The sequence below is a fragment of the Anarhichas minor genome, unplaced genomic scaffold (assembly GCF_050575085.1).
Source record: "Anarhichas minor isolate MPS153535 unplaced genomic scaffold, ASM5057508v1 ptg000004l, whole genome shotgun sequence".
In the NCBI taxonomy this organism is placed as follows: Eukaryota; Metazoa; Chordata; class Actinopteri; order Perciformes; family Anarhichadidae; genus Anarhichas; species Anarhichas minor.
In genome coordinates, this window is record NW_027466450.1 from 10506547 (window position 1) to 10578635 (window position 72089).

Here is a 72089-nt window from a genome sequence, read left to right on the forward strand (position 1 = left end):
CGAATCTAATATCATTGCCACAATCATTTTAGATTAATCTGTAATTGGTTTAAATTATGACTGCTGAGTGTAGTATAAAACTTCCCAAGTTCTCACATTTCAGCAAGGTTTCAAGTAAGGAAGCCCACAAGCAACTGCCACTAACACACACAAATTGTATACATATAAACAACAGAGTGAGGTAAATCAATGACAGGCAAATACAATATAACAAGCTTTGCATGATTCCTCCATCTCCTTCCTATCTTTACTACAACATTGGCTGATACAATCCAGTAAAACTTCTTGCATGCTTCTGCTATCATGTTGTTTACTTATGTATTGTTAAAAGCATACGAAACCATTACTTATGCAGTCATCTGACAAAATATTTTAACTTTTAGCAATAAAAAAAATCAAGTTTTAAGTGCACTTTTAAACATTCTGTTGCTTGCCTTTGTTTTTGTGAAAACTGCAGTCAGTTGTCAATACTCACTGCTAGTTTTCAACAATTATGGAACGAGGAAAAAAAACAGCAGCATATGTACATCATGAATCTGTATGCGTGTAACGTAGCGTAATGAATGTGCCCCCATGTCAGACCATAGTTTTTCATCTATGTTCGGAGCAATTTTAATGTATATTATCAGCTGCAAGTGGCGAGCTGAGTAAAGGCTAATAGACCTGCTGACAAAAATTAGTTTTGAAAGCCCTTAATCTCAACACTTGATAACATAATTCAATTGGTCATTTCTAATGTATTCAACCCCTGCAGCTATGTTACTCTCAAGCAAATTGAAATCATAAAGCTGCATGCTGCTGCTGCTGCACTCACAGCCTTTTCTCTCACCTTGCAGGTTTTAATCACACATCGGTTTCCAACAGCGGACAGCACACAGCTCAAGTCAGCAGCATATCAGAAGAAAATTCAGTAATGTTGTATGATTTATTTCGATGAACATGTTACTAATGCATGCTATATAGCGAAAATACCTGCACACCAAGTTCTCCTTATGACTTCTCTCATAGATCCACCTTGAACAATCGCATACAGCGTATGTGCCAAGCAACTGCTTATTTTATCTTTTATCTCCCAGTTTCTATCCTGCATTAGTACATTTCCCAACATCACTCTAATTGAAACATTTATTACCAGAACGAGAGTGTGCCAGAACTGTATAACCTTGATCTGCTCCAAAGAACTGTAAGGAGACTTACTAAATAGACGGGTCTGTCGTCAAGCAAACTCTGATGGAGCATAGTGAACACCAGCCATATTAATACAACTAAGGTATGTTGTTGATGGCAATGCTGTTTATGCATTCGAGGACAACCTTGCTTCTAAGACATCAGCAACTTTTCAATTATTGAAACAAAGTCCCACTATCCTCCTTATAGTCTTGTTTGCTTGATGTTGCTATAAAGCAGAAGAAGGTGGCGGAAGTGAGACAAAAAGAGGACATGCCATTAAAAGATATTTAAATTGCATTTCCGCATGAATTATGTTTCTTTTTTACGTGGACCTCCCATCAGTTTAGCCATTTGCTTCATTGCCTCCACCCAGTCCATTTACACTAAGGTGCCCTCATTGCAAGGAAACTCTTGTGGAAATAAGTGAACATTGGCAGAGGATATTAGCCCCTGCTGGTTTGAGCAACTATGCATGAGATGCGCTGATTATTTCAGTATTTAGGTTCATTATTTTCACATAATGTATATGTATGTATACCATAATGTATTCATTTTAAAATGAAGCAAAATGCTTAGCATGTGCATATTAATATGTGACAAATCTTCTAGAATCCTAACACATGATTAAGTTAACATACTCATATTCATGACAGAACCATTGCTGTACAGACTCACTGTTTGATCTTTTATGCAGAAGTTACATGATTAACATTTAAATGCTTATTATACTATATTATTTAGCAGACTACACATTTCCCTTCTCTATAGGCCATGACCTGTATAATACAGATGTGAATACAGGTAGTTTTGTGACATAAATCTATAGCGCTACAGACAGTAGCCTTTTTGAGGAAACACAATTGCTTCCTTTTTTACATTCCAGGAAATGTGACACAAAAGTACCGGGGAAGAAGTTGGGGAGGCTGAATGGTAAAGCACAGCACTTTCAAATGGGAGATGATATGTTTCCTGCGTCCTCCCTGTTTTTAGGTTTCAGTCTGTCATGTTTGGGAAAGACATTGGTTTTGTTGCATTGCCAAAAAAAGTTTAGAGCGTCCAGTTGGCATTTACTATCCAATATTTAACCAAGACCACAAGTACTTAGAGTACTCTAAACCATAAAATTCCAAACCATGCCTTAGTTGCCAAAAGCAAACACTGTAGGAAAACAAAGCTCTTGCTTGCAGCTGTTTTGAGCAGCAAGATCAGACAAACCGTCCTCCACGCTGCCAGCCCAGTGCTGAACAGCAGACAGATAAAGTTAGCAGCTAGCTGGTGGACATGTTTGATCAGATATTTTTATTGAGAGCTGGTGGCATATTTTGCCAACATATTAGCCCAAACAACTTCATTAGCTGTTATGTGGCTGCTGTTTATCTGGCAGCTGGCGTTGATGGTTCTCAGTGTGAAGGGGCCATGCAATTAAGAGAGGCAAAGAATTCGCTCATTTCATATTTTTGGCTGCAGATATTTTCTTCAGGAGTTTTCTAATCTTGCTTCTTCTCCAGGGGGGGGGGTTTGAATTCATGAAGAATACTGTAGACAAACAGATGTCTTTGAAGTGAATAGATGTGTAACTCCAGTTTCAGCATTCTGAAAACGTTTGTCTTTTGACAACCCACACGTTATCTCCAAATACTATACTATCTAAAGGCTGTGGATAATGACATGACACATTTTATTATTATTTCCAGAAAAAAAGATATCATGGACACCTGATTTAAAATATTTAATTCAGATTTGTGTCCTTTTGTGAAAAAGCTGTGCTGTAAACTGTGTAAAGACTCACATCGTAGGCTAGGAAAGGATGTACGTTTTAGGATAAATCATCTTAATTTACACTGTGTGATAAATGCAAACCGATCCATATCACACTGACCTCTTCTAGGTTCGCACCAAGCTGCACACTTTATATTTCTGCTTCAACACACAATGCTCACAGTAATTGCTGACAAAAAAATTCCTTGTTGACTGCAATTAAATAAATAGCACATCATACTGTTCCATGCTGTATGCATAAGCAGAGTAAAGTAATTATAAACAAGCCAATATACTGTATCAAAGATTTCATAATTAAGTGGAATTCCAACTATTGTGATATATTAATTGTTGGAATTATAGTAATTACGTGTTTATTTATATATGTCATAGTTGTATAGGAGTTTATTTTCATTTCATTATAGAAACCTTTATTTTGAAGTATCTTTTCCTTTCATCGCAACAGCTTTTCCCATTGACAGTCACAATCACAACAACTACCAGCTAGAGCAGGTGCTAAGTCCTTATGAGATTGAAATGAAAAATACTGCTTTGAAATAGGCCCAATAGGTCTCCATTATACGTGGATGGCAGCAGAAGTCTATCTACGCGGAGGCACTGATGACACACAGCTGATTCCCACAGTAACCTCGCGACTTGGATGAGGTCCCAGAGAGTGGATTGGTGGTGGGACGGACCAGTTGTGTTTTCAAGTGATGTAGAGAGGAAAGTAACTTCCATGCAACTGTGTGTGTCCAGTGCACGTGCTGACTTCAAAGAGACTCAATCGGCTGAAAGGGAGTGCCTTTATGGAGTCTAAAAGACACAGTTAATGACAGACACCAGTAACAATTAGCCGTTGATTTTAAACTCAGTACAGACAGATTTTTGCACATTTTGCTAGTCGAACTATTACAACAACTAGTTTTGTTATTGTGGATCAAAATATGTGTCGTGGTTTTAGAATGTTTCTAATTCACTGCTAAAGGCTTTAGCGGATTATTTTTCTTATAATTAGAGAGAATATCTAATCAGAGTGATTTTTTTCACATTATCTAATTGCTGTAGGCCTACTACATGCTAAAGTCTATGTGCCTGGCAGTGAATTCACTAAAACGTTAAGCTGTGTTGGGGAAGTTACTTTGTAAAGGTATTACTATCCATATTTAAAGTTAATCCTGTCCTCATTACTGAATGAAAACAAAAATCAATCTCAGTTGTCTTTGCAGTGCGATACAGGCCTTTACAGTGCTCATTGTGTTACTGGTACTAAAGTATATTGATTATAGTGATACAAGAAAAGGGTCAATTCTGCCATTATATTTTGCATCTACATGGAAGTGCTTTGACAGAGTGTCGGCTTTAAAGGAGAAATTCGACTTTAAAGGAGAAATTCATGTGACATAAGCTCAAAATAATAATTAATAATACATCTCTTGACTTTCCAGCATTCAAGCTCCTCCATAAATGTGCTTTTTTATCTTCTTTCCCTCCATATATAAACGCACATGATCTGACAGCAGCAAAGCACTGAGACATGATTATAGTTTCTGTACATAAGCTGTATTTTACGGCCGATCAGTCATTCACGGTATAGATATTTGTAATGGCTGCCTTGTACAGTATGTGGCTTTAAATGAGACAGTTCAAGCTAATGTATCACTGTATATCAGCCTCAGCCCAAAAGTGCACAATAGTGAAGTTCAAGTCTATACTGCAGTAAATTCCAAGGAGCTTCCATCTTAAAAGCTCTTTCATGTCTAATATTGAGTGTTGGTGCAGACCAGATGTGCAGACCGACAGATGTTAGACAAGAAGAACCAATGGGTCCTTTCCAGCACTATATACTGATAGATAATTCAAAGTTTCAGCTAAGTCCCTCTCCACTCAAAAATATGTTTTCCTAATTGTTCCCTCACTTGGATGTTTCACTGTGCAGAATGATGTATGTGCAGACTTTGACATTAGAAGAAATTATTCTCACTTTAATATGAGTGTAAGACGTGTATGCACAAGCATGGTCACGGTCCAATATCTAACTAGAGGCCTCCAGTGCACATGCACTGATGATGCTTATGATTTAAGGATTCTTTACAGTTAAATACCACACACAGCACAGCACACAATGCAAAGGATTAGTTAAAACTAGCCTTTGATTTGATGCACTGATGAGTCTTAAAACGATATCATTCACTGAAAGTGATGGTAAATAGGTAAATATGAAAACCTGTGTGCAGCGCATATCAATCATCTATAGCAATTAAAGCTGGTTAGCACAACTCAGACGCTGACACCGGCAAAATAATTTACTTTATGTGAGCTATTATCACCTCCATCAGTATATACTGTACACAACATTACAATGCATGTAGTTGAGCATCATGAAAACGAAAATAAAAGATCCAGCGTCTCTGTCCCATTTGGTTCTGGTGAGCGCTTGAACCAGTTCCATTCAATTCAGCTACTTCTATCAGCATGGAGCTATCTGCTTGTGCAGTGAAACACCAGCTGTGACATGCATGAGGTGATCCACTCAGGCTTGAAACGAGAACACAGTTCAATGAGTGAGAACAGTGGCTGCTGCAGAGTGGACATGGCAGCAGTTTAGCCCATTCAGGGTAATTGGAATGAATGATATCGACCCTTTTGTGAAACGCAGGAACGAGTATACAATTAGCATATTTATTGTCTTTTAGTCACTTGTCATTATAATCCCAAATAGTGGTCACTATTTTTTGTGTTTTTTAATAATTCATCTTTACTTTCACTGATGTATGACATTTCTTTCCACTTTAATTTTAAGAGAAAATAAAAACTATTTAATCTCATTAGAGGGATCTCTTAACAGTAACACTTCTTGCCAACTTTGCCATTAAGCTCCACCACCAAATTAAATAGATAGAGCAGAAGAAACGAGATGAAGAGACAGACCAGCAAATTAATCAGAGTTGTTGTGGTGTTGCAGTTAGTCATCTACTGTATTTGCATCTTTCCAGAGCTGTCAGTCAGCTTTTCACAACTCTCCTCCTTCACAACAACACTTGGCAGCTTCATGTCCTGCCTGGGCCAAACTGTTTGTGTTTCAGGGATTGTACGCCACGTGACGGATGCAGCTTCCCTGTTCAATGTCAGAGGATTGACATTCGTTTTGGTGACTGCAAAACCTTTTGAAATTAGAGTGAAGATGGTGTTTGTACAGTGTATCTGTGTTTGTTTACAGTATTACTTAAGGGTGCTTGCATATGTGTTTGAGCTGGGAGTGAGAGAAACTGGATGAGAGTGGATTAAACTAATCTCTATATCTTCGTCACTGAATGTGGAGGGAATATTTTCAACATGCTCCTGCTTTGTCAGCATCCTTGTTATCTGCACAACCTGATTCTGTTACTTGCAGACTGCAGAAGCATTCTCATATTATATGTGTGTAGCTACATAATAAACAACTCTTTTTTTTTTGTAAAAATGCAGACAGTTATTTGATAAATCTGCTGATATCGCAGATCACGGAGCCTAAAAGTTACTGAACAGTATCAGGGTGTGCTGTTTCTTATCTTTTATCAACCTCTCCATAATGGGTAGATAATTAATGGAGAACATAATGTACTGTACTACCTCCAGGAAAAAACTAATTTGAAAGCTACTCTATAATTTCAATACAATGTGGCCATCAGTCAGTGAATTAAGCTGTGTTCCCTATTTGCTGAATTCATGCAAGGGCAATGGGTTTTGTTCTGAATAAAGCAGAGAGCAGACTCACTCTGGCTCACTGGAGCTTATCTTCAGATGGCCTTGAACAGAAAGCCTGTGTTTTTGAACATTTTGAGACAAAAGCAGATGATTGTCTTTGTGCACATAATGACAGGCTGACATTGTTAACGCATGCTATCAATCATCGCACATGTGTGCATGCTCAGGCGCACTCTTAAATACACCTCCACTTTGCCCATACTGTATAAAATATATGCTTGTGCACAAATTAAAAGCTATTTTCAGATACACAGTGACAGAGTGCAATAAAAGTGCAGCAGTAATTATCATCATACATATCTGAGCAAAGTACTCTGTCGGTTTTCTTCTAAATTCATTCAAGGGTGAACGGGAAGGAGAGTATAATTGCAACATAACACAGACGAAGACAATTTTATTGTCTTAAAAGACTCAAATCACAGGTGTAAAGAAACAAATATGCCACAGCAAAGAAATTCTCCTTTGAATAACCATTTGTATTTTTTATTTTGCAGCCAATGCAGCATAATGAACAGTGCCTGACTCTTCTCAGCAAAAAGCTTTATGAAAGAGTTTGCTGAAACTGCACTTAAAAAGTCATTTTCTTGCGCCGACCCTGAAAATCTATTAGAAAACATTTGCAAACAGGTCAGAGCTGCTGTTTTCATAATGCTCTTTAACAATCTAAAGGTTCTTTGTGTCTTTATAATCTGTAGTTTATTATACAATAAAACCACCACACTAAGCAAAGAGCACCAAGGTGACTCAGGCTGGCTCAGGGATGGCAGTGCCCACACCTTGAATGAAGTAGTGAAACAATACTCATCATATGCCTCTGCACCACTTCACATTTACACTGTTTAATATGCTCAATATTTTAATTATGCCACAATTTCACCTGCATCTGATGCTACTTGGTAGTAAGGGTAGTATATTGTACAAGTTTATCTATTATGGTCCAACAGTAAAAAAGATATCTTTGGCTCTATGGAACCCTTTTTGACAAGAAGTTTTCACGGTGAATTGTTTTACCTGGCACTTTGCCATGTGTTAAGGTTAAGTGAACTGAAATCTCTTATCTCATTCAGTTGTCATGTACCTTTGCCACACCGCTCACCCACCCACCCCCCCAGTGGACCCACTCTGAGAATCGAACAGTCTCCGCAGAGACCTGGGAGTCAAGAGTTTGGCTGCCTTTGCTCCATCGCCAAATGAAGTAAAAGTACTGTACTACTTGTTGTTTCTATAGCAACAGTTCCCACTCATGTCTTCGGGGTACCGTGCAATGCGGAGAGTGAAGGAGAGCTGCAATGACAATCATACCTGAGTATATTGATTTAATCATAGAGGCTGTTGGTAAATTAATGGTAGACAAATATACAAATATGCCCAACATACAGAGAGGGGTATTTGTGGATTGCAACAGGCAACACAGAATATTTCTGTCTGATGTTGTATGTCTTTAAGTGTCAGTATGTTCACATGCCAACAATTACAAGAAAAGTTATCCGCCAATTTTGAATCTTTTTGAGTTTGAAAGGCCTCTGAAACAACATCAATTGTTATCGTTAAACTCAGGATAATCATATCAATGAGCAAGCCAATGAGCTATGTTAGACTGACCCGAATTGGAAGAGCAGGTGTCACATCGTGTGAATACTTACTTCAGCTCATAATAAGATCCAATGATCCAGAAAGCTGTCCTCAAGAATCAAGTTCATTTGAATTGAAACAGACATGCAAACACTAGTTTGTAAGAAACCATTCACTGTATCTGCTGTGTAGGTGTACACATCCTTGGCTGATTCTTTACTTTGCCGTTGTACCGTCTTCAATAGCTCTCTCTTGTTCCCTCTCTCTCTCCCAGGTGTTGATGAGTGACAGAGGTGATGTGATGGCAGCGCTAGCAGGCAGGACAGAACCGAGCCGACGGTCTGCTGCACACTGAACCAGCTGGATGCAACACGTTAGAGCCTAGACAGGTAGGAGTGGACAAGTTAAAATATAAAAATGTCAAAGCATTTACAACCATTTAAGGTTTCGAGACCTTGGACACAGTCCTTAAAGTCCATTATCTTTCAAGCACATTTTGAATGAAAACTTTCATTTTATCAGCCTTGGCATGTTTTGTATTTGAAATGCAGAAAGCAAAATCATTGTCTGTGACTGTTTGAAAGAAGAAGATGTAGGAATAATAGCACAATTTTTGCAATCATTTTATTGTGCTAAAATGCTGACTGGCTGATTAAATTCCACGCCAGCAAGATGACCAACAAAATAATATACACAGCAATCAAAAAAAAGATAATTTTTTGAAAATGAAGTGTCCCTAATCTCCTGTTATGTCTAATGCACAACTCCCTGTCCATTCTGCTTGCAGAATGGATTTCCCCAATTGCACTGAAGGGGTGTTTGCCACAAGCTGCAGTGGTAATGACTCTCTGGAGACCACTAAACTCCCTCCCAGTAAGATCCCGCTCACAATGACCCTGTCTGTACTGGCTATCCTGACTACATTCTTCAACTGCCTGGTGATCACAGCTATCGCAGTCACGCGCAAGTTGCACCACCCGGCCAACTACCTCATCTGCTCATTAGCAGTGACTGACCTGCTGGTGGCTGTGCTGGTCATGCCCTTCAGTATTATGTACATTCAGAAAGAAACCTGGCTCATGGGCCAGGTGGTGTGTACCATCTGGTTGAGTGTGGATATCACCTGTTGCACATGCTCCATCCTGCACCTTGCTGCAATCGCCATCGACCGTTACAGAGCCATTACTGATGCAGTGGAGTACTCTCGCAAACGCACGGGGGCCAGGGCTGGGGCGATGGTGGCAGTGGTGTGGCTCTTGTCCATCCTCATCACACTTCCTCCTCTAATCTGGCGGCACTACAGTGGGGATTCAGAGCAGGAAGACCAGTGCATCATGATGCACCATCACATAACCTTCACCTTGTACTCCACCCTTGGAGCGTTCTACATCCCCCTGATGCTCATCCTCATCCTCTACTACAAAATCTACCGTGCTGCTCAGACCCTGTATATGCGCAGGGAAGCCAGCCGGGCAAGCCGTCACTCATGTATGACCAATGGAAGCATGATCCCGTCATCCTACCCTGCTGGAGAAGGCGCCGACGATGGTGGACCTCGAAGTCCGGAGCCAATAAGTCCACCAGAAAAGTCTTTCTCTGAACCCTCAACTGAGGAACCGCCACGTGACCGGGTGCGTGCATCGGTAAAGGTTTTCCAGTGCAAGTCGCGCCGGAACGAGTCACGTAGTGAGTCACGGAGTGAGTCACGTAGTGAATCACGTAGGAGTCAGTTTTACCAAGGACCACGGATCTCGGGCTCACGGGAGCGCAAAGCGGCATCAATGTTGGGGTTAATAATAGGGGCCTTTGTCATCTGTTGGTTGCCATTTTTTGTCAAGGAAGTGATTGTCAACACCTGCGGTTCTTGCAGTACTTCGATGGAGATGGCTGACTTTCTGACATGGTTGGGCTACCTAAACTCGCTGATCAACCCCCTCATCTACACCATCTTTAATGAAGACTTCAAAAAAGCTTTCCAAAGACTCGTTAGGTGCAGTAATTACCTCTGATGGATCAATTACGCACAATCATAACCCATACTTTACAACACGTGTAACCAGGAGGGGACAAACTAAAGGCTGGGGGTACTGCCTGAGAGACAATAATGATTGACAACCATTTCCAGATGCTCCACCAGGAACTCCAACAGCCTAAATAGCAGGAGCAGAGCAACGAGCTTTGCAGCAAAGTTCCACATTGAAATCCAAGTCCTGCTATTAATAGAACAGCCTGAGATTCCCTTGATGTTAATTGGTGTGTTTGAAAGGACACTGACATATTGGTTTTGAGAAAATGGGCCATCGCTGACCTTTTTGAGGCCTGGGTTCTGAACATTACTGATCAACCCCATTAAAGGGCTTTGAAACAGCTGACCATTAAGGATTTTCCATCTAATGACCTCCCTTTTATCTAGTCCAAGCTGCTGGCTAACATGTGTAAAATTCCACAGCATACCAAGTTGTGATTTCCTGTGGCCATGGCGTTATAGAGGGTGACTTTTATCTGACTGACTGCCGCAGTGATTGTGAACAGAAATTGTTGTTGAATGTGATATGTATTGAGCGAAACCCTCCAACAAATATGAATTATATATTTGTAGATTGTTAAAGCTTTCTGTCAGGTAATGGCAACAATACTGTCTTAATCCATTTGACAATCTGAAAGCGCAAAGTTATTGACTGCCTTTCAACATAATTTATCATGTTTTAAATGTTTAGGATTAACAGCTAAGAATGCCTTCAATGTGAATAAAATGCTTAATGATCTACGACCAAATCATACCATTAATAACGCATTCTTAATTATAAAAGAAAAAATACTTGGGGACCAATATAACAATGGAACCTGTCTCAACTTTCAGTACAAAATATTCATTTTTGGACAGGGCTTATTGGGGTTACATGTTCCATAAGATACTGCCACTGTAATTGATGTTTTACACAACCTTTATGTTAGTTTAAGTTATTTCTTGGGATATTTATTCATATGTCCTGGAGCCATTAAACACCCCACCCCATCTGACTCCCACGCCATAGCCACCATTAGGTCAATGAATTAAAGAACCACCAGTGCAGAAATCCTCATTGCATGAATCCCACTCAAGTACTTGGAATAGAACTACTATTTCTTTACTGCCTCCAAGAGGGTGCACGATATGTTGATGGAAATATTGTGGATGAGTCATGTGTGAGGGTGTACAGTATGCCAGAGTGATAAAGTGTGTCATACATGCACATACTGTACATCTGACAATATTAACAGTATTTGTATACTGTTTCTGTCTTTGTCTCTCACTGTTTCAATAATCAATAATAAACAGCCCACATATGAATGATGTTCTTCTCTGAGTTACTGATCATTTCCCTTAATGAAGGTTTGGTATGTGAGTGCTATGAGTACAGTGTGTGTATGGAGAGATTGATAGCAGTTATAACATGCATGATAACTCACTGATAATCTGTATGTGTAAATGAACATTAATAGGATATACTGCAACCCCGCATTTCAGTCTGCCGACTGTTAAATATTTAAAGATATTTTCCATATTCTGATATGATGACGCCCCCTTGTGGCTGTCAGAAAGACTGCGGACTTCCCAGTTGGCTGTGATGAACTGCATCACTGTCTTTCACAGCTTCAACCTATGGCTTCAACACAGACATTCATGGATCTGGAAATATGGAATCGTTTATTTGGCCTCATTAATTAAATACATAAAAGTAATGAAAAAAAATCTGCATTCATGTGTCACATAGAAAAAAATATTCTAAAAGAGGACATACAATCAGAAACTAAATGCCTGAATTCACTTTAGCCCATATGGGTTTACCCAGCAATTCCCATCAAAGCCTTTTCCTTTACCTCTATCTTATCAACCTTGTGACCATCATGTCCGAATGCTGTTGTCTATTTTGAAAATGAGGGAAGAAAATGATCCCTCCTTCATCAAGGCACCACGTTCTGGAAAAGCTTACAACCAGTGTGCGTCACGAGCAACAACGACGAAAACAGGCTTCCCGTTCTTGTGTATTGCACTGTGTTCACTGGAACACGTGAATTACTACTTTCAGCACAAGTCAGAGCATTCTCTCTTTCTCCTGTAAGGCAAATTACACTACAGTACATCACATGTACTGTAGTGTAATGTTATAGGTATTTGAGGCAATGTTCTTTTCTGATGTTTTGTTACCAGTAATATTTTAATTGACATACATTTAAGAGACATTTAAAAAAATGACTCATTAGAGAGAGCTTTGAAAACCCTCTTTCACAGAAGATCAATATGCAAAAGTCAAACTTTCCTCTCCTCTATATAGTTTGTTCAAGTTTTGCCAAATTTGCTGTACACCTTTTACTTGAACGTGTAATTGACTAACTACTTATTTTTAAAAGTTAGCAAAATGTTAGTAACTTTGTAAAACTCCAAAATGCCTGCTTGTAAATTCTACTGGAAAGACTTTCCTTAATAATCAATATGACAATAGCCTACTAATCTGATCAGTGTAAGAGTACTCTCACAGACCAAATGTATGCGTATTAGTCAATTAATGTCAACCATTTGTTCTAAAAATGTAACTGCCATCTTATGAATAAAAATGAACTCAATGGTGTAGTCTCATCAATCTTGATGATTGCTGTAATTGCGTGGTTGCCAGGTTGGTTTTATTTTGTCGTGGGGGATACAAGGACGCTAGCTTTCAAACCTGGCAACTTTGACTATGCGCTGGATACAGCAGACAGTATGGCGGACAGCGAAAGTGATTTGGAAACAGACGGGCTAGAATTAGCCCTGGACACGTTGTGCGACAGACATTGCAGCAACGAGTCGTCTCTGAAGAGCAAAGGCTATTGCTCTGAGTTCTGTGAGGTATGCTAGTCTCTATTTTGTAAAACGGTCTCCATAGTCGCCATCTGTTTATTGCTAACGCTACTAGCTTTGCTAGCTAACGTTAGTCCCCAGACCGTGTAGCGTTATGTTTGGCGTCATTGTGAAGCTACGACTGTGGCATAGCCCGTCTTAAACACAACATGAATGATTAATAAAATGAAGAGAGGTATAAACTGTACTCCTGGCTAGGTAACTTGATGTAGTAGGCTACCCGAGTTCCTCAAAATAGGCCTATCCGATGTATGATATAGCTTAGCTAGTTAGCTTTGTAGCTAACGTTAACTTAAGGCAGTAAAGTTAAGCTTGTTAACGGTATGAAGCTAACATAGGTCTACTAACAAGCTGTATTTAGCTTAACTGTTGGTTATTATTAAAACTTTCTGTAAACCACAAGACTGTGAAATCATTGTATGCTGAAGTCTTGCATCAGTGTGATATCAGCCTTGTTTATAAGATATAACTTAAGCTAGTTATCTATTCCCGTATTCCATCTAAATTACTACACTCTCCACAATCATAGTTCGTCCCACCTTTCCTCGATGTGGGAGTTAAAGCATGCTAAGTGAACTCTAAAACATTAGACACTGCAGTTTAACCAACAAAGCTCTGCAATTGTCAAACACTGATTACCTCTCTGTTTGAGGCAGTGTTGTGTAAGTGCTAGTTTGTGTCATGTTGTGCACAGGAATTATTGTAACAATGTTACAATATACAATGATTTTGAATAACTGTACTACCTCAGTACAAACACAGTGTTGCATTTCCATCCTTGAACACCATGATTGGTCCTGTAGATTTAACATTTCTAGCTTTTTATTGTTATTAGGTAGGTACGCTTGCTGTACCACCCACATGATTATCTACAGTTTATGCACACTGCATACAAATGTCCCGAAATTACTTTGAACTTTTAATATTTTGAAGGCAGCTATTTATTCGGTGTGCTTTAGTGCTAAAAAATAACTGGTTATCGATGGAAATGTATTTCATATTTCTCCGTGTCTGTGTTCTTCCTGCACAGTTGGTGGAGGAGTACACGGGGCATTGGCAAGTTCCTCTCCCTCAGCTGAAGGTGCTGCGGACCGCACTCTGCAGTTTCACCAAAGCCACCGCGGCCTTCCCTGATGACTGTCAGCACATCCACTATGTCCTCAGCAGTATGGCCTTGTAAGTACTCTGTTACATGTAATGGGAGACATTGTTTGTTGACGTTTAGAGGGGCAAGTAAAGCCCATGATATGAGTTGTACAGAGGAATTCTTAGCCTACACGTTGGATATGCATACTGGTAATCTAAAACTCAACCATATGCCAGACCGCAGTGAACATGGCAGCCTTGTTTTCTTGTTGTTTCGAGAAATACTGGAGCTAACCATTTTAGGTACACTGTCCCACAGCAATAGCACACGAATGTTATCTTTTCTGCCCATGTTTGCAAACCAGTAGAGCTACAGTTAAAACGCTTTGTGCTTGGTTTAGCTGCTACGTATTGGTCATTATTTACTCTTTGATAGCACTTGTATAGAAAAGGACTGCTAAGGGTTTGTACAGATTAAGATATACTTATTGTGGGATGTTTTTTGGCAAACTAATGTTCCTCTCTTTGTCTTGCAGGAGCTTTTTTGAACTGATGCTGTTTTTCAGCAAGGAAGAATTTGTGGAAGAGCCTTTAAAAGACATTCTCGATTCCTTTCAGGTGACGCACCGTTTCAATCCTCAGTTTTCTTATTCACACTTTCATTACACCCAGCTGCCGTACCAGTTGTGAGTGTTCACTAAAAGTTACCAGCACCCAGCCAACAGCCAGTGTTACCCCAATGTTTTATCAAAAATAACAACTACCTGTGTGTTTGCTACTGCTGCTCTATCCATATCTAGTATGTAATTATCAACCAACATATCCTAAAAGTCATTTTTGTGATTGGTCATCTCACATTTTTTTTTTTTTTACTGCTCTTTGCAGGAGTGCCACTCTCAGCTCCTGAGGCACAGGAACATCTACCTTCAGCATGTGAAGCTGATCATCAAAGCAGGAGGCCCGTGGGAGAATCTAGTGCTGCAAGGAATCCTGAAAGAGGCGGACTTACCATTGAAAGAAGGTAGGCTCATGGCCACATCTTTTCTGGGCTTACTTCATACTTCATTCTCAATTGGGTCACCCCACTCTTGTGACCAGACTTGCTATTGATTGGACCCTCTGAAGTTGTGCCAGCAGCCAACATAATCAGTTTAACAGAAAGGTAGAAGAGGAGAAGTGAGCTCACACAGCTTTGTGGAGCAGCAGTGCTGATTGATGGGGAGTGTGACACAGACTTGCCTTCCTGTCTATCATTCACTTCTCATTATCGTACCATCACACACAAATGGAGTTCAGCTGCTGCGTTTTTTTTATGGACTTGTTCAACAGAATTTGTCCTGCAGGCTGCCTAGTCTGTCTGGCCAAAAGACGTGTCATTTACAGTATTTGGTAAAAATGTACAGTACATCTTAATGCTTTGTCCAGTTTCTCCTAAAAATGTATTTCAAATTACAAAATATTTCAGCAAAACTAGTAGCTGAATATACGCTGTTTCTGAAAATGTTGCTTAAGATTTTACAACCCATCAATCCCTTCACTATCATATCAGAGAACAACAAAACCGAAGGGCCAGTGAAGAATTGTAATGACCCCAACATCAGTGTTATTATTCGGCATTACCCTAGCCAACACCTGTATGTAAATACCCTTGTATCATATATATTAACTCATGTAACTCACCCCCACCCCATGCAGTTGAGGACTACTTAAGCTCAGAGTTGCCAGTGTTCTTCGAGCTGCGGATTCGCTATCTGCGAGCCTGTGAACGGATGCAAGAGGCAATGGCCCTGGCTAAAAGCTGCCTGGAAAATCGCGAGGCTGGAAAGCATCTGTACTTCCATCAGGCCTACCTGACCTGCCTCTACAAGGCCTCACTGCATGAGCACTTTCACAAGGAGGTAAGAGACAAGGATGTGAGGCATCGTGGGGCTTTATAGATGAATATATCATTACAACGTGACTCATTATTAAGATGCTGTTCTGAAGATTGTCAGCTGTATGAATTACGTGAATGGAAGCTGTAATAACGAGCACCCAACTGATCAGATGGTTCTTGTTTTCCTGGTATACCTTCTAGATTGTAATGCATTTTGATTTATTTCGTATTTGGAGTATATTTTTATGCATGTATGTGACTCTACATATGTTCTTCCACAGATGGCAGAGATAGATGGCCGTGATGCGGTGGAGATCATCTGCAACACGGAGAGCGTTGAAAAAGATGAGCTTCTGTTGTCGCTGTGTAAAGCTTTCCTCACTCAGCAGCTACACAATGGAGACATGTACTACATCTGGTAAGAATGACCGTCAGACATGTACGTCACACGAATACACCATCGGACTTTCCTCCTCAGTGTTCACAGCTGATGTTACTTACAGGTCATGTAATTTACCCAGTGTTTGCACAATATGTGTGTGGTCAATCTTGTAGTGAGGGGAGCTGTTGTCTGGATGCACAGTTTTGTATTTTTGATTTAGTTTAGTACCCCCTCTGTTAACTTGTAATCAAAACGTATGAGTGACGTCTTTGGCTTGTTCTCCGCTGCCTCTTGCAGGGACCTGGTGTTCATCTGGAGCAGGTTGCATCTCAGGGCCCATCCCTCCAGACATGGTTTCCTGGCCGAGTGCTTGCAGTTGGCCTCTTCTGCTACTAACGTCAGAGCCATCTTCCCCTTCATCAAACTGGTCACCACAGAGGTGCGACCGAAGTCACAGCATCTTCTTTTTCCATGACGTGTTTCTCAGGACGAATGATATATTTAGCTGCTGGAAATACACGGCTTCCGTTTTTGTGTCATCGAGTCAAACTAAACTTTTTTTTTTTTTTTTTTTTTTTTTCATCTTGACCCTAATAAGCTTCTCCTATCTACCATTTTCCCTTGTTTTAACCACTTTGTTTGTTTTTGGCCAGCTGGGGGTTGAAGGAGTCCAGGTCTGTGTGGAGCTTTGTGCCAGGGCCTTACAGCTGGGTGACATGCAGGCCGACAGTGTCACCCGGTCCCTCGTCTGCAAGACCATCGCCTTCCTGCTGCCTCATGACCTGGAGATCTGTCGAGCATGTGCCCTGCTGGTCTTCTGCCTGGAACGCACCCTGGACGCTTACCGAACCGTCTGCCTGCTTTACATGCACCCTGACCAGGAGCCGCACCTCCACAACAGCCCCGTCCGGACCAACGTTCGCTTCCATATTCTGCAGGTCAGAGGTGGTGGAGAGGGGGGGAGGCGGGAGGGTGGGGTCGGGGTCGGAAATGTGATCTGATGTAATGACGTATTGGATGTATTAGCGTTCTCATTTATGCCTAAGATTTCTCTATCTTTGTTTTCTAGATGCTCAAGGAGCGCCTGTGTTTTGACCCGGAGTTCTGGAACCTCTTGACCCTCCGGACCCACTGCTTGGGGTTGATGAGTGACAAGGTCATGAAGGCTGCTGTTCTCAGTGAGATGGAGGAGGAAGAGGAGAAGGAAAACAGCAAAGAGCTGTTGATAAATACGTGTGTAAATGACTCAAGCGCTCAAAGTTTGAATTCCTGCCAGCGCGCTGTGGAGGGAGAGACCGAAAAGTGTGTCGCCCCATCAAAAAACCCTCTTCTGAAGAGGAGGAAATGGAGGAAAAGCCTACGAAGGAGAAAGCAATCCATGTCTGACGACGAGGCAGACCGCGGCGACGATCCAGAGTTCAAATACAATCTCAAATCCTCCTATGGCAACAAGCCTGTGTACTCACTAAGACGCATTCACGTTAACATTGAAAATGCAGCTATCGTAAAAGCCCCGCTAAACCGCAAGAGGGAATACTTGTCTAGATGTGTGAAGAGCCAAATTCTGAAACGGAAGGGTCGGAAGAAAAGATGGTTGCAGGGTCTCCCGAGGCTGGAGCAGGTGCAGACAGTCAAAAAGAAGAAGGTCACAGTTACAGAGAAGAAGGTCAAGGGTAAAGGGAAGAAACGGGGACGGAAGCCTTCACAGAAACTGGAACTCTCCTACCCTGAAAACGAGATACCCCTCACCGAGGAAGAGTCTGGTTTTGAGGAGATAACCGACACAGAAGACAGAGAGCCGGACATGCCTCACCTGGAGAACGAACTTGAACAAAAGAGTGAACAGAAAGAGAACCAATTTGAGCAGATGGATAATCTCGAGAGGGAAAGTGAACTTGAGAAACATCCCCACTTGGTCTCCGGTAGCGGTCTCGATGAACAAACCCAAAAGGAATCTCAACCACAGATCTGTGACCGTCGAGCTGCTGTTCCTTCCGTCGAAGCTGATCCTGAGCTCGATGGTCCACCCTTAGAGTTATTGGATTGTCCGATAGAAGTGCTGCACAGCTACTCTCTCAAATCCAAAAAGCCCGACGGTGAGACACCAGAATCCCTGGCACAAGATGAGGTGAATGGCGACACGGGACAGGAGCCCCAACCCACAGTGGAAGCAGAGGAGTCAAACACTGAGGTCAGTTGTTTTTCATTAATTCCAAATTAATGCATCTGTATCTTGTCTTACTTGTTGGATGCATTATGCTTTGAATACACTACACTGCAGTGGAACGCTTGTGTACACACAGTCGTTGGAATTGTATTTGATATTCTGCTGACTTGTTCTGTTGAATGGTTCGTTGTCTTTTCTCCAGGTGAAAGCCAAGAGAACGTGGAAGGACCGAGTACTCCGCACTCAACAATACTCCCACTTGATGTACCACTGCAACTTCTGCCACAAAGACTATAAAGGCTTGAATGTTATGAGGCATGCTCTGTCGCACCTTAAGAGCAGGAAACTGAAATGTATACTCTGTGGAAAACACTTTAAACAGCTCCCCTTTGCCAAAAAGCATATTCTGGACCACATCGATGAGATGAGCAAGCAGAAACCCCCCGATAAGGAGCCGTGCACCGAGGACAGTCCAGCCGCTAATGGAATAGTACACAATGTGAAACCTCCGAACGAAAATCCGACTTCCATTTCCGTCGAGGAAACTTCTGAACCGAAACCCGGAGGCAAACCTAAAGTGTCGAGTCTCAAGAGGGAAGATCGAATCCTCAGGAACCTCCGCACACTCATCAAAAAGACATCCGTGCTTCACAAAAAGTGCAAGAACCCCGATGCGAAGATCTTCAAGCTGGCCGAATTCAAGGACGAGCAGGTAGTCATTAAAGATGGCGTGGTGGTCGTAAGATATCCGTTTGTGATGGAGGAGGAGAAGCCAGCAGCAGAAAATGGCTTCGGTGTGGACACGTATCACTTGTGCCCCTCAGAGACCTGTGATAGAGTATTCTTGAGGATTAGCACCACGCTAACAAAGCACGCTATTAAATGCCACATCAGCGAAGAGAAGGTGCTGGAGAAGACTTTTGTGTGGGCCAAACACAAGTGCACCCTATGCCTCAGGTAAGAGTGTATCCGGCATCACAAACTTCTTTTTGCTAAAGATTCTTTATTGCAAGCTACATCTTTGAAAGGTTGTTATTGGGCTCATTGTGCTTTCCTCCAACAGGCAGATCCAGTTCCTCCAGCACTACAAGGACCACATGAAGCTCCACGACACCGCTCTCCAGCACTTCTGCTACCACCTGGAGTGTGACCAGCGCTTCTCGACGCTGCAGGATTTAAAGGACCACGTCAACACTCACCAGCCCTTCAGACCTCAGTGTTCAGTCACAGACTGTGAGAAGCTTTTCGCAAACTTTCAAGGTCTCTACGACCATGAGTGGAGACACTACATCCCGGCGCCTCAGAGAGAGGAACTCGAGATGGGACCCGGCAGACAGATGATGCAAAACCCAGAAGCTCCGTGGAAGCAGAGAGTGAAGGTTGAAGATATATGGCTTCAGAGTAAAAAGGGGCAGAGAGAAAGTCCGGCCCCCGATCCCGCTAATCGTGAGGGTTTCAGAGAAATGAACAAAACCCAAGACCAGCCTTGCAAAGTAAATGTCCCAGACAGTAATCAGGACCCGTCTAGACCGCCTAATTGTTCAGAGAACACAGTCGGTCATGAGCCCGCAGACGACCGCAAAGCCGCCATCAATGGACATGAGGATGAGACGAGACACAAATTGTTAGAGGGGAAGACGTCCCATACCGTTGCTGCTACAGCAACTCCAAGTAAGAGCTGTCGAAAACGAGTGCCGATCGAGTGGGACCCCTTGAATGTCCGGGACCTTGAGGATTTGTCCACTTTGGCCGAGGGAGTGCAGAAGACGCTGGGAGAGCCGCACATAACCGAGCACAAATCCTTCAAACCTGAAGATCCCGCGTATGCAACTTTTGTCAAAGCGCCCTTCATCCGGCCGCCGCCGTCCACCTACCTGGACGAGTCCCGGCTCTCGATGCGCAAGAGGCGGTCCAACGACGAGGTCGCTCCGAGGAAAAATATTTACTGGAACAACAAGAAAAACAAGGAGCTCGTCCCAGAAGAGCAGCAGCCAGCGGATGACGTGGGCTCCGTGCAGAAGATCCGGCATCGCTGTGACAAATGTCTTTCCTCTTTCAGCACCTTGGAAGAGTTCCAGAAACACCAAGCCCTCAACACCTGCTCATCACTCTTTGGCTTCGATTCAGACGACGACAGTAAGCAATACTTGATGCACTGATTGTAAAGTGTTTCGAGCCATTATTGTGTGGATATTTCTAACACTGGATAATCAACTTGTTTCTTTTCTTTCTTAGGTTAGTGGTGAGAGGAGCTGTGACATTCTAGATGACGGAACACTGGAACCCTTTCTTTGTACTCCCACACAGTACCACATACCAGTTTGTAAACAAAGGGGAAATATGTGCCAAAATGGTGTATTGTAGGATTTTTTTGTCTCTTACTTAAATTGAGAGAAACATCATCGGTGAGTCGAGAAGGTAAAACAAACACAAATCTGTGAGGAATATATATTTATATATATTATGTATGATGAATTAATATTTATTTGCCTTTTCAATCAACACTGGTTATAAAAACACTATTTTTTGTTTTCTCACCAAATTTAAAATGTCTGGGAACTGACAAACGAATTATGGCCGAAGACAACCTCCCTAGACACACGTTCTCTGTTACGTACCGCCTTAAGATACGTCGTAATCACAGTATTCCTATGTTAGGCCACAGGACAGGTTTTTTTAATGACAAACGTTTGCTGGACTCGCTATACTGTGGTTAAGTTATAACACATGGTATATGTAACTGAAATAAGTATTTTCATTCGACCTATTGACACTAAGGAGTTTTCTTTGTGGAGTTAAATATTTCTTACATCTATTGTAAGCCTCTGATTTGTAAGAATATAGACAAAACAATCACCAAAATGTCTATTTTACCGTCTTAAATCATGTATTTTGGGAAAAGATGGGTTGGCATTTTTTGGCTTTGAATGGTTTTTTTCTCCTCATGCTTTGCTGGTGGCAGAGGGTGTCCTCTCACATTCCCAAAGGGACTTCTTGAACATCTGGTTCTTCCAGCTGTGGCGTTCAACATTATGCCAAATGGCTCCAGCGTATGATTTCTAAGTCCCGTCCAAAATTTTGTCGTTCACATGCAGCTTATTAAAAACAGTCCTTGCAACTGTATGAAATATTGTGGAAAGTCATTTTGATTGGAGGAAAGATGAGCTCGATGTGTGTTGCCTTCTCTGTTTAGCATGTGTGTTAAAATAATGTAGTCTTCCTCATGAATCATGCACATCCCTGAGCTTTGGTCTCTGCAGAGAGGATGTATACAACAGGAGAGATGTGCTGGTGGAGTCTCTCGTACCGTTATCTCATACAGCAGGTCTTCAAACCGTTAGGTGTTTACAGCTAAACTGGTGTGGGCTGCTGTTTGGGGTTGAGTTTAACTCTGGAATCACGTATTTATAAGCTGTGACCAAAATGTCTTGAAACATATAAATCTGCCTTCATACTGTCACACGATCATTCTCTACAATATGGAAATGATTCACCGTTGCATTTGTGCCAAGACTTAATCAGTGTTTGGACTGGTAAAGATAAACAATACATCTGTCATACAGTGCCAGATTGCTTTAAATTTCAAGTTTTCTTTTTACTCGGATTAACTCCACGTCTGTCGAGATGTAGAATATCTGTGTATATACTTTTGAGATGGTTGATCTGTTTAATAACTTTTTGATGTAGCGTTTTTACGGGACTGCACACTTAAACCTGCTTATTTATATGTACAAATGTTAATATATTGGATTTGTAAAGGTATTGATGATTCCCTCTATTTTTGTTAAAGACAGTGTTTGAATAAACAAATTAAACTAAAAGTCTGTCATTGCCGATGATAATTATGGTATTGGTTAATATTTCTGTTGCACATTATTCCTGTAGATCAACCCTTTTGTATGTGTGTGTATATATATATATATATATATATATATATATTACATGCAATGAGAGAATACAGTAAAAGAGACAGCAGACATATTTATTTTAGTTCAGCATTGCATATTGAGCATTCATAAACATTGCTTTATTGTTAACCCCAAGGAAAGAGGAAAATAGAATATTAATAGAATTGCTTGTTTAAAAAACTTTTTGCATCACATGTTCCTGATACACGAGGTAATGCAAGTACAGGGATCATCAATGTCGGGGGAAACAAAAGCCTTTCTCTTCTCTCCATTTTATCCCACGACGTGTCGTAAAGCCGACGGTGCACTTTCACCGTCTGCAGCTAAGCCGGAGGTGACGTTCGGGTCAAACTGACACTTTGAATTGTCTTAACTGGGAGGATGAGTGTTGAGGGCCGACTACTTCTTATGGCTGAGCTCAGAGGGTAGAAACAAAGCAGCGACTCCTGCTACAGGCCGCCATTCAAATGCATTCCAGTTTTAACACATACTTATTCAACCTCATGATGTGGTGCTGCTTATAGCGTAAAGGACAAACTGACAGTTACAGTAATGTGCATGTCTTTTCAAAAGAGTATGGACTGTGCAGATCAACAGCATGCATCATACAGTGCATTGATGACATCAAGCCACTCAATGTTGTTTCTACTCACATTTTCTTTTGACCTGAGATAAGAAAATCCTTAAATTATGGAAACAGAGGCGGCAGAAAAAAAAAGGTGTTTCTGTAAGCCACACACTAATAAACACTATAATCATATACAGTCATTAAATGAAGTAGATGTGTGGTCATCACACTGGAAGAGTTGTGTCAATAAGGGAAGTCTTACAAATGTTTAAGGTAAAACGGAAAACTGATTCAGTTGAAATTCAGTGACGGAAGAAGAAATGAAGGAGGTCCTGTACAGTGTGTTAAGTGTGTGTAGGCACACACACTTAACACACCAAAGAAACTACAACCTCTAATCAACACATGAACTGCTACATTTAACTCAAGACTACTGAAGTCCCCGCAGACACTGACCAACAGCGAACATTGTTTGTGTGGGAAAGAAGAACAAATATGTCTCAACAGCATTCAAATTTGGTGATACACATGCAAAGTATCAGGGATATAGATTTGATAAAGATGTTAATAATAAATATTCCTATATCTTTTACAAAACACCAGTAGCTCTTTTCCAATGGAAAATGGAAGACTTGGATCAAAACTTGGGGAGAACAACCGTGTAGCTTCACAGGAAGGAGTTCAAAGTTAAAACTCATCCAGACGAGCGAAAGTCTGAACTCTAAACACAAAGATGGGGGCCTAGAGGATACAGCCCCCCCCCCACAGCCATTGCACCACCATACAGTTCCAGTCCAACCTGTGGCTATTGATTTGGAGGCTAAGTGACAGTAGCGGCACCTAACAGGATGTTGTTTGAAATGAAAAAGACCTTGATACCTGGGTCACAGATGCTTCATAGATGAAATCAATCATACTTCCAAAAATCATACATTTCTTTCACAATCTTTAAATCTGGCTTTTTTACAGCCATACGCAAAGTTGTGTTTTGATTTTAGTAGTTACTGTCCAGGGCTTCGGATGAACCACTAATGCACCCTTTAAATTCAGTGTTAAAACTGCAACAGCTGTTACTTTCTTCCCCTGTAGGAAACGTCAGCTTGCTTACATCTGCAGGTCAAAATGATGGACTAGCTTTGTGGAGCCCGCTAAACAGGGATGAGCAGGTTTGCAAGTGCAAAGGGTTTCGATATGGCTCGTCAAGGCGGTGTGTTTGTACCTTCTCCATCTGCTCTGACTAAATGCTAAACAGCCCAACGGATGTTGTAGGACGACCGCGACAATCCAGGACCCCTGAGTTGTTGTCATAGTGGTGAAAGATCAGGACTGGAGATCGTGGATTTTATAATCACTATAAAAGAACGCCATTGGTTAGCTCTGCGTTAATTGAAATAAGTTGGGAAATGTTCAGGCTTTGACATTTTACAAGTCAATAACACACTTAATGTGCATCTCATCCTAGTAGTTTAGCTGCTGCAGCAAAACGCTTCAGTGTGCAATTTCATTTATGATGGCTCTCCAATAAAAGTTGAATGTAAAACTCGTATACAACTTCCAAACATAGGAATTAGGTGCGCTCAGCAAGACCTTAAAGCTACGATAAGCCTCCAAGAGAAGTATGATTCGATGGTACAGTGCAAATGTGCCCCTCTCCCCACTTGGATTTACAGTTTGTATTGCATAAAAACCATTTGCATGGTTGAGGACCAGTGGATCATCATCATCATCATCATCATCATCATCACCGACCTGGTTTTTAAGTAGAAGCAGCTCAGTAGAAAGCGGACAGATGCAGAGAGACATAGCATATAGCTGGACGTGAATGCGTGTGCGCGCTCAGTGGGAACTGTTGGAGCTCCAGTCGTAAGGGAGGAAGCTGACTTTGGTCTTCCCGGCGGAAAGGACACCCTGCAGGCTGGTCTTCTTCGGAGAGTCCCCCATGTGCTCCACCACCCACGTCAGCAGCTACGAGAGAGCGAAGGTGGAAGAGAAAACACACGGTGAGGTTCATGGTCATTAGAAGGTGATACTTTATTTTTACACCGTAGCATTGATACTTTTACTTGAGTAAAAGATCTGAATACTTCTATCACCAACAAGACCACAAGGTTGGTAATTGGGAGTCAAAACTACCTTCTCATCAGTTCCTCCAAAGTCAGCTTTGTACCACTTGAATATCTGACTGAGTCGCACTTCTCTTTTCCCAGAATCCACCAAACAGGCGTCGTCGTTCTCCAAGAAGGCCTCCGCTGCTGTGCGGAGCTGGCTGTCAATGTCCTGATGGGGTTGAGTAGATCAGAAGCGATTTCGGACCATTCCACCTCCTAACATTCACCAGATATGTTGTAGACACCCAATATACCCCCGTAAGTCATTTATGAAATCTGCTTACCTGTGGGGTGTACGTTTTAATTGGCGGGCAGCCCTTTGCGCCACAGTTCAAGGCAAAGTGAATGAGGGGCTCAGCATCTGGAAGGGCCACCTAGAGGACAACAAGGGAATTGGAATTCAACATCACATTACTTATTATTTCGCATTAAAAGTGCCATTGGTGAATCAGTGAAATGCTCAGCGGTGATTTAACAGAATGTCTGAATACTTGTAGTCGTGGGTCTGTTTTGGAGAAGGGCCTTAGAAGCTGTGCGACGCCTTTCCTGTTCCCTCTCAGAACTCCATTCTCAATGTCCTGCAATGTGAACACCTCTCCTCCAATCAGGTAGCTCACGTAGTTGAAGAACTATAAATGGGACAGGAAAAGAATGTATGTAAAATAATGTACGTTAATGTAAATCAGCACCAAAAAAACCCTCTATTGGGACTCTGTGGCATGTAGGACTGGGGATTAGTGCAGCCTACTCTGTATCTCTGCCACATGTTGGTGGGGGCCCCCAGGCGCAGGTACCCATGGATGACCAAAGCATTGTAGATGTTGATGAAGAAGGCCAGCTTCTCCTCCCGACTCAGTGAAAGCAGCTCCACCCTCTGCAGCTGAACGGCGAGCTCGCAGTAACGCTCAAAGGCAGGGTTCGCCGACATGCCCTTGTAGTCCACAGACTGCGGGAACGAGTACAACACAGACCCGTTTTGTTCATTTAGTTTAGTCAACAACCAAACGTCCGTACAGACGAACACACCCTGCGTCAGAAGCCGTGAGGTGATGAGGACATTACCTTGCCATCAGCGGAGAGATGCTCAGAGAACAATTTCAGAATCAACTCCCGTACGATCAGAGAGAGTTCAGCAGCTGAGAAAGAGATAGAGATAGAGAGATGGTTAATGTTTGACAAGTCCGATAGCATTTACTGGTGAGATTAACCAACATCTGAACGCTAACAGCATGTGTGTTAGCAGAGCCCCAGAACCTTGACAAATATCGGATCGATTTAAAAGACAAACTCAATGTTTTAGTGTAAAGTAAAATCAACACATTTCATAGCCGGATTATAAAACATTAACAATGAGCTGGGACAGAATTTGGGGGTTGAAATTGGAGCGCTATAACATAAGTGCATATTTAAAGTAGCTGTGAAATAAACCCATGAAATGCTAACCTGTACAAATTAGAATATTATTAGAAAATATTACCCGTGAGAAAAGCAAGAAAACAGCCAAGCGTAATAACACCAACACTTAGAAAAGCAGAGATTATAATCCCCTCTGTGTTGTACAGCACGGATTAGCTTGTTAGTTAGCCTCTAGAGGGGTGCAACATTCAGGTGGAAACACAACACAGAGCCAGGCAATGTGTCTTACCGCCACCACAGAACAAGAAACGTTTAAGAAATAAATGAATCGGTCAAAAGATGACACCAAACCTGCAGAAAAGAAAACATGGTTTTGAAACAGGGCTTCAGTGATATATATTTTCAGGCCATTTTTTTCTTTATTTCTTCAGTTGCTAAAAGTTTGAATGATTTACTCTTATTTATTTATTTGATCAGAGGCCATATAACAGATATATCACTAAGTCCTACTTCAGTTCTTCCCACCACTAAGCTCACTGACGTAATACACAAACCCAAGCAAGCCCAGAAGGGTCCTCATACACCAAGGCAGCAGCAGAGAGAGGACAGGGGTTAGAGAGCATTGGGGGGGACACCAGTCAGCATGAACCTGGAAGGAAACGTGTGCATGTCCCAAAAGCCTGATCTAGACCTGACCTACCCTGGATGGGGCTGCAGGCTGCCGTCTGTCCTGCGTTGAGGGCTGAATGAGGGTCATCCTCCAGCAGCCTGTACAGCGTGTCTTTCCCTTCTCCAAAACTGCCATCCTGCTGCCCAACGCCATGGACACTGACCATGTACTTCTTCTGCAACAGTGCTTGGCCAGTATTACAGGCCACGGCCCTGGCTAGCACACACATGGCCACAGTCAAGAGTTGACAGATCTGGATGTGACTGTACACTGAAAACACTGAAAGCTTCACTGCAGGTCTTGCAGCCTTACTTACCCATGCCCTTCTCTCTCTGCAGCCAGTCAACCAGTTGATCACATGAGAAGCTCTTTTTGTACACTGTCAGTCCCCTCCTATGAGCGGCAATCACATTGCCATGTTTGAGGTCCTCTACCAGGTCTGCAAACTCATCTCTCTCACACACAAACTCTGTGAGGGCAGGAATGTGCCAAGCCACACAAACACACACAAACACATGTGTTCATACCCGCATGTATGAAAGAATATGTGCAGGGCAGCATGTGTGCAAAAAAACATATGTGGTTGGTGGAAAAGGAAGCACCTGAATTAAGAATTATAGCTACTCAGGAAGAAGGACCAAGCAACAGATTGTTTAATTCATGAGCACAGATTACCAGAAAATAACATTCATTTAGTTTCCATTTGAACACACGTGTTTAAGGGATGTCAAAGATAATTCAAATGCTGTTCAGCTGTCTTTAAGACAACTCTTACTTGACAACTTTTAGTGTGCGTTTACCACATTAGCATTGGGCTATATAGTGGCTTAAATGCACCTGTGCTGCTGAAACAACGTCCAATGTAGCATCAGAAAAGTTATAATCAAGACTGTGGAGGGGGCAGGGACTAATAAAATTAAATTATATGAAATATGAGGTAGATTTTGTATTTGTCACTGAATTAATATCTTCCTCCACAACAGCCTGTGTCTGTCATTTGGACAGACCTTGCTTACAGAGAAGGGAGCTCGATAATCACGTATGGTGAGGTACTATCTGCTGTTACCCGAACATACCACCATGCCCGTATCAGCACTAGTTGTAAACTATCGTTATAGTTCCTCAAAGCCGATGCCTCACGAGTTTTCCCTTCAGTTGACAACCCATTTTTGAGCAGGCTAAACCAATCTGAAACAAATCGCTAAACATTAAGCAGAAAATCCACCCGGAAAACAGTGTAAATAATAAAACCACACCATGCATTAGGAAAGGGTTAAGGCATTAAAGACTGCAGAATGAAGTCCTTTTCGGCACCAAACTTGCACAGATAATAGAATTCTCCGTTTCCCCATTTTGAAGGCAATTAAGTGATCTGGAAAAAGCAAAAACTCTCTAGTTTGTGTCGGATGAATAAATCCCTCACCTCCATCAGTCTCCCCGGCCATGTCCTCTGCTTGAGTCTCCTCTGGTAGTGGTGGAGCATCTGCTGGAAGAGGCTCTTTCTTCACCACATTCGTCAACCTTTGAAGCTCCTCAGGAGCCTGAGGGAGTGAAGCAGACCAATCACATATTTATATTTATTTTTACCCCGTTAAAAGAATAAATACATGACACTAAGTTTGAATCAGTTCAAATGAGGAAGTAGTATCTTTAGGTGTTTTCCCACTCCTTTCTCACCAATTTCTGCAGGTCATCGTTGCCCCCGACATGAATATTGTTAAAGAAGATCTGAGGGACCGAGCTGCGTCCCGTCAGCTCCTTCACTCTGGCTCTGAGCTGTGGGTGCCTTCCCAAATCCACGTCACATACCGGGACTCCCAAACGTCCAAGGGTGGCTTTAGCCTGCACACAGTGTGGGCAGCCCTGGATAGAGTAGACCGTTACCCGGCCCAGCGTAGTGCTCTTAAACTCCTCCATCTGCAGCAATGACGGGAAGACAAAAGGGCAAAGAGTTTGAGGCTGTAGCTGTCCAGAGAAAATTGGCAGAGCTTTTTCTAATTCAGATTTTTACAAGTTATGTTGAACTGTACTGTTGTGTAGTAACTCCAGAATCGGATAACTAAGTATCTAACAAATGGTGACAAAAGGGAAAATAAAGAAAACACAGAGAGAAATATTAAGCTTTGGTCTTCATGTGTATGTGTTGTATATTCAACTAAGTTCTTGTCCGTCACGTTCTGTACTTTGAACGCTATCTTATAGTAGCTTAGAGTGGTGTTCTCCAGTTGAGGGATTTAAACCAGCAACATCAAAGTCCTTTATAACTTCTAGAGAGTTGATCATTATGAGTAGAGGAACTATATATTTACCTGACTAGGGAAATAACTGGTGCAATTTCCCCTCAGCTCATTTCACATTTCCTTGTGTTGAAAGCCGACTAACTTATGTGAAATGTTAGTAAGTGATTTTGTATGAAGTTAGGCAATGACAGTTCCTCATTCGTTGTGACACAGCTAAAGGCCAGTCAGTCAGTCAGTCAATATTAGTCTAGGGCTCATCAAGGGCTGAATCAAACCACACCTCATGTTGATACAAGTAGGTCAAGGTACAAAGTTGTTCTGATTTCTCAACAATGTAGCCGTCCATAATAGAGTAACACCAACGTTAGTTCGTGCAGTTACAGAGAGGATATTACAATTCAGGAGCACCGACTTCACAACACAGTTTTAAAATAGTTTAGTTTTACTACGTTACTGTTTTCCTCTTGCAATTACATTCAAGTCACATGATAGTAATAATAACGTCTTTCAAAATGTTATGGTGGATAAACCAAGCAGTAACAAATAATAATCTTTACGCCACTTTAAGGTTGTGGGAGAATACCAAATTGTAGACTGGCACTTATTATTTTAGAAAAAGTTGTTAGTTTAATTTTCTCAAAGATTCCCAAAGTTATTTATGGAGTTCGGCAACAGAATACCATTGTATGATTGTTGCAATAACTGAACAGCAATATACAAGACAAAAAAAAAAAACCAACAATTATAAAATCAGTTACTTTATCAACTCGTTCAGTGACATACGAGTCGCACTATTTAACGTTAACCGTATACAAGCTGAACTGTGGGATGACGTTAAGAAGCTACTGTGGATACATTAGCAAGTGATAACTTGCCTAGGGAGAGAATGCAACACCATCAAAGCAAACACCAACACATATTTTCCTACTAATTCACCGTCCAGTCCCACGTTCTGCATTAACATATCTAACAAACCTTGTGACTCAACTATTTACGGATGAGGATCAAGCCATCACCTTGGTTTAGGGTCTCAATACTCTTACAGGGTACCTAATGACCTTTACTAAAGATAAATTACTAAAGATAAACAACGGTACGTTACCTTTCAGCGATGGATTCCCTTGCTTTAATTCGGCAGTAACGTTACAATTCCAAATCGCACAGCAGCTCCCCCTCAGTCCTGTTGATGAATAAATTATGTGTAACGCCAGCTGAAAGGTCGCTTATCTTGCAGGTAAATTACCCAGCTGCACTGGCAGTACATCCTCATTGCGCATGCTAGCCATGGATTTCTGCTTTAGTTAAGCTAGCTAGCTAGCTGTCTTGTCTCATGATGCCTTCGGGTGCTCCTCATAAAAACGCACTTAACAGCCATTAATCTCTATTATCATTTCAAAGCACAATCATGATTATTTCCTCTGCAATCTATCCCGCTATCTATCTATCTATCTATCATTTTTTATATTTGCATTATTGTTTTTACTGTATTATTATTTTAATTCACCAGCGATTTGTTGCTCTTGTTTACATTCCTCACGCTGCAAATTCAAAAAATGCACTACATGATCCTTGAATCCCTAAAAAGGTGATACTAAACGTTTGTAGCTTGTTCCCCTACAAATAGTGTATTGGTAACACATACATCTATTGCAATTTATAGGTAAAAGGTGGTCATTCGTGTGTATTTCATCTAGCGACACTATTAATTCCTATAGCTTAAATGCAGCTTCAAGTCTTGCCGGATATAGCGAAGGTTTCGTGCGGAATGTTTTGCTACTAATGCATGTTCCTACACGGACACATTTCTAGTAGGACGCGAATGGACGATCTTTGGAACGAAGAGGGAATTTTTAGTTTTGCGGTGTCAAAAATGTCAGGCCTGTCAGAAACAGAGCGCGCTGGATGTAAAAAGATACTGAAGTTAATGTCAACAAGCCACTTACTCTCACTCAGCGACACAGTCACGAATAAGATGATAGTTGTGGAAAATGTTACAGGTATCGTATGCTTTCAATCTTTACAAGTTAGCGAGGAGCAAGTTAGATAGCATACTATTTTTCATAATATCACATCTGCCTAAAGGATATAGTATGTCCATCTGTTTATATAGAGGCCATGGAAACAATCCTCTCCTTCACTAAAAATGCCGAGGAGCTCCTGAAAAGGAAGAAGGTTCATCGCGACCTCGTATTCAAATACCTGGCCAAAGAGGGTGTGCTGATGCCCCCGAACAGCGAGAAACACCAGCTGGTGAAAAGGACGCTGGAGCTGTGGTCGCCTGGGAAGGTAGGCACAGGAGGCCGGCGGGTCAGCCATCAGTTATATGTTGAATATTTGGAGGTATCGTTTTGGTAAGATGGTGGTACTTCATTGGGATGTCAATAATGAGGTGTCGACAGCATGTAATCAAGTTATGATTTGACAATGTATTTGAGTATGTCAACAACGTCTCATTTCTTTAAGGCTGACGGAAGCCTTCCAGGACAGACGGATGAGACCAGACGGGGACCGACCACAGGGACGGTGTCCACAGAGGTGAAGGCTGAGGTGGGCTTTGACCCACTTGTACTTGGCCAGCAGTTCTGCCAGTGGTTCTTCCAACTCTTAAACAGTCACAACCCCTCGCTGGGCCAGCCGCCGCAGGACTGGGGACCGCAACACTTCTGGCCAGATGTGAAGCTACGCCTCCTCTCCAGGTAAGAATGCCATTAACGGTAAAGGGATTGAAATGATGATGATGATGCTGCTGGTGATGTGTGGTTGTTGGCTTTTCTGTTTTTTGCATCAGTTATGTATCTGGGGCAGGACTTGGCTGCACCAATTGTCAAATTGTTCTGCAAACAAAAATGCATTCAGAATAACTTGAAAGATGGGATAAGAACATGTGTACACACGTGGGCTTGAACTTGTTTACGTCTCTCTTTCTCAGAGTTGGCAGTGAACAGACGGAGGATTTACTGGGGGCTGAACTGGTTAGCCTTCGTCTGCTGGCCTTGACCAGGGATGAGCGCCTCCTCCTCAGTCCCAATCTGCAGCCTCATGGCCTCAGGACGCTGGCCTCCCCACACGGCCTGGTACTGGTGGCTGTAGCTGGGACCATCCACAGAGACAAAGCCTGTCTGGGCATTTTTGAGCAAATATTTGGCCTCGTCAGCTCCCCACTGGAGAAAAACAGCTGGAAGATCAAGTTTGTCAACCTGAAGATCAGAGGGCAGGATGCTCTGGGCGGGACAGAGATGGTAGCGCCTGCCTTGAGTTACAACTCAAGAGAATTGCAGCTTCTATGCAGTTGATAACACTATTTACCCAGAGAATGTTTGACTGAGTATGCTCTCTCCTTACTCCTCTAACTTGCCCAAACACGTTTATCCAGGGAGTTGTTTTCAGAGATCAGGACCTGGCAACTTGTACTGGACAAACTACTCTCCTACCTTGTTTTTTAGTGTATCAAGATGTACAGGTGGGTGGAGGTCTAAAATATATTTGCACTTAACTGATGTAGCATAAAGAAATGACAAAGCTTGAGAAAAGGTTCCCTTTTTGTTTTCTACTTTCCAGAAAAGTCTCAGCTGCTTCCTGTTGTGGGAATACTTTGCTTAAAATATTCTGTACCTTGATGCAAAGTTTTGCTTTTGCATCCTGTGCCTTACATAAGAATGTAAATGTGGATGTGGTTTTGTAAATATGTATCATATAAATATTATATTAACGTATGTGTGTACTTGTGCTCTGTTATGACAAACAGAATAAATATTGTGTGTTTTCATGTGACACCCCAAAGTCAATTACAATTTTGAACATAATCCGAGGTCGCTGTGCTTTCATGGGACGAGTAAAAGTCAACCCACAATGTTTACAGATGTGACTGATTAGTTGTGTGTCAAACAAGCTCACAAACCGAACGTAATCATGCAAAGGTCTGTTGTGGGAATATCTCAGTGTGAAATATCTGAGCAGTGAACAGATGGAGGAGCTCCTGGTTGGCCCCATGGCCTCAGAGCTCCGGTCTACCCTCATGGCTGTAGTTGCAGCAAATAATATCACAATATCTCTAATGTCATATACTTTCAATACATCAGCTTTTAGAATTTGAGTTGTTCTTTCTCTCATAATTTTGTTCAAGGGTATAGTTTTCATACATTTAAATACTGGGGCTTAAAGAACCAGTGTGTAGCATTTCAACCCATTAACAGATATGTAATTTGCTATATCTAATCTAATGTTTTCATTAGTGAATAATCACCTGAAACTAAGAATCTTTAGCTAAAGTTTTTGTTTTGTTTCACTAAAATGGGCCCTTTGTATCGTCCTCTTCACAGAGTCCACCGTGTTGCACCACAGTAGCCCAGAATGGACTAACTAAGCACTGGCTGTTTTTTAACCTGAAGGCCACCGTAGTTCTCCAACACGCTTGTGAAACTGCAGTAACGTGAGGCGCAGTGTTCAAACGTGTGGTAGGTCTGCTGTCAGCTGCCGTCTGACCGCCATCGGTCCTAAAGTAGTCCCAAAGGGAGGACTGAGTGAAGGGTTAGTTAGTTGGTAGCAATCTTCAACCACACCTTTGGTGTAAATTTGCCATTTAAAAAAAAATCTTTTCAGTTGAATAGACAATTTTGTGATGTTTCCTTGATGGTGACCGTTTCTGAATCCCTTTTGTTGCAGCACTGCCATTATTGTTGGCAAAATGTTGTGACATAAATGTGAGTTATCAGTGATTCCCAGCAGTAGTGTAGAATAGCTGCCTCAATATAGAGTATCATTCTCATAACATTTCACATGTTGATAGCACACCTGTGCGTGAGGATGGCAGCCTAGTGGTTAAGTGCTTATTTGTTTCCTGTGTGCTCTATTTTGCGCCACATTTGCATGATGGATGCAAATCTCATTTGGCCTCAACCAAAACAGAACAAGGATCACACTGAATTCCTTCATTGATCATGAGGACCAGATGCTGTGCAGTCCCATGGCTCAGAGCTGTTTTGAATGTTTTGAATTAATCACGTCATTCACCAAAATATTCTCAAGATGAACAGATCCCTTTTTATTTCTAACAAATTCAATGCTTTTCATCGTTCATTGTGGTGTTTTACTAGAAATCTTTTTTTTTTTATGTTCACAGTGAGTGAGATTGTATGAGTAGAATGCATTTTTGTCCCACTTATGTTTCATTTCTGTGACTTTCACCACTCATACACCAGCAGAGGGCAAGCATGTGTACATTGTGTGCACATATCGCCTTTTGTGCAAGTATTCAATATCTCTAACTTTGACCATCTCCATGCTTTATAGGTTTCATTGCAGGTGTCGTTACCGACTGAAAGCCTCCCACACCACACGTGAATGATTACTCTGGGTGGTCAAACATCTAATACAAAAATTAACTATTTCACTAACTGTGCATCAGGAAATAAACCTCCATTTTATTCTTTACAAGCCAAAATGGCACATGACATGCAGATGTATTTGTCCAGCCCTTCTCAAAACGGCTAAGATTTAGCCGTTGGAAGTGGAAACAACAGCAGGTCCGTCCTCCTCACTGCGTGGATTCAACCTCTTCATCATTAACACGGTACCTCAGTGTACTATAAAGCAGCCAAGCAACAACTGATGTGAGGCCTTCACAGACTCCACCAGCTTTAATAATAAAAAAAAATCACTTTATCCCCATAGCAGCTTTTTCTCTCTCACTCACTGGTATTTTTAGCCACATTTCACTTGCTATATGGTTTATGCCCCATTAATTGTACAAAACTAAATAATGTACAATACATTTCACAAGCTTCAAATGGACTCCTTACTCATAAATTGGATCAGATTTTCCGTTGATACTCTGTCATAGTAGTCAGGGCACATTTAGGGTCTGGTGGGGCACAGATTATGCCAGTATGACTCTGTGGCTTTGGTGGGAAATGTTACATGTGGGAAATTATTCTTGGCAGCTGTTTTCAAAGGCCCCTGGAATAGTTAATATCTGTGACTGTATGGGTTTGGAGCCACGTGGCTCTTTGTGCTTCACTGTGCCATAGTTGTGGTGAGGGGAAACCACTGCAGCCATTGATCTCAGCCTGTTCACCTCTCAGAAAGAATAATAACAAGCTGCTCGCCTTCTGTCTTTATGGCACTTGGCTTCTCTGCGTTTTAATAAGTGGTTTAGCCACGGGCGCAGGCCCTACGCACGGGTTCTAAAATACCGCCGCAGTGGCGTCTGAGTGGAGAGCTTTTTTATTTTTCTTCTTTTTCTTTCCTGTCCTCTAATAGGGAAGTGTGTTTGTCATAAAGATCATGCTAAAACTTAGATCCGTGGCTCTTTGAAATAGCTTATGGGTGGTGAACCATGGAGTCTGCTGCCTTAATTGTCAATCCGGGTTTTTTCCCCACTTGATACTTTTATTGTGACTGATTGGATGTTTGGTCTGCTCTTAGAAACAGCGTCATTAGTTATCAAAGATTACTTTATTAAACACTTCATGGTACGGCCATTTTTCTCTCTCTGACAATCTGATGGCTTTACAGATCCATTAATGCTAAAGTGTTTTATTTTTTATGTCTACGGCAGTAATTCTTTAAGTGGGGCACCCAGGCTCTCAGGGAGTTCAAGGAGTCCTTGAAGTGGTTTTATGCAGAATGAGAATCAGTTCATCTGTTTATTAATTTTTAGAAATGATCCCGAATAGCCTGCAAGAATGGGTAGATTTATATATATTACTAGCTTGATACTATATACATTTGCCCATATGGGTTTGTTTGAGGTATGTAACGTCCTTATGTACTCTTTTAACATGTGATTTGAAATATAACATAATTCATATACAATGTTAATATTTATTTTCTTTTGCTCAGTGATGCGTCAATGTGACTTGACCTCATGACAACTTGAGGCCAGAAGAGGGCAGACAAGCCACGCCAGAGAGAAGAAAGACTTTGATCCCTGGCCAAGAGAAGAGTGGGGGGTAAAAATCCATTTAACACCATTACGTGAGGAAACTCATCAATTCCTCAGAGCAATCTGAGTGAGCTGATGTTACCAGGCAATTTCTTTGCTGGCCACTGCCATGAGGGAAACTGTAAATTGTTCAAGTTTGAATTGTCCTCCATTAAAGTAATGGGGTTCTAAAAGAGGGACATGTTAAACTGTTGCCTTTCATGGGCACAAGAAGCACGTATTTCACAAGTTATTGAAGTGTCAGTAATTTATCGGTACCTGTGAAGGTTTTAGAGACAATTTTACCACAATGCTCTTTGCAGTCTGCTCTCTCTCTGGACAATAAAGAACAGGATTTATGAATAGGAACCGACTCAATCAATAGGCGATGATATTTCTCCTGCTGACAAAACATGTTGGAGGAAAATTCAATCAAAGTTTGACAGAGTTGTTTTGTCACTTTCTTGGACTTGCCCTCCAACCCAGCAGTGTTTCATAAACCAGTACACACTAAAACTGCACAGAAACAATCACATAACTCTAGGAGGAGGGAATGAGGTCACAATCCACAATCCTCCAACCTAACGCATCTCGTTTGCTGAGGAGGAGTTACGATTTCACTTTTTGTTTGAGTTCTGGAGGCCTATTGGACGTTCTATTGAGATTTGAATTGCTCTGCTGCTGTACTTATACACAAGTTAATTACCCTTACATTTTCAATTGGTCTTAACAACTGTATTGATGTTTTGAGTGTGCCCATATCTAATATATGAATACCCAAAGCGAAAGACATTACATCACAAAAATGTGTCCCTTCCTGCCACAAAGTAGTGGTCATTTCCTGGAAAGGTCTACTTCAACTCCAGATGCAAGCAAAGTAGTCCAATTTACATTTTAAGGACATTACACACAGCGGTAATGAGTTCAACAACATTGTGGCATCTGTAGAATCAGGTTTGGCCTCATGTTGGAGGAGCGCCCGAGCCTTTACTTTCTATGTGCATCACAGAGCATCACTCTTCATTACATCCCCCAATGTCTGAGCTGACATCATTGTTCCGTTTCAACACAAATTGGTTTGGACCGCCTAGGCAGCCGTCACAGTTCGTATCGGCCCCTCTCTTGGCCTGGCGGTGTATCCTTACACATGCATCATTATCTCACGTAAACAGTGGAAATGCGAGACCGCTGAGGGAACAAACGCCATTCAAGGCAACAAAGTAAAGGGCTGAGTGAAAAGATCCTGGGCTGGTGACACTCTCGTTTAGCGTCAATTAAAGAAAACAACAAGCAGAGCCGTTTCTGAAGGCAGCTGGGTCCAAAGTGTTTATTTATACTCAAGCAAATATGCATGTTTGAGGGGATGCATGCAGCCAAGGATGTTTCAATCAGAAAAACATGGAGGGAACACAGGGGTAACAAACATGTCCCTCACATTGAGATGTACTTGAGTTGAGCTTGCACACAATGCCCTCCCCCCATCTCTCTTTTTTATCTCTTTATGTTCCTCTCTCTCTCTCTCTCACACATAGTGGCTCCACTGTGCAGCTTTGCACTGAGTCCCTTTCGTATGCAGTGCAGGGCCCCCCGGCGAGGGCCTTCCCTTGGCTCTCGAGCTAAACAGAGAAGATGGTGTTATCAGAATGTTGCCAGGAGGTTGTCAGCTTGTATTGGGCCGGGCTGACCGAGTGGCCGGTTGTTGGATGCGTGTTGATGCCAGGCTCCCAGCGCCTTCCCTCCGTGGACATCTGCTGTGTGTGGAAAAGCTGTGCAGTTTGTCTGTGGTTGCATCTTAATCCTCCATCTCTTCGGCTGCAACCATGCCTGGCCGAGCAAACCGGCAGCTCTGCTCGCCTTGCTTGTATTAATTGCTCTGCCTGGCTTGCTGTTTGCTTCTGATTACACTCATTAATTTAAATTCCCCAGGAAGCCACCACCACCGTAGCTGCCTTTACACACACACACACACACACACACACACACGCTCACACTTACTGCCACATTTATGCATGGACAGGCATAAACGCTCATTTGTATGGACACAACCCTGCATTTCATGAACGGTGTGAACTATTTCACATTCTTTAAATAGGATTTCTTTGTCTTGGCATGTTCTCCTCAATTGGCAAACCCACGTGATACTGCAATTATGGTTCAACATAAAATAATTACATTTGGGTGGCTGGGAAAGTTTGATTGAGCAGTGCTCTAAATATGACACTCCGTATCTGTCATCTTAAATCTTTTTTTAATGTAGTATTTTTTAAATGAAATGAATGCTAGATTATTAATCATTAATTGCACAAACAGATGCAGGCACACCCGCTGTGTCACATGTTTGTATGTCATTAGTAGCTGTGTCTGATATCCGTCGGCTGATCTCTCTGTGTGAGACAAGGGACAAGAAGAAAGTTGTTCTGACCTGATGGTCATAAGTCATAGTCCTCATCCCAGCAGGTGGACCACATCTGGTAAACTCCCAACATCTGGGCCGGCAGGGTGGCCTAGTAATTATAGCAGTGTTACAGACTTTGCTCAAAATTGCCAGGAAAAATCAACGTCACACCATATTACTACTTTTTGACTCATTAAATTTTCAAGCTCAAACGCAAACACTTTCCTCACAGCAAATGTAGCATGGTCAGCTAAAGTGCAGCAGCTTAGTGGCAATACTGGTGAGAGAAAACCTGTCCCTAATGAACAAACAGGAAGCTAACTAGACAAAAATATCAAGCAATTTCCGTATTCATCACAGGAAGCACTTGTTCCAGGATAACACATTACAGTCACCTACAGTTTCAAAATGTGTGGCTGCATGCAGGTGTGTGTTTCTGTACACACTGATGCCCACAGAGTGCATCATCCACAGCACTGTCATCGGCTTGCTTTCTTTTTTTGTCCTTTAAAGTTGAGCGTAATGTACTGAGTGAAGCTGCTACTCCTCCTCAGCAGCCGCTAAGCCGACCTAAGGGGCAGTGAAAGCCTCCCATAATACAAAGCTGTGTGGCCTCTTGCCTTCTGTCACCCTATCACCTCAGAACCTGGGATTTTCTGGGAAAGTGGGGCTTCTGGACTGACTCATCAGACAGCTGTACCTTAAAGGGCCTCATGGGGGCATCGCCTCGAGGGTCACTACCCTGGGCTGTGATTTGACGGCCAGGCACAAATAAAAACCCCTGAAGCTTGACAACTTCCTCGCTGAGCCCACGTAACCCAATTAGTGAAGCGGTCCTCAGTCGGAGAAAATGAAAACATTCCGGACTCAAATTCCCAAGATGGCTGTGGTCGTTTATTTAATCCATTTCGTATTTCACCCTCTTCCTGAGATTTTCTAGGACTGATTTTAATGGTCCACCGAGGAGCGACTCAACAATTCAAATACCAGTGGGCTGCAAATATACTATACTCCTGGCTGCGCTGAATCCCGTGACAAGTACCTCACATCATTACGTTAACCCACTGCTATCTTTTTAAAGGATTTCCAGATAATGAGATTGCCTCAGCTCTGTGGGTGCTGAAAGCCTATACGTTACCCAGAGTGCAGTGTAGGCTGTGGGGCTACAGATGCTGGAGGGTGAAGGCAAAGACTAAGGGAAGAATCACTGCTCTATAGCAGAAGGTCGTATTGATTGATAAAGCACCCTGTGGATTGGGCTGTGGATCGCTCACCCCCATAGTGTGTTTGTTGTGGGATACCAGACTGCTGCCCCGAAGGCCCCGAACAACACAGACAGGCAGAGAAAGACAGCAAAATCAATGACTGTCTCAGGGCTCTAGTACGTTCTTCCAAATCATCTAAAGTGGCTCTCTTGGCACCTACTTCCACCTACCTCCACTGAAAATAATAACATGATTTGTTAAAGACACTAGAGGAACAGCAAGCACCTTCTGCGCTGAACCAATCAATGGCTGACAAGAGATTCATTTCTCTCAAAAATAAAGACATTCTGGTATTAAAAAGCAACTCGGAGACACAAAATACCGCACATTGCAGCCAATGAAAGATGAGGATGATGAGAAATGCATGCGAGGAAGGCTACATTTGTCTATTGAGACCAGGCCCCAAGTGTGTTCTTTCTCCCTTGTGGGCTACTGACAGAGCCAGATAGGCCTCTTCACTACTGACAGCCAATGTCCTCATCCATCCTCATCCAAGAGGCCCGCAGGCGTCATCAACCCCGTCTAGATTTCCCCCGACGAAACCCCAATGCAGAAATCTCTTGCCCCAAGCCCGGCGAAGCCATGGAGGTGGGAGTGTCCCCGTGGCGCCTCTGTCAATATGTCATCATCATCACAGCTGCCAATTGGCAGCGTAGTAACCCGCTGCAGATGTGTCAGCAAAACAGTCTCCATTTTATTATTATTTCTTTCCACTGAATATCCATTGCAGGACACACACTTCTTCTCTGTATTCACAGGCAGGGTCATAACTCAAGCAGCCCGTGATGTGCTTCCCATTCCTGTGACGGAGAGCTATTTGTGATGATGAACGGACACATGGGGGAGCGTTTGTTTTGTGCAAGAGGTGGACTCATAGTCGGGTGGAGGCGTATACAGTAAGCAGACGTAAGCACTTACGGTCCAATGTGGCTGTGCTGACAACACAATCTTAGCCGGTTTGGAGAACAAACCGACCTTTTCATGGGATGATACACCTTCAGTACAAATGTAGCATATGAATTATTTAGTTTAATCCTTGTGTGCGGAGCTACAAGGGAAAATGTGAAGCTTCAGCTATAGAGACATACTTTATAAGCCTCCTCTTTGCAATAAAAGCTGTAAGAAAAGCCTGTATGGAGGTATAAAGCATAGCACATACACTTAAAACCAGAAGCAAGTGTGCCGAACAGTATTCTGACTGTGTTTACAATACAATCATCTTTTTAATGTCACCATCCATCCTCCACAGCAAGCTAAGTGCGATTTGCAATTACAGTTCAAAGCAGTATCATCACACAAGAAATTAACAATATTTATTCATTCAGACCAGAAAGTGCACTGTAAATGTGAAGCACTTTGCCTGAATCCAGGAAATCATGGCAATTTGGAGAACAGAACCTTCCTCAGTGGAACATCTCTGGGCTTTATATCATCAGGCTTGAGACAGTAATTGTTTGTACTGCCTTTAATGAGGGTCACAGAGAAAGTAACAGGGGAAAATACAGACAAATAAAGAAAGAGGCAGAACAGGTGAAGTCTGACTTCTCCCTAGCAGAACGTCTCTTCCTGGTAAATTACAGGATACTTTGCAGCTATTGCCATGAATTAATTCTGCGTGTCGAGGAGGAGAGCATAACAAGTCTACACATGTTGCCTCGACATTCCCTAAACTGTAATTTAATGCACAGCTAATAGGGGATGAGATTACTCTGAGATTTCATTTCAGGGGCAGCAGCGGTAATGGCAGAGATGATGATCATGACTGCATTACATGCAATTGGATTTAAAACATATGAGATATTTTGTTTACTCCCCCTGAGATGTCAATAAATAAAATCTTTCCTCTGGCTTTGGGGCACAAAAAGCTTTGAATGTGCATTGAATATGTGAATGTTGGAACACCCTTTCGAAGCTAAACTCTAACATTGACTTGAATGGGATTGTGCTCGTATTGAGTTTAAGCTAGCACGCTGGATTATTGTTTGAGAGAGTCAGAGGCTGCATGTGAGGTGATGTGTGAACTTTGATCAAGGGATGTTTCTCATAGCCGGGTCATCCATTTAAATTGCCTCCTGGTGGTTACTGTGCTGCACAGCATTAAGTCAAACAGCTCGAGGTGTTTGGATAGCTTGCTGCAATGGCCTAAACTCACCCAACCTGTCTGAAATGACATCCATCAGTCAAACCTGGTTGCAGTAAAGGATCAGGTTAGCTTCATGTTATCACATACCGTGACTGAACTCTCAGGGATAACATTCTTTCAGCTACATACAATATGAAAACAGGCTTTTGGTTTCTCCAGATATCCGGAGAAACCATTAAAGCATCGAACAAATACACTTAGCAACACTAGCAAATGAGGGAATTTAGTTCCTATACATTTTTTTGCTAATGCTATCTTACACAAATTTACTTATAAACTATACTACTTTATTTATTCTTATTGTCATTATTATTAATATATATAAATAAACAGCAGAGTATACATAAACGGTAAAGAAATTATCTATAATGTTTTGAGTGATTTTGCAGTCTGCATTAGCAAGGTCAGGTACAAATAACACATTGTGCTGGCAGGTATTGAGCGAACCACCACCATCCATCCATCTGCACTGGATGTTCTGAAAAACAGAACTTGTATAAATGAAAGACTCTTTGCTGGAATAAGAGATGAACTGTTATTTTGCCGTCTTTTTTTTCTTTCAACTTGTCTAATATAAAGTCAACTGTCCTTCCTGTCCTCCATAAATCCTGAGACACTAACAAAGTGAAGGAGCATTCAAATCAGCTCGTTCCAGCAGCAGTCGATGGCCGGCCTCTCAAGGACGCTGATTGACATTTTATACAGCTTCTGCAGTTTAGTGATATTGATGGCTTTCAATTTAACTGTATATTCTTTTTAATAAGGGTGCTGCCAGATGCCTGGAGTTTGCAAAGTGCTCTTTAAGAGACAGTGAGTTGCGGAGAAAGGGAGGGAGACACAAAGAAGGTCAGAATTAAGTGATGTGCTTTCTCTAAGGCAATTATTTTAAGATAGTGGCTTTTTTTTCACTTGGCTTGGTTAACGCTGTGATCGGACAGAGACACATTTTTATCATTTGGCTCTGAACTCCATGGCATTAGATTAGTAATACAACAATGGCTTTGAGGTTAAAGTGCTCATTGTCAGCTTTAATTTGACAGTGTTGTATCCATATCAGAAAAAAATTGAGATAGTTGACTTTACTGGAAGAGAATTAATAATGTCCTCTAAACACACGGTATCTTCCATGCACGGTTGCAAGTCCACTTGTTGCTTGTTCAGGGACCTTTTGCCTTTAGTTTGGTCATCAGCAGGTAAAAATTGTCATTTTTTCATGTGAATAATAGTGTGTTAGGCAAACCTACAATAGTTATTAGATATTTCAAGAGATACTTTGAATGACGATCATTACTGTGCCTCTAGAGCCAGGGTGCTCTAAAATTGTATGTGTTTACACTGGATGGTGTGGGGTCTTGAGCTAAAACATGAAAAGCGTTGAAAGGCGACTTTGTCCTCGTCTGACTCTCCAATCGGGTCTGGGGCACAACATCTATGCCCTGCCATGTTTTATTAATCCATCTGCATCCTCAAAAACTAGGCCAGTCACACAGAGCCCAGACTATCCACTTGTCCTTTGTACAGATGGCATTATTGCTTTTTTTTTTCTTTCTTTCTTCATACTCGGGTCAAATGCAAAGAGCTGTGCTTATGTCATTTTTGTAATGAGAGCTGCCAATCAAGGAGACACAGAGCAGCAAAGAATGGGCTGCACAAAACGTGGCTGAATGTCTCTGCTGTTCAAATACACATTCTATCAACAGAACTATGCACTTGCAGTTTTGAACAGTAATGGGCAAAATAGTTTGTAATGAGTTTGACAGGCTCTTGTGTCCAAAGAACAGTGAAAGGCCGCTTTAATTCATAAGACTCGTCACTGCCCTCTCGCCAGCCATCCCCTCTATAAATGCCATCGGGCATCCACTTAGTCTAGACGCTCGACCACACAAGGCGACACTGGCTGCCCCCGAGTCGAAGACACTGCCATGTGCGTGCTGTGTATACCAAGCCACTTACACGAAAGGAAAAAGAGATTCATGTGGCACACATGTGCGCCACGTGGCTCTGACAGAAAGGGAATGAGTGTGAGATGCCCCATGCCCCCCCTCCCACTCCCCACCACCGCCCCATGGGTACAAGGAATCTGTGGCAGTATCACTCGCCCTGGCTACTGCTTTAATTAAAGCCCTAATGATAGGCTTTCAACTGAGAAGCAACTTATCATCACACATAATCGCTCGGTGCTAGTTAGCGCTGGCAGAATTGCAACCATCTGCTCTGCTAAGCACACATTCTGATCATTCTTTATATAGCACTGGTAACTACCAGTTACCACTCACAGTATTTATATCAGGATACCCCCATTATGTGAAAGTCTGTTTAAACGTTGTACATTAATGGGGCACATCTGTGTTAGAGGCGCTTGGATCAGCAACGCAGATGAGTCGCCAAAAATCCTCCTTTTAGATTATTATCAAGACGACTTTAGGTGTTTGCTGATTTGGTGATAGGGACCGATTTTCTTTTTTTATGAGTCATTACTTGAGTGATTACTTTTTTATTTGCTTATTTTCTTCATCCCTCATGCTGCCATTAAACAGCTGTCATCATGAGGATTTAAAAGTTCTGGAAATTAAAAGTGTCACTTTCACACACAAAATGTAATTCGGAAAAGATATTTTTAATCTGTCTCCCTTTCCAGCCTCTCTAGCAGACTCCTGTTTATTTGAATTAGCCATCTTAAAAAGCCCCCTTAAACTGAAGCTAATTGTTATTTGGATGACGAGATGGATGGAACTTCAGAGGACATTCTTTTTCAATTAAGCCCTACAAAATTGGATAAAAGGTTAAACAATTACAGTGATACAAGAGAAGCATTTTCAAAAGAACATGAACAAGCATGGCGTGTGAAGAACGACTGTAAACTGTATATTTGATGAATTTTCAAAGCGAATAAGATCCTATATGGTGAGGAAATTAAATAGGCTTTAAATTACAGCGACATAATCGCTGTTGATCTACAGCATGAGAGAAAATGCTAAAGTTATTTGAAAATCTCCATATCACAGGGGGATTGCATTCATTTCCATGAACACCATTTACAAAGCAGGTTTGAGTGATTTATTGTTTTCTTAATGTTTGATTGGTTGACTCAAACTGAATTACTAAGCTACAACAGGCTGTTTTCACACTTTCATTAGAGCGCTTTCCCTTTTCGTGAGCACAGCCACGAGATTTACTTCCAACGAATCAATCTGAGGTCAAATAAGGAGCACTTAGGGATTATTTTCTAGCTCTGAGACACAGTCTCCATGACAGAAAAGCTGCACCCTAAGAGCTGATGTAATTCTCCTTCATGTTGGGTGCCTGAAATGCTCTGCTGAAAAAAAAAAAAAAAGCTTTGGCACAGCAAAGTGATGAGAGCAGCTTGCCTCCACTGATGTAAATCCTTCCTCTGTTTACTGAGGGTTCCTGATCAAAGGAAGGAGGGAGAGATGGAGGGTCGCAGGGAGAGACATGAAAAAAAAGAGGAAGTTTTAGAGTTGCAAAGCTGAGTTACTGTAGGTGTGTGTCTGAGGTGTGCGGTGGGGTTACGTGAGTGTGTCTAATGGCGGTCTGATTTCATATTAGAGCAGGTCACCTGTCAGGCAATTTTAAATATGCCTGTGCAATTAGTAATTCTGCTCCAAAACCTCCTACTTTAGAGCCCTCTCTTTTATCCTGTTTCTATTTTCTTTACTTTATTTCTTGCTAATTTGTCTGGTCTACTTTAAGTTCGCCCTGTGGAGCAACATCTCCCTCCCTTTTGTTTCCTTCTCTTTGTGTATCTCCTGCCCCAAGCTGAGAGTGAACAGAGGATGACACAAATAAAAAAAAAGGTTTACTGTCTGCAGTGTTAGACAACCTCTCCCTGCGGGGCTCTTTAATCATTCATGCTTCATTAACTGGCTATCTGTTATCATTTTTGCATCCCTCCTTTGCAGAGGATGAGAAAGGTGGATGGCCATGTGGCAATAATCAATTTTCCTGAAACACAACGGTGGCATTTTTATTATCAAGCTGAGGCAGAGTAACATTCAATAACGCAAACTTTTGGACCTCAAAGCAGGTCAGCGAGTCCCAGTGTTTGTCCCGCACAGATGTACACTCTTCATCAAAGCATCATGACAGAAAACCGTTCACAATTCTTCATGGTGCTGTAAAGAACAGCGTTAGAGGTTTGCTGTAGTTCTATAATTCTATCGAATGTTTGCGGTGCTGGAAGGAAACAATAAAAATGGTTACCGCCACCAAGTTTCACATTGACAGAACTTGTATTTAAGGCTGTATTTTCTGAAGAGTAACTCAAGTTTATGAAAATAAAAAAAACATTGTTTCAGAACTAAAAACCAAACAAAAGAGATGTAAAGGTTAGGATCATTCCGAATATCGCTAAATGTGATTTTAAAATGTTTATAAATGTGAATACTTCCAGTGTTTTTATACCTGTGGTTATTTTCATTCATTCAAGTACTAATCTTACACGAATGATCTTCAAAGACTTGAAAAGAATGCTTATGCCTTTCTTGCTCACTGCTTAGATCTCCTCTGACCATTTAGCCCTGTGATGCTCCGATTCATATGTGTGCTGCTTATGAGCCATGACATACATTACAACCATCGGTCTTCAAGGCCAACTCTTAACCAATGTATCATGACAGGCAATTGACTCTGTGTGATCTCCCCTGTTCCTCCTGCTGAACTGCAGAGATATGATCAGAGCTGGGGTGCAGATGCGAGGCTGGGAAACGGTGGCAGTTCACTGGAGTTGAATTGTGCCCCGGAGAGGAGGAAGTGCAGTTTTTCTATCAGATGGAAAGATCAGAGGAGACGGATAATTCAGTAATCACATCTGCAGTGATTAGGGGGCCAGGACGCGGTTTGCCGATAAGGATCTGCGGGCTTCATGGAGGCTCTGTTCGGTTAATAGGAAACCGAAAAGACTCGGCGGCGTGTTCTTTTTGCTGTGTTATCTGTCTCTTTTTATCACACCTTGGTTAATCTTGTTTCATTTTGTGTCATTTCTCATTTTGTCTCATTGGTTTGTCTGATCTCATCTCATTTACTAAGGGGTCGGTGAACTTGTCGCAAATCATCGCGTCCTTTTGCTGCTTCGTCTGGTTTTGGGTTGTATCATCTCATCTTGTCTCGTTTTCTGTTGACTTGAATTTGTTTTTTGACCCCTCTTGTCCTCAAATCCTATTTCGTTCATAAGCATCCCAATAGAAAAAGTAATCTTGTTTCTGTTTCATCATGTTTCATACAAAAAAATCTAGCCACCCTGTCATTTGTTCTTGTTTCACCTCCTCTCTTTCGATGGAATCTTTTGCATCTTTAAGTTCCTCTAATATATTACCTAAATCTTCTATTCTATTTTGTCTCATTTTCTCAAATCATTTCACAACATTTGCTAAATATCTCATCCTGTGTCATCATCTTCTCTTGCCTTCTCTTCCCTTTTACTTTTGATGTAACTTTCAGAAAATGCTTTGAATGGATGTTTTCACAAATTATTTGTCAACTGTTCATCTACATGTTTTTCCTCACATGGAGACTTTAAATCAGACTTTAAAAAACGTCCCCTAAATAACGTTGAAACACTCATCTCATTAAAATTCTTCAGAACTTGGACCAGCTCTCTCTGTATATTTTACTTGTGTTTCATGGTTTTGCCTGATAATATTTAAAAATAAATGCAGGCAATTTGAGTCAAAGTCTTTCATAATGAAGTGTTACAAAGACAGGTTAACATCAAGGGACAATAGAGAATGTGTAAATATAAATGCCCAGGTGCCTCCCTCTCTCTCTGTCACAGACACACACACACACACACACACACACACACACACACACACGCACGCACACACACACAACTTTTCAAGGAATAATGATCTCTTTCTACCTGATGAGCACTCCATATCCTTCCATCATATCCATCATGTAAATCACTTTCTATTGTCAATGCCACCTGGGGGCTAACGTGACAAGCCTTCTCACTCTCTCTATCACAGTAATTAACAGCCTATGTCCACATGTGCGCACACACACACACACACACACACACACACACACACACACACACACCAAAATCCTCTTCTTTTTTAAAAAAACATTTCTGTTTCGTGTACTGCTCATACTCAGCCTAGTCATTATCCTGTCATGTTGGCCTGCCAGATCTCATCACGGAGGTCTAAATTACTGCTAATGACTCAATGTGAGTGTGTGCTTCCTGTGTGTGTGTGTGTGTGTGTGTGTGTGTGTGTGTGTGTGTGTGTGTGTGTGTGTGTGTCTGTGTCTGTGTTTGGGAAGCATGGGTCTTGCATTATCATGTTAGTGTAGAGCGTCTGCTGTCTGCAGAATCACCTTAGTTTGAATTTGAAACTTTTGGTTTCAAGGCTTGCAGAGTCTAATTTATGTATTATGTAAATTCTGATGAATTGTAATGTATGTCAAGTTGTGCAGATACTATATAACTTTCTTGTTTACTTTGTATATAGTATTAGTATATATATATTTTTTTTTTTTTCAAGAGAAATATAATTTACATCAATAGCAGATTTTTGTTCTTATTTTTCATTTGAAATTAAAACATGCTATGAAATAAATCAGAAATTCAAATAGTTGTTTTCTTCTACATGAATGCTCTGAATCCCGTAGATAGCACCAGTTTCTGGGGTACTGACGTGTAGATCTTGACCTTTGCAAGGACCCAGAAAAGGGAGGTGTCCCCAAAGGGATGAATACATTCTAAATTCATTAGTATCACAGACATCGCAAACCGAATGATCCCATACAGTTAGTCATTGCTCTTCTCATCCTCCCGATGATGAACTTCTCAAAACACACCACAGCTGTGTGGATGTCCCAAGTGAATCCTATACAAACTCTGGGCTTGGACAGGGGCATATGATAATAACTGGCTTGCATTATGTTCTTCACAGCAATGTGACCATGGACAAAAGTAAGTGGTGGTCATGTCAATGAGAAAAACATGTGGTACTCAGCAGTTGTTGGCTTGGTAACAAACTCTGATATTACAGGAATGCTGCATATATATATATATATATATATATATATATATATATATATATATATATATATATATATATATATATATATTGTAACTTAACACCAGGGAGAAGCAGTGTTTATTTACATTCTCTGATTGGAAGTTACAAGTCTGTCTCGCCCCTGACAAGCATCAGTGATGGTCAGAAGGGTCCTTTGTTGCTCTTGTAGCCACACCTAAAACGATGTTGTACATCACTCACAATATGTAGCAAATATATGTATGTTTAATGTGCTATAACTAGTGAGCAGAAAAAAAGTACAGGTGTAGAATATTGGCTATAGTGGACGGGAAAGGTGGATTGCTTCAACACGAGCAACCCAAGTTTGACTCCCAAATACTAGTAGTTGGCACTGACTTCTTTTTTTATACTTAGTCATCGAACCAAATTGAACTTAACTTTAAAACATCGTAACCTACTTAAGTTGGCACAAACAATTCTTTGGCAGTAACAATTTGGCAGATATATTCAGTATTAACATTTTGCCTGACATACAGAAGAAAAACTTAATCCAGGCAGCATTTTATTTCCCCCCCCCCCAAATGCATTTTGCTAATGCAAATCAGCTGCATATGAGCGCAATTTGCAAGAGATAAAGGTTGGCCTGCAGCTCACTCTGAGATGCCAGCCTCTCCTTGGCTGTCCCTGTCTGTCTGTCTCTCTCCTATATGTTTGGGTGTGTTAGTGTTTTCTTGATTGCTACCACTCCTTGGCAGCCAAAACATGAATTTGTCATTGCGCTCACCGCTCCCATGTAAACTAATAGAAAGAAATGAACTGTGCCCTCTCTAGGGGGTGATTATGACAGTTGGTGAGTTGGCGGGGCGTGGGAGTGGTGGTGGGGGGTGGAGTGAGTGTGGGGCGGGGGTAGTTGTGGTGAAATTAGCTGGAGCTGCAGTGCCGTTCACCTGCGTGTCGGCTGCGCAGATTTGGGGCCGCTCTGGCTCGCTAAGTAAGTATTTGCACGCAAACTGGTGTTATTTGATCCACCTCAGTGTCAAGCGCTTCCATAACTTTAAAAATTGAAGAGGAGGGGGTTCTCTCGTGGCTCTCAGCTGGCAGTTTGATTCAGATTTTATTATCCCTGCTTGGTTCTATAATAAGCAGGAACTGTCCTGTTCGATTAGGCACGCTCTGTGGCACTCTCCGTCCCCTCGACTTGCTCCACCTCCACCGCCCCCATCCGACTCCTTACTTCGGGAGAGGAGGAGGTGGAAGCTCCCAACAAACACTAGCCTCGCTCGCTCTTTATCTGCTGGGGTAGGGAGCAGGAGGGGAGTTGCTCCTTAGACTTAACTCATTAACTGCCAAAGTCTCCCTCACTAACCCGTCTGTCTCGGGCCTTTGCCTGGGCCTGTCCAGTCTTTACCTCACTGTGGCAAATCACAGTATAAGGAGGGTAAGACTGTTATTCATCATTTTTCAGCATATAAGCCTCGTGAAGGAATTTGTCTTGACAACTTTTTTTTTGAATGTCTTATTTTTTTTAACAAAATATCTGAGAATATCTGTGTTATGAGATGATTTTATTTTTAAACCAGTCTGATTTCATTTGTTGGGGACTACTTTTAACTGTGGATTAACACACACTTAGTGCAGTATTTTGAGAAGTAGAGTTTTTACTAATTCTAATGATATATTTGGGATGGACTGCAAATAAGCTACAGCGTCCATGTTGATCACAATGAAGGAACATGATGTATTTTACTAGTCTTTTATGGCACAGAGGAATAAGACATATAGGAACAGTAGGGTCAGTTCATTTTTTTTTGTTTTGGTTCTTTCATGGGATTTTTTGAAAGAACAAAAGATATAAAATCATATATCCTTTAAGTAGTTGTGGACATATAAATTAAGCAATGTCCCTTATATTATCAAAATGCTCTGCATGAAAATGGTCACAATGAAAAATGACAGTTACAACAGTTATTTGATCATTTGATTCAAAATCCATTGGTCAAGAACTGTAAAGTCATTAAGCTCAAATGCGAAATATCCCGCTACTATGCAGTACAATTGTAAGATATAATGTAAAATATAATTTTTCTGCTTCATCATTCTGTCATTGGTATAAGGCAACAATAAAATGATTGGTTGAATGTTTTATATTTAAGTCAGACTAGATTCTCTATGTTCTATAAACACGATGACTCTGAGGGATGAGGCAGAGATGAATATTCAGAGTGGTGATATACTGTAGAAATGTTTGTTGTTGTCCAGCACAACTGGACGGCCGATGTGTTTCTGCTCCAGTCCAGTTAGCAGCCGAGCCATTGGCTGCTAGGCTCTGATCAAACCCCCGGGGACAAAATATCTCCACTGACACTGTGTGTATTCGTTTATGTGCGAAGCAATAATAATGCTATACTTACAGCGGTTCACCTCATGAAAGAAAACCCTTTCCTCTCGTGAACTAAGAGATGTATAATCATAAAGCTAAGACAAAGGAAAACTCTATAAAGATGCAGACAAACTTGTAAACTGTAAACAGACATTCTTCACGGCTTACAATATCTTTAGAAAATGTCATGCCAATGGCTTGTTTCATCTGGTTACTTTCAAAAATATTTTTTGATAATCATCAGTTGCACATATCTTATTTGAAAATATATGAGGTGAATGTTTTTGATGCATGACTTTGGTCAAATTTATGGTTGTAGTCAGTTTTGATTTGAACTCTTTAACCAAGACCACCTTATTTGCCCACGAGCCTGAACAGCATCATTTCAATATGCTCTTTCAATAATTCAACATTTATAAATGGGATTTCTACAAAGTGTTACTAAATGAAGATGCCGGTCTATTGAGTTGCATGCCAGTGTTTGGCAGTAGGCAAATTCAGAAATATGGTGTACAGTATCCTGATGCAATAACTGTAAGCTTCTCCCTTCTGCAGTGTGAGGCTGTGTAGCCTGAGGCGGGCAGGCTGCTGCTGATGTGGAGGATATATACCAGCATACATATATATGCATATCTGTAGGCTACGCACCAACCTCTGGACAATTCCTCACCGGGCCACATTTAATGCGACATTAAAGCAAAAATCTGTGGTACAAAAATGTAAAACAAGAAAGAACAAGTTACCTTCTGTTTGTTTATGTTTTGATTAATTTTTTTCACGGCACCATAAAATTGACCCAGGACTCATTTCCAGTAAATAGGACAAGCGTTGCATATGCTGTCTGCACATTTTGTCGTTTTCTGGGAGGGTTAGGGTTATGCAAGCCCCCTTTCACTGCTAATTCCATCAAAGCTTTGGGAGCAGTTCTAATTGGGCGTCTCTATTTTTGGTTGTCTTCCAGCCCTGTTTTGCTGCCTTTGAGTAAAGGCAGCGCAGCGAATGTAAAGCTGTGTGATAACAGGGCCATTCGCCACAGCACTGAGTTTGACCCTGCAACCAGCCTCCATGGCGGATGTGAGATGATTCTTAGCCCTCCGGCTCAGCACAACTCAAATACACTCTCCCAATCTCTCTCTCGTGTTCCTGTGTTTCCTGTCTTACTCTCCATCTCGCTCTCTCTCTGTCAGTCTCAGTTACTCTACAGATTGACTCTGTTCTGTATGCTGTCTATTTAAAGCTGGTGCCATAACCACCCACTGCTTCTTTAAGAAGTGGTGACTCATCTAAACAGATCAGCCCAGTAGACTGTGTGTGTGTGTGTGTGTGTGTGCGTGTTTTTGGGGATGTTATATCATCTCGGCTTTAGTTCTGTACTTTGCCTTCTCTGTTTGGTCACAAGTGCAGCTGTTTTCTAACGATAGCACTTGTGTCTGCGTCAAACTGGTATCTGTAGGATTCCCAGATTAACGCAAACACACACTCAACAATCTGTGCACTAAGTGTCACTGAGTTATGTGCTATTCTGGGTGCATCCTGCAGACTTCCAGCTTATGGGAAAAGCAAATGAGCAAATTTGCATTTTCACTACTTTGTTCAGTAATGGGATATATGTAAGGGACTATACAAGTGAAAAATGAAGGCTGTGCGTCTGAGAAGTCTAGGCTGCCAATTAGAAGCAAAACAGGTCAATGCGTATTCCGAATCTGTGGCAGGAGCTTCCAGGCAGCCAGGCTGAGCAGTTTTCACTGCCATGGTTTTGAGTCTCCCCCTCACTTCCCTGCATTATTAAATAATCCTTGAATAATTCACCCCCTTTCGTATCAAACAAATATTTTTGCAACTTGCACCTACAAATATAAGGGGAGGGCTGCCGAACCATACGGTATTTAGTCCAAAGGAATGCAACATTGCGGTGACGTGTTTATGTTAGTTTATGATCCGTATACTCTGTCCAGCGCAGTGTGAGCATCACTGCACTGACCATGCCCTGACGGAGAACTTCCTTTCTCTCCTTAATATAGACTGCAACATACAGTGAAATATCCGTTTGCCTCGGCTGGTGACATGCTATACTTCTCTAATGTTGACTCCAAAGAGTTCCATACAGTTACATGGCGGTCCATGTAACTGTATGTAGACATAATGCATTGTTTTTCAATGTGATTTTGATGTTTATTGTCTCAAATTCATATTCGTTTTTGTAATGTCTATGCAAAAAAAAAACTGTACACAGCATATACACATTTGTTTGTCTGAAGTGTTCTTATTGGTTGTTTGCATTGCATTTCTTTTATTTTAAGCATTCTTATCATCTGGGAGTGAGACACATAAATAGAGTTTGACCTCAGTTGACCAGCTTATATGACGCAGCCTCTCACTCCCACCTGGAATAATGGCATGCCTCGAACACATGAAGTGCATTGCAACAGTATGTTACTATGCAAACTCTGTGTGGTGAAGATTTTCAGACCCTGCCTGAGCGATGATAGGCGGCGTCTAAATCCCAGCGATGACGCTGCGATGTCATAGCGGGCAAGGACCGACTTGTGTGCTGACTTGTTAGTCATGCATTGATGCACAGTTTAAAGAGGACTCCAGGAAGCCGGACGAACGCGCATGCGCACTTCATAAGCACAAACACACACACACACACACACACGGAAAACACACACTTTTGCACATTTGCACAAAAGAACACACTGCCGCTGAGTGCCTAAAAGGAAAGCGGCTGCATCATTTGGTAGTCTGACATGAAACCTTGGTGGTGTGTTTCTATGAGGTGACTTCAGAACAGTTGCAGAATTCATAAAGTAAATTGCAGCATTAAATAACAGCGCCACAGAATCAGGACAGCCTTTGTAAAAATAAAGAATTACCGGCTCCAAAGCAAAGAGAAAAGCATATGTTTTATTCTATCATATTATAGTCCACTGCTTTATTCATGACTTTGCTTTTAAAATGTGTGTAAGCTAAAACACGATGGTTGACACAATTACTGGTAGGCTCCTAAAAGTTGATTGAAATTCTTCACTTTTGAAGTAAAAGCCCATTGAAATTTGACATAAATTAGGCCTGTAGTCTCTTTGGACATTCAGTGAAGCTGGATTGTTTTTTTCTGTACTGGTGTTTAGAGTTAAACACTGGTCCTGGTACATGTGTGATTATATTCATACAGTCAGTTAGATTTAAGGAAGTCCAGAACAGTTGCACAGTACCAGAGATGATTTCAGGATATAATATTATATTTACTGATAAACATAGTTATACTGTATATGTAATACAGTTTAGTTATATATAGTAAAAGTAAACTACAAGGTATTAACCTGGCATAGCTATATAATTGAATAGTCAATCAACTCTGTAAATGTTGTATTAAAAGAAAAGCACATTGTAATTATCTGCTGCTGGAAAATAAATCCTAAAAGTGATGTACATTAAATATTTTTTTGTAAAGCTGACATTAGTCTTAAACTAATTCAATTCGCTCAAGGGAACTGTCTTACTCTTCTGTTTAAATATGACTTTGTTTTGTGGCGTTGATATATCTTAGTAAAAAGACATAATTAAAAGTAAGACAATACATGACCAACAAGATAATCAGAAGGCCTGGCACTACTAATTCAAGCTCTAAAAGTATTTTCACTTATTTCAATATGATTACAATGAAAGTAATCAGATACAAAAAATAAAAAATACATTCTTGTTTAAAACAATTTATTTTGTCATAGCCTGAGATATGTGGATATGCATATTTCTCTTTTTCTTTTTTCTTCGATGTTAATTTATGTGTTTACTGTTAATAATTTCCTGTATTTGAAATCATTCATTTTTTGAATTTATAACAGTCATTGGTGTGGCGTTTGAATCTACAGTGGCATTTCAGGATGTCAATAATACAAAACAATGCATGAGAGATCATTACACACACACACACACACACACATAATAACAATAACTTTTTGTCATTACAGTCTTGTTTTTTTTGCAAGCCAACCTGAAAGCGAACCATTCTGGCTTGATGCCAACTTTTTGGCAGCGGAGCTCGACACGGTCCATTTATTAGAAAGGCGCTGGCTCATTATTTAGCAAGACAGAATGAAGGAACCCCAGCAAACACTCAGCAGCTGCAGCCGCTCTCTCCTCGCATGCAATAAAGTTTGCTGCCTCATGTGGGGGATCTCTCCCTCTTTTTGAAGCAGACTTTTTTAGTCCATAATTTATACATTTATGTACCTTACTTGCTTCTGCGTGCGTTGGCCTCCTGCATTTTTTAAAGGCCGGGTATTGAGGGATTTTCTGTCATGCTCTCTTGCTTTGTTCTGATCACGCAAGCTGCTGCCATCCCACATACGGGAACACTGGCAAACACAGAGGCCTAACTCATGCCACCAAGCTGGAACAGAAACACACACGTGCACAGACACACAGGTCATACCAACAAATGGTCAACACACACACACACAGAGTGGAAGGCCCACTCCCTTCAGCTAAGGGACAAACCGTCTTGTGCCGTTGCGTGAGTGTTTTCACACAAATACACCAAAACTGAGCCATCCATGTCAGCAAGAAGGGGTGTGGAATCTTCCTCTCACACCCATGCATGCGGAAGCAGTCTACCTCGACTGCTCCCTGCGGAGGACACATGGCAGACAAAAATAGAGGAAGAGGGAGAGCCCGAGATGAAGAGAGAAATAGTTCCTGGATAAAGTTCTGCTATTGACTTATTCTCTCTCTCTCTTCACACAAAAATACCTCACACTATAAAGAAAATAATAAAAAAAAAAAAAAACTCAATTAAATGTGTTATCATTTCAACATATACAGTATGTCAACTGTATATGCTTGTATATTTAGCCTTCATCTCTTAGCTGGGATTTAACGTGCATATAGCAGGAAGGGCCTGGAAATATTGTAGAGGATTAGTTTTCCCAATCAATTAATTTGTCACCAGATCAGAATATGAAAAATACATAATATTTACGTGGGTGTGATTTTGAAATTGTTCTTTGTTTCGCTGGTTGAAGATGGTGTAATCCAGGCTGATTCATTTCTGACAGCTCCGGGTCTTTCATCATTTCTGTTGTTCAAGCCAATTTATGTGAAACAAAAAATCTATAGATATATGATGACTTGTGTCTGCAAAAGGGTCAGCACAAAATTAGAACAAAAAACTACTAAAATTACTGTAGGGCTTAATTATAAGTTATTATTGTTATTACCCACCAGCAATGCATCATTGTATGGTCTTAAAATGCAAAAATATCTACATACAATAATGTAATGTTACGTTATATTAAAATGCTATGTTATAATTGCGCTATTTGCAATACTTGTTCCTGTTCATAAAATAACCCAGTCGATGTATGATAACCAATATGTAACCATAGATCTTTGCTCTTGTCTAGCATGCAAAACCCATTGTGAGACAACACCACACTTAAAAAAAGAATTTATTTAAGTCACGTGTTTATTAAATGTGTAATTAAATAACAAGTTAGACAAAGAGGTCATCAAAACATCTCAGCTGTATTATTACAGAAACGGTTTGTGTCAGAGTAATGTGGAGTTGTCCCGTTGCAAAACTCTCACTCTTAAGTATCCTCATCTTTATGTTATAGAATATTTCTTGAAAGAATCTTGTGCTTTTTAACTCTGTGCTGCACTATTAATATGTTCAAAAGACAAATTGTTTAAACAAAAATATTTAAAAGAAATGCACAAGACAAATCTCCAACATCTCAAAACAACTAAGTGATAGTATGTTTTTTGAAAATGAAATAGTGTGCATATTATAAAATACTTTTCTGTTTCTACTTTAAAAATGACATGTCATAATTTCCCATTGTTTCTCACCATATTACTGTACAGTAACTCATTGTCATTGTCTTTTAAAACTTATTTATATGATTCATATTTTTCATTTGAGTTTCTCTTCTTTACAATATGTATAGTTACATTACACAATTTTTTTAACTAATATTATTATGATTTAATAATTTATGAAGACACCAACCAATCTGAATAAATCATTTTCTTATCTTTTTTTTTCTTTTATAATATTTATTAGATAATGTCATCCATCTACATTTGATACCAAATGTAATACAGGAGGTAGATTAGTTATTTTCTCAAAAGAAAGGCAATTAAATAACAGACATAACTGGGAATCATAATTTTCCCTTTTGAGGATATCCATTTGAACAAAAACATAGATGAATATATTTCTTACTCTCCAAAGGAACTCCCTGATGCCCCCTCCTCATCGCTTGTTCTTTCTCACTCTCCCTCCTCCGTGTGCTGTCATCTAGATTCCCTCCCTAACATGTAAATTTAGGTCAGGCCACAGTCTCCTCTCCGGGCATCACAGGAAAATGTGGAAATTGGATTGTTTCACACTACTTAATCTTATTGGGAGAGAGGGAGGGAAAAAGCGAAAACAACAGGGACTAATGTGGAGGACGGGGGAGAGGAAAGGAGAGGAGAGGAGAGGAGAGGAGAGGAAGAAAAGGAGTCTGGAGTGGGTGTAGTAACAAAAAAAAGGAAAGGCAAGAGAAGTTAAGAGGAAAGTGAGAGAAGATGGAAGTTAAAGGAAAAAGAAAAGGAGTAAAGAAGAGGGTAACAGATGGGCAGGAAGTACATATGAGGATACGAGAAGAAAGGGGAGGAGAGGAGAGGCGAAGCGAGAGGGATGGGCAGAAGACAACAGGAGGAAGGAGGAGGAGCAGAGAGGAAAATAAAATAACGGACAGTGAAGAGGAAGAAAGCGGACGAGAGGAGAAAAGAGAAGAAGACAGGGGTATGCCACTCACGTCTCATCTCAGCACTCTTTGCCAGCGTCACAGCTCCCAGTGCTGGCAGCTCGCACACTAACAGACAGACCATATGGCTTCATTATGAGACGCACACACACACAAATAACAAATCCACACACTCCATACATGCCAGCCTCTGAAAACTCACAACCATACACAAACTTGAACATGCATATTTGCACACACACACACACACACACACACACACACACATGCAAACACACACGCAAACACTTGCAGGGAGAAGAGGAGTTGTGTGACAAATTGAATGAAGGGAGCGAGGAGGAGGATGTAATGGCACGTTGAGTTTTTCTACCTCCGGGGGCTCAGAAGGAGAGCCGAGCTGGCCCAATTACTGAGGATAACATGGACACACACACACACACACACACACACACACACACGCACACACACACACACACATACAGTACATATGCAAGTTACACACTTAGTCACGCACACCTATTCTCAACAATCTGGGAAAACTGGGAGAGCATCATCTTCATTATCAGACACAGGGAGAGCAAATATTTGGAATAGAGAAGTGCAAATCCCCGTCTTTACGCAGTTATAGTAACTCCTCAAGTGAGCACACACACGCAAGCACACACCTCAAGTGGACACCAGGGACGACCGTCCTTACTTCCAGCCGTGGAGGTTTTTGGGATGAAGGGACAGGATGCAGTGTAAACCACTTGGCACACATTACAGTCATTAGTGTCATGATCCACAGGATGGATGATGCTGGTCATGACTCCCGAGGGCCAGGCCCTGGTGCTCGATTGGGCCCCTCTCTAGGGGTCTCTGTAGGTGGTGGAAGTGCTCTCTGTGGACTGTACGTTAAGCAAGGTGCTGCGGAGCAGGGACAACTGTAGTTCATGGGAAGGACTTATTAACTTTTACACCTGACAGGTACAAAGTACTTTACTCAAGTCATTGTTAGGTTAGGTTGTTGTTGTATTTGCTGGTATTTCATTTAAAAAAGAAAATAAATGGGGAAAGCACGAGGGAAAAATATCAATAGACATTAGTGTCATGTCTCACTTCTGTTTTTACTACCTTTGCTGTGGGCCCATTGATGGTTGCTACTGTGGTGCCCAGTCAACGTGAAAATGTTGGGCTACAATTGTAAGAGGCCGTGTCTCATCAGGAGCTCCAGGAAGCTGTGTAATTCCTCATCCAACCAACACACGACTTGTTCAGCAATGTCCATTCTATTTAAAGTAAAATTAACTCATATTTTTGTCTTGTCATCTTTTATCATTCTCTGCTGACTTTTACTGCTCATCATAGATATCATTTATTATTTGGCTTTCATGGTGTCAAGGTTGCAAATGAAGAATGTGTTATTTTTGTTCGGGCTGAAGAGCTACTGAAGCATTTAACATTGTTTGTTTGTTAACTGAAATGTGTTCTTAACAAAATTAAGATAATGAATCTAAAAATATTAATATTCATAATGCATTTGTGTAGCAAAATACATGGATTAAAAATAAATGTTTTTATTGGCCCAACAGACCATTCCCACCACATTTGCCTTGTAACCCTTTAAAAAGACACAATATCAACCAGCAACCCATTGTGATGATTGCAGTCTATGGGTTATGATCTGTTCATAACACTGTTTTTTATCTGAGTATCTTTTCAGGCCTTGAAGATATAAAATTGCCAAATAATCCATGATAAAATAACAAAGACAAAAAAAATAAGAAAATATAAATATTGTTATATAATGGGCCATTTTGTGACCCCTCAGATATTTCTTGTGGCACCTTTGGGTGTCCCAACCCCCAGGCTGGCAATCACAGCACTAGACTGTATAAAACAACACGCTGACTTCATGTAAACCACTTGCATACTGCGCAGACAGCACTTTTCAGAGTCATGTTGAGTGTTTCCAAAAATAACTCCTTGCCTCTGAAGAGTTGAGCAGACAATGCCTTCGATGATCAGCACTTATTTTTACCTTCCATAAAATTTCATCCATCAAGCGTATCATATAAAAAGTAAAAAAAAAAGCATATATGTAATCAAAGAGAAAAACAACAAATATACTGTGACATGAATGGGTGTATTATTAATGTGAATGAGTTGAAGGCAATAGGTAGGCAACACTGCATTGCCAATCATTCTCCCTGAGCTCCTACAGCTTTTTATAGAGCCACAGAAAACTAGATATTTTTCTTTCAAATCTGTGTGATATTGTAAATGTGGAGTTCCCCTTGAAGCCCTCTATGCCTCTGACTTTAACAACAAGCTTCTGCAGGGAAAGATCATCGGAAAAAAATCTCTCATATTTTCGTCCCTGTAGACGCACAATGTTAATGATCCATAGTTCATGCTGTTTTTAATAACTATTTGATTGGTGCAAGATAATTTACCACCGTTGCCTGTTATTTATTTTTTGTAATCAGCATATTATTTTGAAATTAGCAGGAGAACAAAGTGTTTTTAATAGATTTAACAGAGTCCTGCAGAGCAGCAAGCAGACATTTTTATCAGATGATGCGGTAAGTATGGATTTCTCTGTGGTTTCCTATTACAGTATACACCGCCTTATTGAATTCAACTAAGCATGTAATCCTGGAATTGCTGACTCCTCTTCATTGAAAATCACTTTGTAATTCACTTGACATAATTAGATACCAAAGGCATGTGTTATTCTAATAAAATGACTTAATAGCTTGAAAACATATCAGTGGGACATTTTGTGGGTGCTACATTGCATTTTCTTAGTGTTCCTGTCTGTGAGTGAACTGACCTGTGATGCAATAAGGTCTCATTAAGTTCAGTGGCATTTTAGTCACAGAAATAAATTATATAAATTACAGAGTCGACCTGCACAAACAAACACACACACAGACACACACATCGCATTCAAGGTGGAACTGTTTATTAGGCCGTGCAAATATTTCCTTGTGCAAAATATACTCTCCATTTGTGCGTGGTGTATAAAAACAGACCGTGTTCTTTATGTACACATAGTTTTACATTCCTATCAGATATTCAAGTTAAAAGAAAGGACCAAACTACACCGCTTTAACTGAACAATGCGGTCACAAACGATTTGGCATTTAAATTGTTTTCTGTACATTCTGCGTAATTGCTCTCCATGTTGACAATGGCGAATGCTTTACTGACCCCCTGTTTCTATTGTTCAGGTTAATTCATCTGGGCCTAGTGTAGGAACAGATGAATTGAGGCTGATGAAAAGAGAATGGAGCCCTGCAGTCTCAATCACCACCGGGCGGGTGCTCTCGGGGTACGGTGGTGGGGGGAGGTTCCTGTTGCCTGGATACTGGCCGGATCCATTTTGGAGGTCCCGCTGTTTTATTGGACAACACGCTTGACCCTCTGGCAACCCCAAATTGGCCCCTGACCCGAGTAGTCACACCTAATCAATGCAGCCATGCACAAACTTACTCAGGGAAAGGTTGGTGCTGCCTACCTGCTGGTTGAGACGCAGAGCACAGCGCGGCACCGCGGATCAATATCATACAAAGTGACATCTGCAACCATTTAGAATCACATTTAGTGGAATTAGTCTTTGTTATGTTGTCATCAACATGACATGCGGCATCTCAAAAATGTGTTTTAAGTGGTTCCCTACTCTGCTAAGGATTTTGGAGCGAGCCAAATAAACCGATGGGAAAGTGCATCAGTGCTCAGCCTATGGTCCAGTACATACTGCATCAGCATACAGTTCCAGCCCTACTTATTGTAATCTTATAGATCTCAATATTACTAGCATTGAGTGGAACAGGAAAAAAATTTAATTAAAATAACAACGGGAAAGGAAGGCCTCAGAAGGCCGATCAACTTCCCTGTGACCACAGTGTAGTTGTGTTTGTTCTTTTCCCTGTTAGGGGCCTCTTTCCGTCCTCGTGGTTAACATGCTAACCATAGGACCACAAGCAGGGGACCTTCACATTTGTCATACCCCTTTCTCCTTTCTGTATTTCTTTACCATAAAACTTTCCAAAGGAGAACCAAGTGCCAAAAAATGAACTAAAAATAACATAAAACTCAAACTATCCAATACAGGAAATAATGTCTCATTACCAATAAAAAAAGAAAAAAAGAAATGAAACTTGAATCATTTAGTGTCAGTGTGTGATATAGATTTGGTTACTCATAACTGAATTCTATATCTTAGTGAAACTTAGTCCACAGCTCCTACAATGCTGTCACAGCTCTCTAGCCATCTGGTCATGAAGAACCCATAATAACTGAGAATTATGGGGTTACTAATCATTTTGGGAAAGAAAAACCAGTAAGTCTTAAAGTGTATTCCCTTCGAAAATACAGTCGTTAATGCTTTAAAAGCTCAAATATAGTGCACGTCTGCCGGGGCGTGGTACACTGAATATGAAACCCTGCCTCTCGATCTGGCCTGTCACCAGTCTGTCAGTGAATACAAACCAAGCACTAATCCCGTGGATTTCTTCATTCTGCGGCCTGACATGAAGAAAAATAGGACTACGCGGCCAGTGATCTCTCCGATTGCTTCAGAGAGGCCAGCTGTCTCAGACAGTTCAGACTGGTGGGACAACCAGGCTCTACAACCAGACACGTACTTTCAGAAAAACAGCAGAGGAACAAACTTACACCTACACACAGTTTAGAGAGGACTTAAAGAGATGGTAAACTGTGGCTTACTTGGTGATAATCCCAGACAAAAGTATTTACAGTAAATGAATCCAGAGTTTAAAGTATTTCTGAAATGCAGATGGTTCCCCGGCTCTATTGTATACCCGATTATGAGATTCACTTTTGACTGTAGAAAAGTGCTTCCAATGGCTGTATTCCAACTCAATTAATGCCAAACTCTTGCACACACAGATGTTCATTTCCATTCCTCTTCTACTAATCATTCATCAGGGCTAAACACAGATTAGGGGAACATAACTCTCCATTGCAAAAAAAAAAAACGATTGAAAGTCTGTGTGGTCATCTTCATACTATGTGATGTTATTGTCGAGCGATAAGTCCGTAGTGCCGACATCTTTTCTCTTTATTCGGTCAGCTGTCGTGTTGTGCCCTGCTCAGTGTCCACTGTGGTCTGACTCAGCATGGCTGCTCTTCACACGCTGCACATCGCTCAAAAGGTTTGTGAGAAATTCCTCTTCTTTTTATATTCAGTTCTTGAGTCATTATAGTTGCATATTTAACCATTTTCATTTGGAACATTTTGTCCATTTTTTTAAGATTAAGAAAAATCTAGTTTAGCAATGTTTAATCACTTATCACCAAAATAGTTATAATGGTGCTGTAGAGAACTGTTTAATGGTTCACAAAGATGATTCACTTATGGTACAGACCTAAAGAAACATTTTCTGGGGCACTGGAGAACCTTTTCTGTTGTGGCTCGACACTAATTATGGGAGCTTTACTGAGTCGGATGGGATAATTTAGTGCACAAAGAAGTTTCCAGTTATTGTGGCTGGGAGAAGCAAAGCGTGGAATAAGAGGAGAGGAGCTGGCACGGATCCTCTGGCAGAAATTGAATCTGTTTGGAGAAACATAACATGCACCAAGTATCGGGACAATGCCAAGAGCGCCTCCATATTGACTCCATACGATACAACACATATTTTCGAGGGCCTGGTCAACGTCCAGCTTGTTCGTGCCTCATCTTTAACATTCAGTAACAGCTACATGTTCGGAGACACATTCCTGTTGTACCACATCAAGTGAGTTGCAATAAAAGACTTGAAATGTCGGAATAAATGTTGCCACAAACAATGCAGAAAAAGGTCAGTTATATTTAAGGGCGAGATTTAAAAGCTCTCCCTTTTCACGTTGTTGTGGTTTATATTTTTCAAAGAGCATCCGAAAAAATATTTCACTTTTAATAATGATGTTTTAGATGTTCAGTGACTTGTCAGTTTCCTGCAATTCATTATCTACTCAGGTTTGTCTCCAAAATCCCCCCCCCCCCCTCCAAAAAAATCCCTATTTTAGCAATATTTTCCTGCAATTAAATATTTGTTCACAAGAACAAATATAAGGTGACAAATAAATGAGGTAAAGTTATTCTCAGCTGCAAATGAGGGAGACTATGATTTCTCTTTGACATAAAAACGACTTCTTGCAGAAGATTTGAAACCTCAGTGCGGATATCTCCTGGTTGGGCAGAACTGCTATTGCGGATGGATTTTTCTTTCCAGATAGAATTTATCAGCATAAATCAGCTATACATATGATTAGAAGGTTTGTCTTGGCCACTAAGGCTACAGAACCCACCCACCTTGCCAGCTAACCAATCTATTCAACTGACCACAGCACCTCTGCTCACATAAATCTGTTGGACTGCTCTGCTGGCTCTTTTTACCGGGCGTGCGTCACGCTGTGTGGTTTTCATTCATGTATATTTGCATGCATGCATTTTAGTGTGTTTTTTTGTGTTATTTGTGCAGAGAGTAAGTGTTTGACCCAGCCCAGTGTGTCCGTATTGAAACGTTTCTTCTAAAGAGACGGATTGGAGGTTTCCTGATCCGGGGCGTGCCGAGCACATCCATCAGAGTGACGGTCTGGTTTCCTGGTGATTTAGGACTTACTGAAGCGGCCCTGCTAGCCGCTGTACTCTGACCACAGCCATTCCATCACCCTCCCACCTCCTAGTCTTAATATCACAACACAGACGGCCGGGAGCTCAGTCCATTCCTCTCAGTCCATTCCTCTCTCTCCCTCTCTCGATGTGTGTGTTTTATCAGCAATACTGATGAATCTAAATCTCTGAAGTAAAAATAAACTAATGTAAAGTGAGACTGATATTGGCCAAAACTCAATCTGGTCTGATTTGATGAATATGATGTATTTTTTATGGGATTTAATGTGTTGCATATCCACTAGTTACCATCCTGCTTCTTGAAAAACATTTGAGAAGCTATTTAGCAACAAGCAAACATGATATAAGTCTGTTACATTGTAAATAGTATAAAATAACAGCTATTTAAAACTAATCTGTGTGCAACAAATCTGTGTGTGAATGTCGTCATGATAATCATTTTTTATAATTGCTGTCAGTCTATTCATTTGAAGCTGGAGAGCATATACTCACTCGTCCTCCTTGGGAGTGTTTGAGTCGAGTCTGTTTCAAGTAATATCTGTATGGACAGGACAGTCGAGTCGTCCTCGACTCCGGGCTCGGGATTTTTTTTGGAGTGCCGGCTGTCCATTTACACAAAGCGGATTTTGCATCAGCCAGCTTAGAAGTGAGCGTTGCTTTGAAGTGCTCTAATCCTTCCTCTACCTTCAGACAACCTCTCCTGATCCACAGCAGAGTCAGAGCGCCAGCTAACTGCACAGGCAGGATGGTCCATACCGCTCACCTTCACACACTTATACATACATAAGAGTAAGCATGTACTTGAGAGAACGTACATGTTTACACACCATTACAGTGAAACATACACATAACAGCACATTACCACGAAGAAACAACAAGAAAAGTTTAGCTGTGTACGATATGAATACATGGCTGTTTGGATTGTATGGGGACAAGCATTTTTAAATAATACCACCTAGCAATGAACAGAATGTATGGCTTGTGACACCTTTAAAAATTGTCCCCATCTATAAAACAAAAGGTTTTTCTTTTTATGTTTTTGAGGCCTGAAGTTCAATTAAGCTGTTATTTCAAAATATATAAAATATATCGAAAAGACATAATTTAAATATGATTTTGTGTTGCAGAAAGTTAAGTTTATTTTATTTTCTTCTTTCCCATGTTTTGTTTTATTAATTTGTTACACACTTCAGATTTATCTTGTGGTTTGGGAGCACTGTGCTTAAATGGATCTGCATAGGGATTTATGATCTATGGAAAACATTGAATAATATATGAAATATCCTATACGAGCAGTATTAACTTCTTCGGCATCACATTGGTTATTTGTGTTGCTTTTGCATTTTATCCTAGAAGTCATATACAATTATGTGAGTAATGCTTTCTCATAGCCACTATTCAAACCAAATAACCCCTGAAGTGTTGCAATTGACATAAGCAGACATTTACATTAGTATATGAATATAAACAGGCACATACAGTACGTGTCGGGCTTCCTCGCAAGCACACATGGCGGCAAGTGACTACGCAACAAAGCAGGCAGAAATCTTACATCAGATCCAGCGGGCGGCCTCCAATTCAGTCTCAGTGAAACTCCTGCGCTCCACTGAAGAGGCAGAGCTGTCAGAGTGGGTGGCATAACCAAGCTGACAGCCTGCTGTGGGCTGCTGCTCTTCATTCACCAGACAGAGATCAGCAATTTTCAATTTCCTCCTTGCCGCATGCTTAAGCCCACACATTTCCGAGACACTCTACAACAACAAAGGCCAACTTCTTTGACTGACAAAGATGACTAGCAATTGGGCCGAGCATTGGATTAACCAATCGGATCTGCTGTTGTTGGTGGGTGGTCTGTCTCTTTTCATCCTCCTCTCTCTTTGGCTCAGAGCTTTGACCAATCCCCTGACAGACGGGGTCAGTAAATTCTCACCACCAGCACCCCTGTTGGCCGGGGTTGTTCATAGGTAGTGGTGCTGAGAGGAGAACAATGAACGACATCAATAACACAACTTGCGGGCCTGTGCTGTGTGTGTTTGTGTTCTGGTCCATATATTTCAATCCAACTGTAATATTGTAGACTCATGAATAATCCACATTCCTTTTTTGTTGCCTGTCTGGCCTGCTCATTGCCTACCCGGTGCTGGAACCAGACGGTGTATGTTGGCCGCCCATCTCTCCCTTCTTTGTGCGCCAGTTCTCCGTCCAAAAGGAATCTCATGCTTTCAAGGCTCTTTTTGTGAACCGCACATCAAAGCCTCAGCAAATGCTATACTGCTGTTTTTGAAGTCAATATCCCACTTTTACTTTGGATGAGATTATCTGGTCATAGTTCTGTGGCTCTCTCTCCTCATTATTTAAATCATATGTATGCTCCAATGCAAAGGACTTATTGCCATTATTTTCCTGAAGAAGATTGATTGATTCCCATAAATGGTCCTTCTCTTTCATACCCCCCCATTATTTAATATCTTTGTGTTGCCTTTGTATTGTACTGAAACCTTCAGAGTTAAAGGGAAAACCAGATTGACCTTCATGGAAACCGTTGAAGGATGGAAGAAACATTTGTTAGATTTCTCTGAGGAAGTCCCTGCATCCTATTATTTACCATGAAGACCTTCAAACAAACATATAAAGTCATGTTTATAAAGTAAAGGAAAACAATTTGATATGGCGGTTGCAAATGATTTAGTCTAGGTAATTAAATTGTTAAGTTTGTGGAACATTTAGGCAATATATTTTTACCGTTTTCCTACAATTGCTCCCCATTAAAATGATCAAAACTAAAGAATGCTCCACCTTCTTATTATAAAAAGAGATGCACGCTCACTACCAGGCTTTAGTGCCTTTTGCCTCCTCTGGAAGAACAGAAAGATCATCACTATGGTGGAGCTTTTGCTTCCCTTGCTGGGCTCTCTGATGATCTGGCCATACAGCCCGTGGAAAATTGGAAAGTCAAATTCTTTTTTTGGGGGGGGGGGGGGGAGTGAAAAGGAAAATGCAAACAGGACGATGGAAATAGCTTATCCCCATGAACAGACAGGCAGTAAGATGACACTTCCCCCTCCCGTCGAAATGCTGAAGACCGCTTTGTCATTCCCCTAATTGGATGTGATTACATTAAAACTGGGAGGGAATGATCCCACTCGTTGGCAGGGGTGAATCTGTGTGCTTGTTCTACCACAAATCACCTCTTATTGAATTAATTTTCTTTGAATAAAAGTTGGCAGAGACACAATGTCTCTCATCTAGTAGCATCATTGCGATGTTTGGACACAACTGTGACAGAGGGTGGGACAATTTGCTTCTCGCAAACACAACAACAAAAAAGGAGGCTGAGGATTACCTTAAATGAATTCAGTTCTGATGAAGCAACATCCTTTAGTAGCCTACTCATTAATCAGGTTCCAGGGCCTATAAGCATGCCTGCTGTTTCTGTATGTTGGCAAATTCACAAAGCTTTGTTGTCCTGTCTGGTCCAGAACGATACATGCTGTACAAAGTGACCTTTTCTCTGGATGGTGGCAACGCAGCAACTGCCCAAAATGACTTCAAAAGTAAGCAACATATGCTACAAATACTAGAGAGAAAATCATTTTTTTCACTTTTCTGCAGTTCACCACATTAAAATCCAAAAAAACAGCTTTCATATGGTAAGTTGAATATTATAATATTTAAATATATAAGAATTGAGCATGCATGTCCCAATGAATACGAAGAATTTCTGTTCAAGAATGTATTTAAACACTCAATATCAAAACAGAGTAGCCCATCCTCCTGCCTACTTACCCTGTGCCTCCTATCCAGACTTCAAAAAACGGATATTTATCAGTTGGAAATATTCTACCACAGCCACAGTATAGCACATAGGTGTCCCACTTACAAGACAGACGCTAACGGTGTATTTTGTTAGCATGTGAAGCTAATAAAATCAATTTTAATTGTGAAAGTTCATGTTAAAAGTGCTGACTATCAGTCCAAAATACAATAACCAGCTGCCTCAATCAACTTGTACTGGTCGATCCTACATCAGTACACAAAGCTCTTGGATGTCCTAATGTCGGAAGCAGTCACCGTCAGTTACTATCGCAGTTAAACTGTCATCATAAACCTTCAACTCTTTCCTGGCAAACAAAAGAAAGCATTTCTTTGTCGGATGCATCTGTCAGACGCAATTTTCTCATCTGCTGTAATAGATGAGGGGAGGATGATGAGGAGGAAAGGAAAGTATCAGGTAAGCAATTAAACCGAGGCGCCCTCTTGTCATCCCCGTCTCATCTCCTTCAGTTCTTTCTCCTCCTCCCCCCCCCCCCCCCCCTCCTCCTCCTCCTCCTCCTCTGTGCTGCTCAGCATTCATTAGGCCCGTCTTCCCCAAACACTGTTTTATCTACAGGAAACTTTACTGTGTTGAACTCCTGATCACCCTGATAAACCGCCGGGCTAATTAAACAGAGGCTCATACAATGTGTTCCTGCATGTGTATATGCATATTTATGTGTGTACGTGTGTGTAATCCATGGAGTGTGTCTCTTTATCTCCTCTCCAGTTCCTTCCCCTCTCTCTCTCTCTCTCTCTCTCTCTCTCGTCCTCTCCTTGTCTATCGGGCTCAGGGAAATGATGCTGAATGCTGAAAATATGGCACACGCTGAAAGCAGCATTTAAATCTTGACAGTGGCTGGGATTAGCTAGGTAACAAGGAGGACAGCTTGGGAAAAACAAGCCGGGAGAGGTGAACTCGAGGACAGGGAGGCGGAGGAGGAAGATTCTGGATCTGGAAAAATGGGACAAATTTTAACTCTAAGTTTCATAATTATCCCCGAAACTATCTCCAGTTTTTTTTTTTATCTACTTTCACTTTGAAGTTTCTCCCACTTTTAATGATTGTCAAGCGTTTTTCACCGTCCTCCCACTGCAAACTTCAGCTTGAATGGCCTGAAGTTTTAAAGTCCTCTCTTGGCCTTTTCGTGTGCCATCATTATCTGTTTTTCGAACAAGACACCAAAGTGACTTACGAAAACACTTGAAGGAAAGTCTGGCTGCCTTTAATGTTCTACTTTTTTCCTCCCCTTTTTTTAAAATCAGCTCACATGTGCTGTGCTAAAAGCAAACATGATCCTGGTTGCGTCTTCGCTCCCCCTGCTATCACCTTCGGACTGCAGCCCACTAAATCCTAATCCTCTCTCCTGAGTCCTCCGCAAACCTTGACTTGATGAACATGTGCTGAACTGACTCTGTGGGCTTCCTCTTAGGTCCGGAGACAGGATGAGGTGGAGAGAAAACTTGTGAGGGAGAGTGATTGAGAAAGATGGGAGGGGGGGGGGGAGGAGGAGAAACTGTTCCCAATTAAGCAACTCTCCAGGAAGGGCACATTGTCTGACATGAACATGAGGGCAAGAATGCACATACAGCACACACTTAGCTCCGTGATGGACTTGTGGTTCCTTGGCTGAGCAGAAAAAGGAAATAGTAGGTTACACCATATGCCTGCCTGCCTGTGTGTGCATTGCATATGCATAGCTTAATGTTTTATGCATGAGCTGTTATGCAATCTCTGTGTCAAAGCCTTACAGTGCGGCTCCATTTCTATGCAGACAGCATAGGCGATTTTCCATTTCACATTCCAGGCTTTGCATTGACATGTGCTGGTATATATTCCATCACGTCACTCACAGCTTATGCAGCATGAAAGAAGGGCAATTCAGCCTCAACTCAACTGACACACACTTAATTTACAGAATTGTTCATCATGCTGAAATAAATCCATATAGGGCAGATTCATGGCACACAACTGTACAGTATATAGCCAGAAGTAATGCTGATGTGGTGAAAGTTATTCGAAGGAATGATCTTTTAGAGGGATAATGATTCATCCTTTTCATAAAGTACTGTGTGGTTGTAAGGGCTTTAAAATCACAGGCTGGAAATCATAAAGTAGTGAACCCAACCTTGTATTATTCTTTATTCCACATCAGTGGTAGCATGTGATCCCAGACTTCGACTAATGTGGCCACATTTCCATTTTCATAAGTTAGACTTTTCATACTGCTTGTTGTTATTTTTGCAGAGATTTGTATGTTAGCTCTTACATTGACCTATGTGGCCCTATGTGAGAGCTGTAGTTCTCTGGAGCTTTCCTCAGCTTTTCTGCTATAAGTCCCAAGTAGTTCCATTGAAAATGTCTCTGATCAAGTCATTTAATTCTCCAATTAGTCTTTACATTTTGTTTCACAGCAGGATTATTAGCAAATTATTATCTTGAACCCAGTCCGCACATCTCTTGTGTAGCACATTTACGTTCTTATATTGCAAGTGAAACATGAATCGTTACATCGCTTCTTTAGGCAGCTGGATTGATTAAAACAGAGGCAAATATAAATGTAGTCTTCACTCTTGCATGCACACATTATTGCCCTATTCTTGGTCAAATTAACAATGTGCTCTGTAGAGCTGTAACTGTTCGTGCCAAACTGTCACGGTACGTGGGGCACGCATCACACAGATGTGCCAATCACTGGGACGAGGACAAAACAACCCGTATTTTCTATTTTTTAATTTCAAAGCTTAAGAGATGCTTTTCAGTTTTATATGCTATTGTGAACTGTTGCCTGTAGGAGTGTTTGTTGAGTGTTGGTACTGTATACAGGGAATTTGAAATGTTCCTTATTTATATAAGTTATATTTGTATTTCCATAGCTACATCCCCCCCCCCCCCACACACAGAAGGGAAACTAAGTTGGTCGACAGTAAGAACAAGAAAATAACTAGTTCATACGACCTCGTCAGAGGGCAAAATGTTACGGCTCGGAGGAGGGTGAAAAGCCAGCCAGTCCGTTGCGGTCAACGTCAGAAAAGGTGAGGAAAGACGGCCTTTCTGAAGCTATTGAACTGTCCCACACGCAGTTCTGACATACTGCCGCCCTCAGATTGAGTATTTGGTGGTGTTTGATGTGGTTTCTGCAGCAACCACTGATCTCTGCTATAAGACTCTGTGAGGATAAAAGTCAGGGAGGTTTGATCGCGCTGTGATGCCCAGGGTTCACTTGGCTCACTGATGTTGTGGACCCTGGGGTTTGATATATATATATATATATATATATATATATGTGTGTG

General features: G+C 41.3%; 4 protein-coding genes across 7 annotated transcripts; 3 read left to right on the forward strand and 1 right to left on the reverse strand.

Annotated features, from left to right (window-relative positions):
* The first annotated feature begins 9035 nt into the window (after nt 1–9035).
* Nucleotides 9036–10256, forward strand: htr1fa (5-hydroxytryptamine (serotonin) receptor 1Fa). The gene has a single exon (XM_076104074.1). It carries the CDS (start codon nt 9036–9038, stop codon nt 10254–10256), a length of 1221 nt encoding a protein of 406 aa, XP_075960189.1.
* A 2710-nt stretch (nt 10257–12966) lies between these two features.
* znf654 (zinc finger protein 654) lies at nt 12967–22458 on the forward strand. The gene is made up of 12 exons (XM_076108937.1): nt 12967–13114; nt 14157–14302; nt 14749–14830; nt 15098–15233; nt 15908–16110; nt 16370–16506; nt 16768–16909; nt 17124–17408; nt 17540–18661; nt 18840–19594; nt 19701–20773; nt 20873–22458. The coding sequence occupies exons 1-12, from the start codon at nt 12989–12991 to the stop codon at nt 20875–20877; spliced, it is 4212 nt and encodes a 1403-aa protein (XP_075965052.1). The 5' UTR covers nt 12967–12988; the 3' UTR covers nt 20878–22458.
* A 140-nt stretch (nt 22459–22598) lies between these two features.
* On the reverse strand, nt 22599–31239 carry LOC142969213 (uncharacterized). Of its 4 annotated transcripts, none has more exons than XR_012959102.1 (12): nt 30590–30965; nt 28925–29164; nt 28671–28788; nt 27564–27716; nt 27278–27463; nt 26284–26357; nt 25970–26167; nt 25713–25850; nt 25506–25595; nt 25247–25390; nt 24863–25078; nt 22599–24464 (listed from the first exon to the last, which is right to left on the reverse strand). XR_012959102.1 is itself a non-coding variant. In XM_076108964.1 (12 exons), exons 3-12 carry the CDS (start codon nt 29162–29164, stop codon nt 24950–24952), a joined length of 1470 nt encoding a protein of 489 aa, XP_075965079.1. In that variant the 5' UTR covers nt 30590–30667; nt 30992–31239; the 3' UTR covers nt 22599–24949. The 4 variants fall into 4 exon arrangements, 3 of the variants coding, with proteins under 3 accessions (XP_075965079.1, XP_075965066.1, XP_075965090.1); XM_076108964.1 differs by adding an exon at nt 30992–31239 and having other exon boundaries at nt 22599–25078; nt 30590–30667; XM_076108951.1 differs by having other exon boundaries at nt 22599–25078.
* Nucleotides 31240–31274: 35 nt separating this feature from the next.
* cunh3orf38 (chromosome unknown C3orf38 homolog) lies at nt 31275–33260 on the forward strand. Its single transcript, XM_076108991.1, has 4 exons — nt 31275–31484; nt 31598–31773; nt 31951–32183; nt 32417–33260. The coding sequence occupies exons 1-4, from the start codon at nt 31307–31309 to the stop codon at nt 32778–32780; spliced, it is 951 nt and encodes a 316-aa protein (XP_075965106.1). The 5' UTR covers nt 31275–31306; the 3' UTR covers nt 32781–33260.
* Nucleotides 33261–72089: the final 38829 nt, after the last annotated feature.

Coding starts and splice junctions, on each gene's coding strand:
- htr1fa (XM_076104074.1), top strand. CDS start 9,036: ATGGATTTCCCCAATTGCACTGAAGGGGTGTTTGCCACAAGCTGCAGT.
- znf654 (XM_076108937.1), top strand. CDS start 12,989: ATGGCGGACAGCGAAAGTGATTTGGAAACAGACGGGCTAGAATTAGCC. Junction 13,115..14,156: donor ATTGCTCTGAGTTCTGTGAG/GTATGCTAGTCT, acceptor CTTCCTGCACAG/TTGGTGGAGGAGTACACGGG. Junction 16,507..16,767: donor GGAGACATGTACTACATCTG/GTAAGAATGACC, acceptor TGCCTCTTGCAG/GGACCTGGTGTTCATCTGGA.
- LOC142969213 (XM_076108964.1), bottom strand. CDS start 29,164: ATGGAGGAGTTTAAGAGCACTACGCTGGGCCGGGTAACGGTCTACTCT. Junction 27,717..28,670: donor GGCCGGGGAGACTGATGGAG/GTGAGGGATTTA, acceptor CTGCCCTCACAG/AGTTTGTGTGTGAGAGAGAT. Junction 25,391..25,505: donor TTAAAACGTACACCCCACAG/GTAAGCAGATTT, acceptor CAACCCCATCAG/GACATTGACAGCCAGCTCCG.
- cunh3orf38 (XM_076108991.1), top strand. CDS start 31,307: ATGGACGATCTTTGGAACGAAGAGGGAATTTTTAGTTTTGCGGTGTCA. Junction 31,774..31,950: donor AGCTGTGGTCGCCTGGGAAG/GTAGGCACAGGA, acceptor CATTTCTTTAAG/GCTGACGGAAGCCTTCCAGG. Junction 32,184..32,416: donor AAGCTACGCCTCCTCTCCAG/GTAAGAATGCCA, acceptor TCTCTTTCTCAG/AGTTGGCAGTGAACAGACGG.